Here is a 60,948-nt window from a genome sequence, read left to right as displayed (position 1 = left end):
TGCTTCTTCCCCCTTCGCCAAATGAGAAAGTTGCACTATTTAAAAATCACACCCCAGGGGCGCCTGGGTGGCGCAGTCGGTTAAGCGTCCGACTTCAGCCAGGTCACGATCTCGCGGTCCGTGAGTTCGAGCCCCGCGTCGGGCTCTGGGCTGATGGCTCAGAGCCTGGAGCCTGTTTCCGATTCTGTGTCTCCCTCTCTCTCTGCCCCTCCCCTGTTCACGCTCTGTCTCTGTCCCAAAAATAAATAAATGTTGAAAAAAAAAATTAAAAAAAAATAAATAAAAATCACACCCCAAATACTTACTCAGCAAACCTACTGCACTTAAGTGGGTAGGACTCAGATCTGAATGAGTATTGACTGTTTCCAAATACCAAATTCCCTCAAAGAGATGATTTGCTGCCACTGAGTAAATTTAAAAAGATTCATCGAAAGCTCAGAAGGCCACCCAAAGGTGGAGGCCTATACATGTTTTGAGCACAGGACAGTCCTCAGAAAATGGTGAAACCTCATAACGTTATAGGTAAACTTTTAACGTAAAATAACAGGGGCACCTAGCTGGCTCAGTTGGAAGGGCCTGCTACTCTTGATCTTGGGGTTGTAAGTTCAAGCTCTATGTTGGGTGTAGAGCTTACTTAAAAATAAAATCATAAAAAAAGAGAATAAAGTAACAGCCTTGACAGTTATTTGAAAGGTTTTCCCAAAAAAAATTTATTTTCATAAATTAACACACATAACAGTGGGAATTTAGAGTCACAAACTACCAAACAGAAAAAGAACTGCAGGGGCATCATGTATGCCAATGTTACCAAAAATGTACAAATTTCACTGAACTATATTGACCATGATAATATATAAACACTTCAGGCAGCTATTTACTGGCCCAGACCAGCCCAAGGAGATGCTGAGGCCTCTCACCAACAATTCAAATCCAACTCAGCACCAGGGAGGGGCTCGTGAAGACACACAATGAATAAGCATCAAATCTGAGAATATGCTGTGCTAGATGGTGGGCTATATGGGGACCCTTACTTTATAATCAAATTAGCGTCTGCTGCTCAATTTGTGGCTAGATGATATCAAACTTTTTGTAAAATTAACTCTTCCTCTGCAGCCAGCTTTTTGTATCAAGAAGTGCAGTTGTGGTAAGGAGCCCTTCTTTTGCATCAATCCAGGAAAGGCTACTCCCTACCTCTGGCCAATTATCTAGACTTTGGATACAGCCACCCAACAATGTGGTGCTTAAGAGGTCCTTTCCATGATACCAGGGGAAAAGCTTCTAAAACAAAACAAAAACAAAACAAGGGAATTAAAAGAAAGCACCAACTGCATACTTCTCCCTCAGGTAATGGGAGAAAAGCATCACTGACTAAAAGTTGGTCTTTCACGGATCTCCATGTACGTGGTATTAGGAGATGGAATCCCAGCCTGGGGACCAAGTGCCGGCTGTGCTTTCCATCAGGCTGCACCAGAGCCTTGGTGCTGCCGCCCCAGTACTGCACGCCCTATGCTGCTCTTGGTCTGGTGGGCAGGGAGTGAGCCCTGCGGGGGGAGGGATCGTGCCCAGATGGTAGGATCTGGAATTTACCTCAGGTTGGCTCTGGCACCCGCGCAAAAGACCCTTTCAGGCAAAACTGTGACAAAATGTCATGATTTTCACAGCTCTTAAAGGAGCGCTGAGTTTTGGGATTCACAGCATGAGTTTCTAAGCTCTTCAGGCTCCACGTAAGGCAAATGCTACATGTCTTTCCACTGTACCTCCCTCAGCTGTAGCTCTTAGAGTAAGGTCAGTAAGAAAAAGTGGACATAATCTGTTTTAATAGGTGTGATGAGGTACATTTAAACTAATGAAGAAATGAAACTGGAAAGGTGACCAAAAGAGGAGAAAGGGGGCAGGAAGCAGATGGGGGCAAATATAGCTATAACTGAAAGATGGAAAAAAAAAAAAAACATAGTTGAAGTTTCAGTGAAATGCTGATAGGCAGAACCCTGATTGGACCTGAGATTTCTCCTCTCTTTCCCATATTAAAAGCACTAAGCCTCTGGAGTTGAATTATAGTTGAGTAAATCATAGTTAACTGTAACTTCCCACCATTTGGGGTGGGAAGTCCCCATACTCAGAAACTACCAACCCCCACCCCAGAAAGAGACCTCCTGTAGCTCTGGGCAAGTGGTGTGCCAGCAGCCGACTAACGCCCCCCCCCCCACCCCCAATCGTGGGCAGGTTCCACAGGCTCCGAGGACCACAGATCTAGCCTTGCAGCTGGCCAGGCCAATGGTGAAAACAGATGCAAAGACAGGTGTGACTGAGCACAGCTAGAACTTGATGTATCGGTTTTAGGCAAGCAATTTCAAGTTTGCAATGGGGGCCCCTTTTTAACTTTGGAGCAGGGGAAGGCCCCGAGCCAGAGGGCAGGCCAAGAATTTCAACGATAGGCAGAGATGCCTCAGAGCTGCTTCTCTTCCACATTGCCAGGACAAGGAGGGAGCCCAAGCCTCCACTTACTCCATGCCTCCAATGTTCCAAATCATTCTTCCTGGCTCTTGCAAATACCGTGCCTATGTATAAGGGCAAACTTGAAATTATATCTCTGTAATGGTGGTGATGCCACAGCTGTGCCCGTTCAACTTCAGTCTGCTGGATGACATGGGTTGTTGCCGCATTGCTGACTCGTCTACACCAGCAACGGACCTGGCAAACAGGGCTCTGCTGAGTTGCTGGGAGTTTGCAAGCTGTCCAGCAGCACTCCCTAAAAATGTTTGTCAGAGGGTAAAATGGAATACTAATCCCCACTCCCTTAGGCAAAAAGACAGAGAAAAGCATTTAGTGTCTAAGGACCCTGTCCCAGGATGGGAGAGGTACTGAGGTGAAACACAGGTTGTGTCTATACAGTCTGGGCAAAGCAGATGTAGAACAGCGGAATCTGGTTCACATTCCAAGCCAGTGTGGAAATGCGGCTCTCTTCAATGCTATTTGGCTATGGCCTTAGAAGCCTCTATGGGTTACCAGATGTGTATTTCACTTACTAAATGCTATGTCTGAGGCAGTGGGCCTAGAAGACAGATGTGGCACTTTTATTTTCTTGATCATGTCAGTTCTTCTGCTCCAGTGTGGCACAGACTGTCAACCTGCAAAGGAAAGGCACATAGAGACCCCCTGCCCCCACCCCATCTTCCCACCCACTCACAAATGGGGAGACAAAGGAACCCTAGGAGACACACCAGGACGGCACCACTCACTCTTCTCTAATAGACTGACTTTGAAAATATCTCTGGAGCTCTGACAGTCTCCTTGGGTGGCTGCTTCCTAGCAGTGGCTCGTAGGAGCATGGGAAGTGGTGACCAGTGTCCTGAGGCTGGGTGTAGCATCCCACTCACCAGCCAAGGAATGTTAATTCTCTGAACTTTTGTAATGAAAGCAAGAGAGAAAGAAAGATAAAACACAGGGGATGGTGGCGGCGGGGGGGGGGGGGGGGGGGAAGCAGGGCAAGGGCACATAGGAGTTAAGTGGAAAACGAATGACACCTCTGGGCCTGGCCGACCCACACAGCATCCTTCTGCCCACAGACTCAAGCAGGCACAGATGAAGGAACTGCCAACTCTGGCACTCTGCAAAATTTCCAGTAGGTTTGACATAGGAGCCCAGAGTACGATGGTGTTCTCAGAGAGGGCTGGCCGTGGAATTTCACGATCCCCCTGCAAGGATGCATCACCGGGTCTGAACCACGTGCCATCTCACTCCCCACTCTTGGAGCAAGTTGCTCTGACAGCTGCAAACACTCTGGGTCGGCCTTTTATCACCACCTGAGCTGCCGTACCCAACTTTGTTATAGACTACCACTTCAGATAAAACCCATTAAGACCACACCCAACCTTCACATTTTTTTAAATGATTGGGAGGAAAACTTGCTCTTACTTCTATCATTAAAATAAACACATCTACTTAGTGGGCAAGAATGAGAACACAGATGAAAAAGTACTCCTCCTAATGAGTTACACTGGAAGGTGGAAACGGGGAAGGGACTGCTTGAAACACATAATGGGAAAATGTCTCACCATTGTCCCATACCATGCACTGATACACTGGGTCAAATGCCTGTCATATATTCTGAAGACATTATTGTCTTTCTCCTTGATGTCTTAAAATTTTGTTTTAAAATCACATTTAAAGGCTCCAAACATGCAGCAATAATACAAAAAAAAAAAAAAAAAAAAAAAAAGAAAAGAAAGAAATAAAAACAAATGAAAATAACACCACAACATTAAAAAGTGCAACTTACTTTGAATGGGGCCTGGACGGGCTCCTCTGGCACTAGTGACCCATAGTCACAGAGGGGAGAAAATGATGGGGAAAAGCCACACCCACCCACACAACCACACCCACACCCACACCCACACCCACACCCACACCCACGCACACTCACACACAGGATTCTGGGCAGACAGACTCAAAAGGATTAGGAAACACAACAGCTCATCTTTCCTCAACTACTGAAATGAGCTGGTGAGACCACAAAGAACAGGACGCCAGGTCCCCCTCCCTAGGCCACGTCTCTAAATAATCTTGGTCTAGCACCACCGTAAACAACGCAGAACTTTCACACGGACGTGCAAATGCTATGAGTCCTTGGAATTCTAGTGTTACTGAAGGTATGCTGAGTCCTCCTCCTGTGGATGGCGAGTGTGAGGAGGAGGGGGCCAGATGGTTTTCAGGACCATTTCCAGGAGAAAGGGAACATTCCTGAGGTTCAATACTCAGCAGGAGAAGTAGAGGACCCTCCTTCACCATTTCCTAAAAAGGTTGCACCTTAAAATAGGTAAAATCCACGGACTGCATTTTAAGTAGTTTGGGCGGTAGGGCAAAATTAGGCAACTTCTTCCAAGGAGCCTGGAAAATCTAAAATTGAGACCCCTAAACCAAACTGCTTCTCAACAACCAGATGATCGCTCCTGCTCCTCCTCTTCCTTGGCAAAAAAGGTCTCCAATTCCATTAGTTTCTGTATCAACAGAGCATCCAGCTCTCGACTCTGCAGAGCTGCTTTCTGGGCCCTGGTAAAGCTGCCTGCCACCTTGACTTTACCACGAGCTCTCCTCTTTCGTGGGACTGTAAAATCCTGAAATTCTAGAACTCGTTTTCTCTTCTGTTGGCTGATTGAGATTAGCGTACCATTTCGTTCCTTAGGTTCCTCAAAGATGGTCTCCAAACACCTAAGGGTGGAGCACAAAAAAAGAATCACCAATACAATGACACGTGGCTCATCTCCTGGGTCACCAACCCTTCTGGTCAACTGGGGCTAAAACAACTAATGACTACTTACTTGACTGCTTTCTCTGGCCAGTATCTTTTTATGTACGAAGAAAAATATGTATTTATGGATATGTAATATATGAACACCCAGTGAAAAAACTGACACTGAGCAAAAGGGTAAGGAATAAAGACCAGACCCCATAGGTAACACCAGCCACTTTTTTATGTATTCACAAAGTCATTCAATCAGAGACATGCATAAATAAGCATATATTACCAGAGATCAGCCCTTTTGTGTAAAGGGACAGGTAGGAAACATTTTTAAATTAATGAGCACATAGGACTCGATTATATTTTTTGTTTTTAAACAACCCTTTAAGAATATAGAAACCTTTTTTTTTTTTCTTTTCTCACAGACGGTAACAAAAAAAGAAAGGAAATGGGCCACTCGCTGAATGTGGCCTATAGTCTGCTAACCCACAGCATATATCCTCCACTTTGGTTTTCTTCTTGTGTTCAAATGGTAGCAAACCACATACACTGCCCTATACACTGTGCCTCTCTGATCTGTCAATAACTTTTAAGATTGTTCTAATTCAGTAAACAGGTATCTGATTCATTCCTTTTAATGGCTACAGTGTATTCCATTATAAGGCTGAATCATAATTCAATTTTAAGTTGTTTCCAATTGTTTCCTATTATTTAGCAATGCTGCAATGAATAACCTCGTACAAAGGTCTTAGAGCAAATGTTCACTTTACAGGATAAAATCCTAGAACTCTCCTGCTACAACCTGGACACAACAGGAATTTAATAAATGTTCCCTGACTTGAACTGAATTCACACTCAAAGGTAGCCATGTGAAACACTGTCTGTGTTTGGATTTGTAATCATATCTGAAGATCAATGATTACTAGTCCTGAAAAGGACAGCCAGTTTTTTGCTAAAAACACAAGTACAAACTGAAAGGAAGTGGTGTTTTCTGTACCTACCTAACTCATCACACATTTCTGTCCCATCCTACCACCAACCCCAGTTCAAGCGCTGGGAACTAAAAATACCAATTCTAGTTATTTCCAATAACTTCCTTTCTAAAGTGAATGGATTGGAGATTTGCATCGATCATTTCAGAAGCCCTCCCAGTCTATTCACTCCTACTCATGTACCCACCTGTTTGCAGGAGGAGACTTATAATTCTTGTTGGTATATATTTCTTCTAAACTAAACTCCTTTTTCTTTAATCTGAAAAGAGAATAAAATAAATTCTTCATGTTCTCTTAAGAGAAATAAAATTGGCTTCCCAACTTGATGAGTCATTTTCTTACAGGCCCTCTGGATTGAGATTGATCGATTTTTTTTTTTTTTTTAATGTTTATTTTTCAGAGACAGCAAGACAGTGCGAGCATGCACAAGCAGGAGAGGTGCAGAAAGAGAGGCAGACAGAGGATCCCAAGTAGGCTCTGCACTGACAGCAGAAAGCCTTACATGGGGCTAGAACCCACAAACCACGAGATCGTAACTTGAGCCGAAGCTGGACCTTTAACTGATTGAGCCACCCAGGTGCCCCTGCAATGAATTTTGGATGTGTCTCACGTGCACAACATGTACCAGATTTTCTTTTCTAGGCTGCCAATCTTCAGCTTTATGAAATTTAGTCCATTTATACTTAGTGGCAATGATATAGCTGTATTTGTATCTACTATTCATATTTTATAGCTTCTTTTACCTTTTCAATATTTCTTTTCTTCTCCTTAACTGACTGCTGTTCACTTCTCTTTTATCCCCCTTTCCTGGCTTGGAAATTATACACTTCTCTTTCAGTGGTTGGCAAGAATTTTAAGAAGTTTTCTTAACTTGGAAACTGGAGTGCATCAATATTTTTACCCTTCTCCCAAACACCAGTCCCTGGAACTTTTAATTCCAATCAATACCATCTCAATTTATACATTACTAGTGTTCTATTTTGTCTCCTTTTTTATTTTGTCATTTGAAGAAACCAGATTGTCTGACCTGTGGCTTCCCCAGTCTATATTATGATTACACCCACAAAATATTATTTAACTCGTTCCTCTAAACCAAACATATGGAAAATATTACAGGTATTTCCTATAGATTGACAATTAGATATAAGAGGCATAATCAGATTTAGGTGTTTTGATAGGAAGATTTTTATTTTCTTCTTCTTCTTCTTGTTTAATGTTTACTTATTTTTGAGAGAGAGAGACAGAGCATGGGCAGGGGAGGGGCAGAGAAAGAGGGAGACACAATCTAAAACAAGCTCCAGGCTCTGAGCTGTCAGCACAGAGCCTGATGTGGGGCCCTAACCCATGAACTATGAGATCATGACCTGAGCCAAAGTTGGATGCTTAATTGACTGAGCCACCCAGGCACCCCGATAGGAAGATTTTTAGATGGTGGTGTATACTTTCATCCCGAGGGAAAGGATACCTGTTGTTAATCTTTTTAAAATATTACTAGCCACTGAAGAACACTGACTGTATTTATTACTTCTTTAGGGCCATACTTAATGATAGTCTAGCACTCCTTCTCAATTCATTTGGTAGAATTCTTCTGTCTAAATTGAAACTTCATGTTCATCCATTACTTAGTAACCCTGTAGTACACTTTGCACAGGAAAAACAGCTCATGCTTGGTTCTTTCCCTTTATTTACTGATTTCCAAACAATTACTTGGTTTTCTAATCTCATCCAAATATGGCCAATGGATTGTTTTAAAAGTGTCATTATAGGGGCGCCTGGGTGGTTCAGTCGGTTAAGCATCCAACTTCAGCCCAGGTCATGATCTCACAGTCCGTGAGTTCGAGCCCCGTGTTGGGCTCTGTGCTGAAAGCTCAGAGCCTGGAGCCTGCTTCAGATTCTGTGTCTCCCTCTCTCTCTGCCCCTCCCCTGCTCATGCTCTGTCTTTGTCTCAAAAATAAATAAAAACATTAAAAAAAATTTTTTAAAAAGTGTCATTATAAACTATTCCATTTAAACATATTTCTTATGCTCCAATCTGTTGCAGTTATTATTCTTTTTGATGCTCTGTTTCATCTGTGGCCAGTGGGAGTTCCAAATTGGTTTCTGAGTCTCTTTGACATGACTTTAGTAGTCTTTGAGAACTTCATCACTTTCTGGTAGGACAAGATATTCTACACTCATCTTGTGCATTGAGTATACTTGTGCATTGAGTATACTGCCACACAGGCATCCGAGTTTACAATATGTTTTTAAAAAAAATTTTTTTTCAACGTTTATTTATTTTTGGGACAGAGAGAGACAGAGCATGAACGGGGGAGGGGCAGAGAGAGAGGGAGACACAGAATCGGAAACAGGCTCCAGGCTCCGAGCCATCAGCCCAGAGCCTGATGCGGGGCTCAAACTCACGGACCGCGAGATCGTGACCTGGCTGAAGTCGGACGCTTAACCGACTGCGCCACCCAGGCGCCCCCGAGTTTACAATATGTTTTAACGTCTCTTAGGATTAACACCTCTCTCATTTCACTCCTTTTCTGAATTTTCCTGGCTATTCTTGCTTCTTTATTTTTCCATGTTAACTCTGACTGTGTGAAACATAAACCTTTCCATTTATTCAAATCTCTTCAGCTCTTGGTCGAGTGAATATATTCAGTTTTGTTTACTGGCATGCGCCAGTTATATTGTAACTTCTTAGCTCAAAATGTACCCTCCAGAACCTGCTCTGTGAAAATGGAATCCTGGACTCTTGAAGCATTTCTTCTTTACAGTAAGTATGATGTTAAAAGCTCCGGCAAAAGAAGGCATTGGGGGAACACTGCTAAGAGGAATGGAGCTTCTCTTCCTGGTTCTGGTGAACTTTTCCCCCCCATCACTGGTGTATGTTTGTTGGCGTGTCAGGAGGGGGTCATTTGGAGGGGGCTCTGCCCTAGCTGTGTGGCCAGAGTACGTAGTCCCTCAGTGCTCTGGCAAGCCTAGCCTGGTGATCATGCCACATGCTTCCTGACACATGTGGGGCACTCCGGGCCATAAGCTTATACCCCAACTTCCTGAGGGCTGTTTCCTGTGGCCCTCCTGAAGGAAACACCACATGCTCCAGGCATTACATCCACAGAGGCACCCCTAGTCCCTTTGCATGCCTGCCTGCCTCAGCTCATCTGCACCCTAGAAGTTGTTTGCTATTTCCTGCTTGCCTAGATCTGGCCTTAGCAACCCAGCCATCCAATGGGCTGCACCCATACCCTCACGAACAAAGTCAAAATGCCAACATAGAGGAGGTGGCCCCCTTCCAAGTTTGTCCTACCTTGAGTACTTTCCCTCAGTCTTAGGGTGCCCTTCAGAATACTCTGTACTTCTTTACGGTTACTCTATTATATTAAAGTTCCCTTATTTGGGGATCCTGGTTGGCTCAATTGGTTAAGTGTCTGACTCTTGGTTTCAGCTTAGGTCATGATCTCATGGTTTGTGGGTTTGAGCTCCGCATCAGGCTCCACGCTGGCAATGCAGAGTGTACTTGGGATTCTCTCTCTCTCCTTCTCTCTCTGCCCTTCCCTCCCCTCAAAATAAATAAATAAACTTAAAAAAAAATTATTAAGGGGCGCCTGAGTGGCTCAGTTGGTTAAGTGTCTAACCAGCTCAGGTCATGATCTCACAGTTCGTGAGTTTGAGACCCACACTGGGTTCTCTGCTGTCAGCACAGAGCTCACTTGGGATCCTCTGTCTCCCCTCTCTCTGCTTCTCCCCTGCTTGTTCTCTCTCTCTCTCTGAGAATAAAGAAACATTTAAAAAAAAGTTTTAAAAAATTATAAAAAAAAAAAAGTTCCCCTATTTAAAATACTATGTAGTTTGCGGGAGGACTTGGGTGGCTCAATTGGTTGAGCATCCAACTCTTCATTTCGGCTCAGGTCATGATCCCAGGGTTGTGGGACTGAATCCCATGTCAGGCTCTGTGCTGAGTGTGGAGCCTGCTTGATTAAGATTCTCTCTCTTTCTCCCTCTGCCCCTCTCCCTTGCTCAAGCTCTCTAAGATAAAATTGACAAATAAAATAAAATACCATGTAGTTTGTCTCCTGATTGGACCCTGACTGACACATGAACTCCCCAGAGCTAAATAAGGTTGCTACTAAATACCCTAGACCAGTGGTATTCACACTAGGGTACCAAGACATGCCAGAGTACATGAAATCCCACTTTTAGGGGAATCAATCTCCCAATCTTTAATTTCCTAGAAGTCATATGTTTGAACATTCATGCAGATTTCTCCATTTCCACAAATTCTTGGGAGAGATGTATTATTTTAAAAGTAGGCCTCACACCCGGCACAGAGCCCAAAGCAGGGCTTGAACTCACGACCCTGAGATTAAGACCTGAACTGAGACCAAGAGTCGGATGCCTAATCAACTGAACCACCCAGGTGCCCCTTGCACAAATTCTTTCAGAACAGCACCTATACACCCTGATCTCTGCTTTGGTATATGAAACAAATAACTAATCTTGCTAAGCTCGCTTAGTAAGTAATGAAATTACTGTAAACCTGTATTGGACTTGTCTTTCCCCATTCGGTATAGTTCCCATCACATACAAGAGAGGAGTGGCCTCAGAAATAGGATACTTTGGGTGGTGTCAGAATATTCAGATTTCAAATATGTTGTGGAATGGGTTTGTCAGAGTGACTTTGCCTCATTTATCTCCCGATTATCATCAAACAATGCCTCCTGGCCCTACTTATGAAAGAGAGCTTCAAATATCAATACACTCTGCTCATGTATTTAATTGTACCCTATGTTTTTTCCAAACTATTCTCAATTTTCATTGACAGTCTGTTATCACTTAGAAAGAAAAGTTCCACTCAACAGCCAATCCTTTCCTTCCTTTTTAAAACATATAACTGAGGGGTGCCAGGGTGGCTCAGCTGGTTAAGCGTCAACTTAGGCTCAGGTCATGACCTGGCCCCATGTAGGGCTCTGTGCTGACAGCTCGGAGCCTGAAGTCTGCTTTGGATTCTGTGTCTCCCTCGCTCTCTGCCCCTCCCCCACTTGAAAAAATTTAAAAAACAACACACATATAACTGAAATGTTTACTAGGACTATCAAACATTTGAAGATGAAGTGTGTAAAACCCACAGATGAAAAATTTTAAGTAATTTCACTCAGTTAAGGGATAAACTTTTAACAAATTATATAAAGAAATATCTAATCCAATTATTTAATCCTTATATTATTTCATCTTATAAAATGTTATAACTTCTGTTAACAGCAAAAATTATGATACTGCCATGTCAGTTGGTTTCATAATACACTATTCTCCTACATTAAACACTGAAGCAATCCTAAGATTTACATAAATAATAGCTTTATTTCTGATTTTTTATGACTCTTAATTATTCCAGAAGTCCAATAACAGAGTTTGTTTCATGCATGCATACACATTTACCGAAGCAATATCATGCTTTCTACCATATTCCTCACTTTGTAATTTATTATTCTAGCTACACATTAGTTTGTTACAAATTCAGGATGAGAAATAGCATTATCATGTTGTTTTAATAATGAATTATTAAAATGAATAAATTAATTATATTTGTTGCATATGATTTTAATTTTGACTTATGGCTTTCACAAATCTACCTTACAATAAGTTACAAGGATGTGTTCCATATAATAAGGAGTAAGATGTGTTCCATAGTTTATTTCTCAATGGTTTATATGGTTTTCTTAAAGGTGCAGATCAACACATTTACCTGAGTTAGAAAACAAAAGTTAGGAAGAATAATTTGGCAGATGGGCTTGAGTAACAAAAACTGCTTTTGCCAATTAAGTTAATATGTCAAGGGGTAGGGGGATGTGGAAAATGGGTGAAGGGGAGTGGGAGATACAGGCCTCCAGTTATGGAATAAGTCACAAGGATAAAAGGTACAGCGCAGGGAATACAGTCAATGGCATTATAATAGTACTGTACTATCGCTTCTTGGCCTTTTGGCTAAGATCAAGTGTAATAGTACTGTACTGTGACAGATGGTAGCTACACTTGTGGGTAGCACCATATATGGTATAGACCTACTGAATCACTATGTTGTACACCTGAAACTAATGTAACATTGTGTCAAGTATATCTATTTTAAAAGTATTTATTTATTTGTTTGTTTGTTTATTTATTTATTTTTAACCTTTATTTATGTTTGAGACAGAGCATGAACGGGGGAGGGTCAGAGAGAGAGGGAGACACAGAATCTGAAACAGGCTCCAGGCTCTGAGCTGTCAGCACAGAGCCCGACGCGGGGCTCAAACTCACGGACCGCGAGATCATGACTTGAGCTGAAGTCGGCCGCTTAACCGACTGAGCCACCCAGGCGCCCCAAAGTTTTTATTTATTTTGAGAGAGAGAGTGTGAGTGGGGCAGGAGCAGAGAGAGGAGAGAGAATCCCAAACAGGCTCCACACTGCTAGTGCGAAGCCTGACTCAGGGCTCAAACTCATGAACCACGAGACCATGACCTGAGCTGAAATCATGAATCAGATGCTTAACCAACAGAGCCACCCAGGCGCTCCCATTGTGTCAAGTATATTAAAAAAAGAAAGAAAGAAAAAGAAAAAAAGTTACATGTCAAGGTTTTTTGATAAATATAATGCATTAAATCTATAACTTGAAGATTTTTTGACAAAAGAGTATCTGAATAGCTCATCAAAAGATATCTTAGGCAAAGGTTTATTAAAAATCTTATTTTTTCAACCCCTTTCACTATATTAGATTAAAGTTATCTCTAAGTGAAAGACCAACATACAAATTATTAGGCATTTGACACTTACTGGTCAGATCTTTTTGGTGTACTGCCCATACAATGAGATACTTGCTCCTTCAATGCCTGGTAACAGAACCTATGTAAATCAGCACTTTTCATTCCTTTGCTTTCAAAAAAATAGGTGATAAATCATTAAATATAATTTGATGATAGATCACTGTGTGATTTTTTGGCACTTACTTGAAAGAAGTTCAAAGGACTGAATGTCATTACTATATTAAAACTTTCTCCACTCCCAACTACTTACTTATACATAAAAGATTTTTTAGAACTTCTATCTACATATACATGCAAGATAGAATACATCTGATTCTGAATCCTATTTCATTCACTAGTAGTAAGTACTATTCAACCTAGGATATCTGAAATATTTTAAACATTTCTCTTATAAAGACTTGATAGGATGATCTATAAAAGCAGTGTGAGATAAAAATATATTAAGACAAGACCACTTGGGAAAAGTGGAACGTCAATTATGATCATAGTAACAGTAACTATTGCATTTGTGCTGTGTGAAGCAATACAATAGGTACCAGTACACATTTTTTTCCTTTTTCTTTTTAAAAGTAGGCTCCATGCCCAATGGGGAGGCTTCAACTTGAACCCTTGAAGAGCTGTAGGCTCTACCAACTGAGCCAGTCAGGTGCCCCCACATTTTTTACTCAATTGGACTGCATAGTAATCTTAAGTGTTGGGAATTCTTACCCACATTTTACAGATGTGTTCTTGACACTCAGGAAATTTCAATAATTTACCCTGGGGTTACTAAGGAACCAGTGTTAGGCTTCCATTTGCCAATGGGAAATGGAGTGAAAACCACCACAAAAGAATATAACTCTGGAGATCTTTTTAAAATACTTATAATTTCATAGTGTGTCTGTATAGTACATATTACAACAAATACATAATTTGGTAATTTTTTCTTTCCACTTCTCTTTATAGGATTAGCAAATTATCTCTGTCATAAAAAATAAATCTTGGGGGGCGCCTGGGTGGCGCAGTCGGTTAAGCGTCCGACTTCAGCCAGGTCATGATCTCGCAGTCCGTGAGTTCGAGCCCCGCGTCAGGCTCTGGGCTGATGGCTCGGAGCCTGGAGCCTGTTTCCGATTCTGTGTCTCCCTCTCTCTCTGCCCCTCCCCCGTTCATGCTCTGTCTCTCTCTGTCCCAAAAATAAATAAAAACGTTGAAAAAAAAATAAAAAAATAAATAAATAAATAAATCTTGGGGCGCCTGGGTGGCTCAGTCGGTTGAGCGTCCGACTTCGGCTCAGGTCATGATCTCGTGGTCTGTGAGTTAGAGCCCCGTGTCGGACTCTGTGCTGACAGCTTGGAGCCCGGAGCCTGCTTCGGATTCTGTGTCTCCCTCTCTCTCTGCCCCTCCCCCACTCATGCTCTGTCTCTCTCTGTCAAAAATAAACAAATATTAAAAAAAAAAAAAAAAAAAAATCTTTAGAAGCCAAGTTTTTAAAGGTCATGATATAGACCATAGCATGGATTTGGCATTTTCTGAAAGAAAAGAAAAGAAAAGAAAAGAAAAGAAAAGAAAAGAAAAGAAAAGAAAAGAAAAGAAAAGAAAAGAAAAGAAAGAAGGAAGGAAGGAAGGAAGGAAGGAAGGAAGGAAGGAAGGAAGGAAGAAAGAAAGGAATTTAACTTCTTTCCCTCATGACCTTTAGGTCCCTCCTCAACTTTGCATATAGAATGCTGTGAGCTTGGGCTGTGGGGTCAGGTAAAACCTGTGTGAGACAGAAACCACCTGTGCCATGACTGATACATGGCCTAACACAGGTGTCATAACCACTCAGCCTCAGCACCCTCATCAAAACGTGGGGGTGACAATAGTGCTTACCTCCCAACACCACTGGGGGATGACCAGACTATGTATGCAAAGGGACAGCATAATATCTGGCATAGTGAGCTTGATAAAAATGATTAAGAATGCATTACAAAATCCCTGGCACATAAACCTCTGGCCACATTACCAATTAATTCTTTTGGATAACTTCCTAGAAGTATGATAAATAGCTCAGAGTATATAATTATTTAAAAGCTCATTATATTGTGCCAAACAATTTTCCAAAAATGTGAACCTATGTGTATTAGAGAAGGAACTCACCTTTTGGGTCGAGGAAGGCCCATGGGGGTAAGATTAGGGTCTGGTTTAGGAATGGTTTTCCGGATACGAATCTGTGAGACTTTCTTTGGCCTCTTCTCTGGCTCAGCCTATTTTTAAGGGTTAAGAAGAAAGACGGTCAAGTTATAAGACATTTAAAATACATGAAGTCTCTTTTGACACTCAAGATTTTACTTCCTCAGTTTATAGATGGCTCTAGTAAGTAGTTTATGACAAAGCTCCCCTTACTCCCGCTAACAGTGTTTTCAACAACCGCTCCCTTTACACTATTGGAAGAGAATCACCCATGCAGCTCAGATATTGAGATTAGCAATATGACAGTCTATCAACTGCTGGAGACAGAGACAGTTTGCAAAATTGAAGAACATCATTGTTCACTCATCTTTGAATGCATGAAGCACCTCGTTGGTCCAACTCACTCTCTAAACCCTGTTAAATGTTAGCATCAAGAAAAAAGGATCTGGAAAACAATGCAGATTAAGAGACCCAGTGTAGCTTTGGTGGCTAAGGAGAAAAACTCCTGCCTTGGTAATCTTCAGCACTCAGCTGAAGCTAACGGTGATAAGGAAAGACACTCAGAGGCCTGTGTACCAATCATGTGATCTGTAGTCCTCAGTGGACATGCCCAGTAGCACTCACAACTCCACCAGCACTTTACATTTACCTCCTTCTGTTCTGGAGGGCTGCTCTGTGGATGGGGGCATGCTGCTGCCACATCATCTAGCTCATCAAATCCAGGAACCGGGAACTCGGACGCTGAAAGCAGGAGCTTGGTGACAGCTGAGTCTGTTACTAAGCAAGACTTTGGTACCAAGGCAGGGAACGGAGGCTCTAGTCTAGCACCATGAACAGAAAAACAGAGAAGAAAATATGAGATGGGTTTCACTTTCTATCTTGGCACATTCAACTTCTTAACATCAGACTAAGGTTGAAGATGTTCCCTCTTTCAGCAATGACATTTCCAGTCAACCTGTTTTCTAGTTCCTTCTGGACACCTCCTATGTCTACATATGTAAAAACTTCCAAGAATGCAATCAATTTCATTGGTATGGAGCAGTTTTATAAGGAAAAATATAAAAGGACAGACTTTTTGGAAGAAAAAGACATTTAGTGAACTGAACAATGAACTGTGCTCAGATGAGATCAATCCCATCCAGACAATGAAGTCGGTTGCATGATTAAGCAATAGCTTGAGAGGCAACTTGTAGTACAATGAGCTGACTAGTTTGTCTTTTTTTTTTCTAGCTAGTATTGATTACATATTCTTAGTTAACACTTATAAAACATGCCTGAATCCTGGACCAGGTTTAGGAGAACAAGACATCAGAATCATGTTACACCAGACCCATGCCATCAGCTAGTGTGCTCTCTCAGGTGCTGTGCTTGCTTGCACATTCATTTTCCTCTCTCTCTCTCTCTCCCTCTCTCGCTCTCGCTCTCTCTCTCTCTCGCTCTCTCTCTCTCACACACACACACACACACACACACACACACTGCAAGCCCTTATGTTCCAGGCACTGCTGCAGGCTTACCTCATCTGACTGCCATTGGTGTTATAAGTAGCTTCCATGCCTGGAAGAGGCACATACGGTAACATGGTGTGGCTGAAGTGAAGCAAAAGTACAGAAGCAATTAGGGCAGCAGAACAACAGGTAAGTTTTGATGCCACTGGGGGTACTCAAAAGGTTTTGATGCCATTGACGGCACATGATGCTTGATTAGGCCCTAGGAAGATAAGAAATGTCACTCACTCAGAAAGAAGCCCACCCCCCACCCCCATCCCAGTGATGAGAATTACATTTACATGCCCATCACTGGAATGGAGGCAGGCTGACAGGAAGATTATTTTCTAACTTACCTTAATTATTTTCTAACTTGAAAAGAAAGTAGAGAGAGAAATAAAGAAAGGACAGTAACAGGAGGGAATAAGAATGACTTGGAGTCTTATATCTTCTAATGAAGTTGTTGAATACATAAATTAGAGATTTAAAAAAATAATTTACAGCTAAAAAAATCTTATATTATTCATCTCTATGTCAATGCCATTAACATAAAGTCTAACTTCTATATCCTTATGGAAGAAACTTTTTTTTTTTTTTAAGTTTATTTTGAGAGTGCAGGAGTAAGCGGGGGTGGGGGAGGAGCAGAGAGAGAGGGAGACAATCCCAAACAGGATCTGTGCTGTCAGGGCAGAGGCTGATGTGGGACTCAAACTCATGAACAGTGAGATTATGATCTTAACTGAAATCAAGAGTCAGACGCTTAGCCGACTGAGCCACCCAGGAGCCCAAAACTCTTTTCTTTAAAGCCAAGTTCCACGTAAAACACGGTTATGTAGAAGAAAACTGTTAACAGGGTTATTAGCTCCTTTGTAATCAAACTTTTATTTTTATTATTGAAGCAATGGTATTCATCACTCATAGCTACATCAATACGTGATGTTGGAGAGCTTTTTGTGCCTCTCAAAGTAAAACCTGCATCAGTTTCTATTGAATTTGGAACTCAGGATAAGTTTAATCAGTGAGGCATTGGTATGATGACCATAATACAATCCATCTCCTCTTAGAAGTAGATTTGTTCAAGGTCTAGGAAACACAAATAATTCAGATTTTTAGGATGTTTAGCACCAACTCAGGATTCCTTGAGGGCTACTGATAAAAGGAAAGAGGCAGGATGGTACACTGAAAAAGCAGCTGACCAAATCAGCAATCAGGAGACCCTGGGTCTAGATCAAGCTCCGCTGAAATACTAACCAGTTGAGTGATCCGGGTTAGAAAAAGCCACGTGTCTTAGGCTCCTCATCTATAAAAGCAGCAAAAAAGGAGACCAGTTCAACCTATATTATAGAGTGCTGAAGGTCCAAATAAGAAAATTCTATTGGGGGGGGCGCTTGGCTGCCTTTGTTGGTAGAGCATGCGACTCTTGATCTTAGGGTCCTTGAGTTGGAGCCCCATGTTGGGTATAGGTTACTTAAATATATAAAACCTTAAAAAAAATTCTATGGAGGGCACCTGGGTGGCTCAGCCATTAAGCATCTGATTTCGGCTCAGGTCATGATTTCATGGTTCGTGAGTTCGAGTCCCACATCGGGTAAGCTTGAGCCCTGCTTTGGGTAAATCTGGGCCCCAATTTGGTGAGCACGAGCCCTGCTTCACGTAAAATAAGAGCCCGCTTTGGGGTGCCTGGGTGGTGCAGTCGGTTAAGCGTCCGACTTCAGCCAGGTCACGATCTCGCGGTCCGTGAGTTCGAGCCCCACGTCAGGCTCTGGGCTGATGGCTCAGAGCCTGGAGCCTGTTTCCGATTCTGTGTCTCCCTCTCTCTCTGCCCCTCCCCCGTTCATGCTCTGTCTCTCTCTGTCCCAAAAATAAATAAATGTTGAAAAAAAATAAAATAAAATAAAAAAAAAATAAGAGCCCGCTTTGGGTGAGCTCCATTCCTCTCTCTTTCTCCCCCTCCGTTCTTCCCTCTGCCCCTCTTAGGATCCTTTCTCTCGTTCACTTGTTCCCCAACACCCCCCCCCCCCAAATCTATGGAAACATAAATTAGCACAGAGCCCGATGTGGAGCTTGAACTCATGAACCATGAGATCATGATCTGAGCTTAAGTCAAGAGTTGGATGCTTAACCGACTGAGACATGCAGGTGCCCATATCATGTGTAACATTTCTAAATGTGTTTAAAAGCAGCAAAGTTCTAAACTCAAAGCCAAGGTATATAATGTTAAGGCACTTCTAGAGCCAACAAGAAGAAAAAGTCCCTACAAACGCTTCCATTAAAATAAAAATTAAAATAAAAATTAAAATAAATAAATAAATAAATAAATAAATAAATAAATAAAAATAGAAAAATAAAAATACTAGAGATAGGAAGGGGGAGAGAATATATTCCACACTGGAATACACAAAAGTCAGGAGGGAAAGAGTTCTCAAGGAAGAAAGAGCCAAAGGGCCACAAATTTTCACCGGGTGAAATGAAGAACTAGTCTGTACTCCAACCTCAGACATGAACATAGTTAAAAAAAATTTTTTTAATGTTTATTTATTTTTGAGAGAGACAGAGACAGGCTGCAAATGGGTCAGGGGCAGAGAGAGAGGGAGACACAGAATCTGAAGCAGCCTCCAGGCTCTGAGCTGTCAGCACAGAGCCCAACATGGGGCTTGAACTCACAAGCTGTGAGATCATGACCTGAGCCGAAGTAGGATGCTCAACCGACTGAGCCACCCAGGCGGCCCTGGCATGAACATAGTTTAAAGAAGGTAACATGATTTAAAGCTGCATGTCACACACTGACCAGAGAGTGTTTATGAGAGTATAGAGGCATACTGACAAACTAGACAAAGTAAAAGCAGTATACCATCATTTAAAACAATTTCATTCACTCTAATGTATTTTTTTGTGGCTGCATTATAAGAACATTTTTCTATTAACTATAAGATAAGTACTTATAGTAGCATTAGTCTTTCAATTTCAATCAGCCATGTTGAGGTTCTGGGGTGTTTTTCTGAAACACTTTTTATTTATTTAGGTTTCTGCTAAGATGCTCAAGGAACTTTCCAATATGTGCCAGACAGCTTTATAGTGACACAGAATGACTCTACGTAAGAGACTGCACAGATATACAAAGAACAAGGCTTCTCCCAGGCTGTTTGGAATTTTGAGGCTTGGTAGGTGTTGAATTTTTAAACTATAGCAATGCCAAGGGCCAATTTAAAAAAAAATTAAGTTTCTGTTTATTCGAGGGATTACAAACAGGAAGATTTATCTATTATGTCTAAAGCAGATTTTTAGGGATATAATTCAATAATTTTTTTCCTATTATTTCTAATAAGAAGGTAAAATGATAATTGAAATCATTTTCAACTATTCTAAGTTGTCAAACCACTCTTTTCCCGTTCACTTAAAATTCTACAAATTGTACAACTATAGTATGTAAATGCCAATCTTTGAAGCCTTTCTGCTCTAAAGAGAAATTCAGAGGTTCAGGAACTAGATTTGGTGATACCTACATAATTACTTTATTTACTTAAAAAGTACTTATTCTGTGCCCTACTTATACACAAAATACTCAATTAGGTGCTGACTGTATATTTTATGAACAAGGTATCATAAGCCATTATTTGTCACTACTTGCAAGACTTTTTTTTTTTTTTTTTAATTTTTTTTTCAACGTTTATTTATTTTTGGGACAGAGAGAGACAGAGCATGAACGGGGGAGGGGCAGAAAGAGAGGGAGACACAGAATCAGAAACAGGCTCCAGGCTCCGAGCCATCAGCCCAGAGCCTGACATGGGGCTCGAACTCACGGACCGCGAGATCGTGACCTGGCTGAAGTCGGGCGCTTTAACCGACTGCGCCACCCAGGCGCCCCTACTTGCAAGTCTTCTAACTTGTAATGGTATTTGTTTTTTGCAAGGTGGGGGCAAGGAGAGAAAAGCAGAGAGTCAAAAGATTTGATAGTTTGCAGAATGAATTGGACAGAACAAAGAATGGTAAAAATACAGGGGTAGATCCTGCAGGAAAACTAGAGGGGTCTATGCTTAAGAACTATGGCTACATTTTCTCAGCATAGATTTGGCACAGAAAACAGAAAATATAGGCACCAAGACTCTAAACAGCCTTGCATTTCCAGCCCTCAACTTTCCTCAGAGATTGGAAAGCAAACATGGGACATTTGAAAAGAACAGGAGATGGATTTTACCTGTTTGTGGTGCTCAGAGTTGGCTGCCTCTTGCTGTGAGTGGAATGAAAAGTAGAGATTTCAAAGGGGCAGGTAGAAGGCCCACGCTGGCTCCAAATGGATAGCACTCGGCCCACCGAGTAGGGCAGAGAACAGAAGACCTTGTCTGCTATGGAGGCTGGAGATCTTAACCCCTTTAAGCCTTGTGTAAACTGGGTCATGAAGAGCCTCTGCATTGTAGGCATGTGACTGGAGAAGCTCCGTTTTTTTGTCCAGATTCGGTAACATCCAGGAGAACAAAGTGCTAGAAGTGTGTGAAGGCCAAGGACAGAGCAGCCTGCTCTGGTCTGGACTATGGCGGTGCCTCCATAGTCTTGGAGAGGACCTGGAGGCTGTGAAGGAGCCTGGGCATATGCCTGACCATGGGGGCCAGTGTCTTCCCTGAATGTGGCCATCCCAGGGCAACTGTGGGATAAGAAGAAAGAAAAGGTCCATTTGGGAGGTTGAGACAGGCACCTAGGGGCCTCTCCTAAGGCGAGCCTGGCTGGAGCACAGTGCTCAGGAAAAGTCCTTGGGGACTCAGTCATGCACTCAGAGCCCGATTTCATGTGAAAAGATATCGGGAAAATTTCAGAACCAAATAGCAGTGATGGCACCTTGTTGCTCAAATCTATGAAGCTCATTTTGATGGCTTCGAGCGAATAAAGTGTCAAGGGCTTACTGTTAGGTCTCTTATCCCATCCACTAGCTGCCAAATATGGATTCAGCTGCATTGTATTGTATGAAAATCCATCCAGAAACCTTTTGTATCTGAGCCGCTTGTAGCTTTTAGCCACTGGAAGAAGTTCAGAGGAACATCGCCGGTATCTTAGTTTCTGGGTCTTTGTGGCGGGGACCAGTCTGGAGGCAAGAATGGACAGCTTGTTTAGTAAGGCTGATTCTTTGGTAGGCTTCCTAACATTCAGGCTCCTCAAGGAATGGCACGGAGTCACCTTCTGCTTTGGTATGTGGCTCATTAAGCTCCTGGTTGGTACTGTTTCAGGTTCCAATTGTGCGGGTGCAGACATAGCACATGAACTGAGAAATCTGTGTGCTTTTGTGGGGATGGTTTCAGAGGAACTCTTTAAAAAGGCAGAACTTCTGATTTTACTTATTTTTTTCCCAATGTTGACTTGCTCCTGATAGGAAACTTTCTTACATGTTCGATGGGGCTGCTTCTTTAAGGGAAGCACTCTTTTCTGATATGAAGTGTTCCCAAAGGCACCGTGTATTTCATCACATCCAGCAGAGTTAGGGTTTTGTGCTTTCTGAGGGGCACCACGAAGGCAAGGATCTGTGTATGACACCATGTCTGTTTTTAATGGATGGCACAAGCTTTCCTCCTTTGGATTTTCCAGCTTCTGAAACTGTGCAGCAGTGCCGCCCTTGGCTAGCTTTGCTAGAGTGATTTCCTTCATCATGGTGGACTCACCTTTGCAATCCTTAGTTTGGTTCTTATCTTGCACTTCATCTGACAACACATTAGATGATGCACATTGTTCCAATATCCTGTGTGCGTCTTTTTGATGTAGACATTCCTCTTCATTCTGCAACATGTAGTCCAAAGCCCTCTGGCTTTGTAGCTCTTCAGTATCACCAAGCATCCTCTGGGATTTAGAGTGGGTCTGAGAAATCTCTCTCCCTTTATTATTACCAGCTTCTCTGGTGATCATCTTCTCAGACTCTTCACTGACAGTTAAGTAACCCAGGGGTCCCCTCTGATGTGCTTCAGTTTCTTCTCCTTTCAACTTAGTTTCTGTTTCCATTGTCAAAGGCAAATTTTGCATACTGCTGTCTATTCTGAGTCCTTCACTAGAATTACTCCCATCCCCTGGCGCTCCTTCCTTCGTCTCAAGCAGGACTGTGCGGTGCTCTATGTTTTCACAAAGGATTTTACCATCTTTTGGTTTAAAAGGTTTTTTCAGCTCAGTTTCTCCACTATTAACATTACTTTCTGAATTTTCTTGAGAAAACAGATACAAAGGCATTGTCTCAATGGATTTCAGGCTCCCTATGGGAACAGGGCTCTCATCTGGGCATCCAGAAGACAGTAACTCTTCTGAGGAAATTCCAAAGGTATTTTCCTTGTCAAACTCAGAATTTATTTCCAGTCTTGATCCTTCAATCATTCCTTGTGTTTCTCTCAGGGATGCTTCTTTAACTTGCTCTTCATGATAAGTATTATCTAAGGACACATTTATACCATCCAATATTTTTGTATTTGATTCATGATCTGCAATAGACTCTATCTCACTGGCACAAGAGTCTGGACATGGACACACTTCCACTTCACAATCTTTTAATGATCTGCATACTTTCTCTTCACATGATTTTTTCATTTCCAGAGGCTCCCCTTTAGAGGAAGTAGCATCTGGAAAATCTGAGTCCTGGTCAATCATTCTGATAAATGCAGCATTCAGTTCTCCTCTCTGAGGCAGAGTACTCACTGAGGTATCCTGTAACGTCAGCCCATCTTGTCCTGCACCACCATCAAGGGTACTAGATGTTTGTAAGTCCAACATGCTTTCTGTAGACTTACTACCACAGTCTGTGTAGACAGTGTCTACCATGCCATCTGTGGACTCCTCACAACCAGAAATATGTCCATCGTCTCCTTTCAAATTGCCTTTCTTTGAACTACCACCAGACAAAGGGTTGTTACTGCCTGAACCAACTAACAGATCCTTTTGATTGTTGCTTACCTCTCTGTTAGGTTCTGTAACAGTCTCCCTCGCATCACCATGTAGTGTCTGCTTAGTTGGTTTATCTTCACTTCTGCATTCATCTGGTCTGTTTTGGTTATTCTGGCAGTCAAGAACTTTATCTCCTTTTTGCTCAAGAGTTTCAACTGCTTGGCTCATGGTTTTGAAACTGGAGAACATAATAGTAGGAGACTGGTCCAAAAATTTTTCAGGGCTTGGAATGTTTGCAGATAAATTTAGTTCTGGTGTGGAACAGTCAGAGATGTTATACTCGCAAAACACGGTCTCTTTAGGTACATCCCATTCCTTTGCTTTCAGACCTTCCTCACGGGGCTGGGTGTGACTGGTGGTGGGAATGGTTTTGTCTGAAGCTTCACTACTTAACATGCCTACTGGTGTATCGTTTCTGATCTTATTTCCTGGGAGGCTGCCTTTAGTTTCTCCCCTAGCAAGTTCACTTTCTTCTGATGTGTAACCCACTTTATGGGTGCTACTTTCTGTGCAGACTTCTCTTCTTTGGGAGTGGTCATTGCTGTGCTGAAATGCATCTTCACACTTGGTTATTAAAGAGTTTTCAACTTCTAGGATGATTCTGCTGGACTCAAACGCAGCACAAACAGAACACATGCTCTTTTCTCGTGCATTTTTATTTACACAATGACAGCTAGAGAGATCCTGAGATTGAACACTTTGACATTCCATAGCAGAGACCTCTTGAGGCAAGACTGCTGATTCTTTCTTTCTTGAGAGAAGGCTGGAATGTAGATGTACTATTCCTGAATCAGCCATCTTGTCTTTTCTTTCTAGGCTTCCTGGTTTGATGTTTAAGGTGGGATTGTTTGAAGAGGCACCACAGGTTTTGTCACCTGATGGAGAGATGTCTTTCATTTTTGTTTTGATGGGAATGGTCTGGGTATCAGCAGTGACATCTGCTCCATCCTCTAATGGAGGGTGATGGCTCTGTTGGGAATCCTCGCTTGTTGCTAAAGGCATCTCTTTGTTAGCTGACAACTTTGCATGGTCTTGAGAATTAAGGGGCACTTGATTTAAAGCACATTCACTTTCTATTTTGTTTATAACCAGTTCATTGGTACGAGGAAGTTCATTCATCTCACAGGCAGTGCTCTGCTCATCTAAATGTGAACTATCGTCCAGTGAGGTCTGTACAGCTTGCTCTGACTCAGGTCTGTAATCAAATTCTAGGGATAGTGGTAACTGAGCAGTATCTTTCTTGGGTTTTGACACCTCATTCATAGGACTTATCTGGTCCTCTGGCATTAAACTCACAAGGGATTTTCTTTCATTCAGAAATTCATTACATGATGCTTCATTTAACTGGGTGTTGCCTTCCAGATTTTTCTGGGTGCAGACTAAGGAGTTAGAGTCTTTACTGTAAATCTTTTCAGTTACCATATTGGGCTCTATAGTGGTTGTCTGTTCTGGCTCTTCAATCTGCATTAAGGAGGAAAAACTGTTCTCTTCAGAGTGTCTACCTGGATGGCTCATATCCGTAGAAGTTCCTCTATGGTCCTCATGGTTTGTCAAGCTACCTTGAGTGTCTAAAGTGATTTTTAAGTCATTTTTTTTTAACGTTACTTCTGTGGCTTCGGTGAAAGAATTGGGCACTAAAGAAACAGGGCTGTCTGTACGGATACTGTCTTGAATGCAACAGTTACCATGAATATTCACTTTTGGGGAGGTAACAGTCTCTTTTTCACCAGGACAATGACCATTAGCATCCTCTTCTGGTTGCCTGGCATTAACAAGAAAGAGTTCCCCTCTTTCACTCCTAAGGTTCAAAAACTGTTCATTTTCTCTTCTAGTAGCCAAGTTCTTGCTTTGATCACCCCCATCAAAACAGGAATTGTCTGTCTTCTTAGCAGATCCCTTCAGCAAGCCATCAAAACCACATGTTTCTAAGGATGTTGTTCTGGATTCTGGACCAGACAAACTTGATGAGAAATATGAAATGTCAGAATTTTCTTCTAAGGGTTCTACACAAACTACATTTCTTGTGGCCCTGGGACTGCCATGGGCAAAACTGTGGTTTTCATTATGGTGGCCGAGAATCTGTTGGTGATTGTCATCTGCTTCACAGACAAGGTTTAACTTAGACAACTCTTCCTTCTCACTGTCCACTTTGGAAATGGCACTGTTCCCTGGTAATAATGACAACCAAGAAGGACAAGTTTTTAATTCTTCACATTCTTTTTCTTTAGAAGATGCTTCTGTTAATCCAGGGTCCACAAAGGTTAAAGGCTCTAGGGAAACTAATGTGCTGGTTTCTGAAACCTCACCACTGGTCATGGTTTTGTCTACTTCTGGGTATTCGCTGCACCCAGCTGAGAGACCTTTACTCACATTGCCATTCTTGTGTCCTTCATTATAATCCGTCTTAGTCCCATTGACCTTCATACCTTGTACTTCTTCAGTAGATATAAGCAGAGTTCCAGTTGTAATTTGTACATTTCCTTCTGCCCAAGAGAAATAAATCCAAATAAGTATGCAATCATAAAAAAAAACAAAACTGTGTGCTATACTTTCATGAATTTAATCATGCAACCAACAGTGACAAAAAAGATCCAACTCAAAAAGTAAATTACAAAGTTAGTACACTGTACCATTGGTTTTGTTCTTTTATGCAAAATATGACAGAGGGCCAAAAGTGTACTTGGCAGAAAATAGATAATTTTGAACTAACACCCTTCTCTTGGTATTAGTTATTTAAACGTACTTACGTACCTAGATAATTAACTACAATACGGAGACTTATACGTAATCCAGAGTCTTAAGAAGCTTCCATTCTAAAACATTAATAAAGAAGACCCACAATAATAGCTTATATTATTCAATGACCATCTTATTACCTGAATAATACTAAATTAATCATAAATAAATTACCTCTTTGAAAAAGAACAGTTACACACAAAACCTATGTTAAAGAGATTAATATATAAGTTGAACATTAGTTTTGAACCAAATTACTTACAGTAACTGCTTCCCTACAAGGCTGGTCATGAGCTGGTAATTATTGAAGCTGAGTGACAGATACATGTGGGTTTAGTATACTCTTCACTTCTCAATAAATTAAAAACTTTCTACTATGAAACATTAAAAAACAAACAAAAAACTTTCTAAGAATGTAAATGCAATTCATAAAGAAGTTTTATTGTTCAGAATTTCTCTGAAATCCTAGGTATAAGATGCAGTATGAAGTTCCCTGAACTTGTTAAACTACAAAAAAAATTTTCTTCCTTGCTCTTTTTAGAAAACTAGCAGTTATACATATACATGTAAATTATGTACATATTTGCATGCATACACATATGTTAACAAAATACCTGCAGTAAACAGATAAAGCTAAATGCAAATCAATCTTCAACCTAAAGAACTAATTCTCACTAGAATATAAACTCCATGGGGGTTAAGGGTCATGTTTATCTTGGTCTCTCCCTTTCCTTATTGCCCAGCATAATACCTGGTATATAATAGCACTCAATAAATCTGTGGAATTAATAAATGAATACAGTTAGGTCAAACCAACAAATGCTATCACTAGTGTCTTCCTAGAACTTCCTTATCCATTTCTCAACTGATACTGACAGCAGCAATTCTGAGAGAAAGAACAGCAACTCTGAAGGCAGGTGGGCTCTGTGATCTTACTTACCTCACTGAGTCTGTTTCCTCCTTTGAAAAAGAGGAGAAGTACACTTACCTCAGTGCTACTTTGAGGATTAAATTAAATAACACATGTAAACCACCACCTGGTACAGTGCCTGCCATTTAAAGAAAAACTGCTTTTCCTTTGCTCTGCTTTCTTTCTTATCTTACTGGACCTGAGAATAGTTAAAATGATAAACTTAATAACTATGCTAGGATAGGACACAATGTTTAAAAATGTTTGGAGTCAGCAAATACTTGATGGATAAATGCATATTGGATTCCACAAGTTTGTACAGATTCCAAAAACATAAGGTAGCCTCAAAATCCTAATGCCCTACATGGTATTTATCTTTTTGAAACCAGCCTACTTTCTACATCATAGCAGACAATTCTATCCTATTTATAAATTCCTAACTGCATTTACCCCAAATGGTTTAGTGTATCTCTTCTCCAGACACTATGGCATTCATTAAACCGTCTGTGTAAATTCTGGGCTTTTCTACTCTGTTCCAGCACCATCTTAGTTGAATCCTTCATTATAACTTCTCAGGAAAACTGTAAAACTCTTCTCCTCTCCAAACTGTTCACTGTGCAAAGCCCTTAAGGCAAGATTCTCCCTCAGAGCCCTTACCTGCTGGAAGAATACCTGTTCTCAACTTAGTTGAGAATCTTAGGGAGGAGGTAGGGGAACACTCATTTCCCAGGTGGTATAATGCTGAAGGCTGGTTGGGGAACAGGGGTTGTGTACTGCTTGAAAACAAAATGATACTCTGCTTACTCCTTTACTTGACTGATTGACTGACTGGGGGAGCAGGCAGAGAGAGTAGACAGTCCCAGGCAGAGGATGTGGGACTTGAACTCACAAACTGTGAGATCATGACCTGAGCTGAAGTCGGATGCTCAACCAACTGAGCCACCCATGTACCCCTCTTTTACTTGTGTTTTTTTTTTTTTCATGTAGAGACTTTTTTTTTAAGTTTATTTATTTTGAGAGAGGGAGAGAGGGAGAGAGGGAGAGAGGGAGAGAGGGAGAAAGGGAGAGAGGGAGAGGGGGAGAGGGGGAGAGGGGGAGAGAGGGAGAGAGGGAGAGAGACAGACAGTGGGACAGGGGCAGAGATAAAGGGAGGAAGAGAATCCCAAGCAGGCTCTGTGCTGTCACCACAGAACCTGATGCAGGTCTCGAACTCATGAACTGCACGATCATGACCTGAGCTGAAGTTGGAAACTTAACCGACTGAGCCACTCAGGTACCCTCTTTTACTTTTTAATTAGCCACATTGACTTTGAAATCTCAAAGAATTTCATTTCATTTTATTTTACACGTTTATTTATTGACAGAGAGAGAGAGAATGCAGGAGAGGGGCAGAGAGAGAGGGAGAATCCCAAGCAGGTTCCATGTTGTCAGTGCAGAGCCTGACGTGGGGCTTGATCTAACAAACCATGAGATCATGACCTGAGCTAAAATCCAGTGTCAGATGTTTAACTGACTGAGCCACCCAGTCTCCCAAAGAAGCAGGAGCTTAATAATCACTGAGGACCTAATACCCAACACTGACCTCAGCACATATCAGGTAAATGATAGATGTTGTCTGAATGAAGTTAGGAAAGTTGTTGAAAGTATTAGGTATACTCCCATCCAGAAACTTCACTTCTGGGGATATATTGAAAAGAAATGAAATCACTATTCTAAAAAGATATGTGTACCCCCATGTTTACTGCAGCATTATTTACAGAGTGAGACATGGAAACAACCCTAAATATCCACTGATGAATGAATGGATAAAGAAAATGCTAAAAAAAAAAAAAAAAAAAAAAAAAAAAAAGTACATATGTATATTGGAGGGTGAAACATGTATTCTGTGAGGTATGCGCCCATTTTAGAATCACAGGCATTTCATTACCTCAGCTGAAGGTCCTTAGATTTGTAGTTTTATAATCATTGAAAAAGTGTTTATGTTTGCAGAATTTGACAAACTAATCCTGAAACTCAAATAAAAATGCAAGGGAAGGGCACTTGGATGGCTCAATCAGTTAAGCCTCCGACTTCGGCTCAAGTCATTATCTTGCGGTTTGTGAGTTCTAGCACCATGTTGGGCTCTGTGTTGACAGCTCGGAGCCTGGAGCCTGCTTCAGATTGTGTCTCCCTCTCTCTCTCTGCCCCTCCCCTGCTCTCACTCTGTCTCTCTCTCTCAAAAATAAACATTAAAAAAAAATTTTTTTTTTAAATGCCAAGGGACACATAATAGCCAAAATGATCTTGAAAAAGAACAAACATGGGGGACTCATGCTTCCTTTTTTTTTTTTCTAAATTTTTTTAACGTTTATTTATTATTGAGAGATGGAGAGACACAGAGCATGAGCAGGGGAGGGGTAGAGAGAGAGGGAGACACAGAATCTGAAGCAGGCTCCAGGCTCTGAGCTGTCAGCACAGAGCCCAAAGCGGGGCTCGAACTCACAAACTGCGAGATCATGACCTGAGCTGCAGTTGGTCGCTTAACCAACTGAGCCACCCAGGCGCCCCTCATGCTTCCTGATTTCAAAAACAAAGTTGCAGTAATGGAAACAGTCCAGCCCTGGCACGGGACAGACATAAAGACCAAGAGAATTAGAACTGAATGTCCAGAAATAAACTCTAACACATATAGTTAGTCAACAGATTTTTGACAAAGCAGCTTTTCAACAACTGGTGAATGGTGCTGGGGTAACTGGATACCCACATGCAAATGAATAAATTTGGATCATGTCTTATATCATACACAAAAATTAACTCAATGTAGATCAGAGACGTAAATGTAAGTGCTGAAACTATAAAACTCTTAGAAGTAAACACAAGAGTATTTCTTAATGATATTGGTAAAGAGTTCTTAGCTAAGATGCTGAAACACAAGTGATAAAAAGAAGACTGATAAATTGAACTTCATCAAAACTAAAATCTTTTGTGCTTCAAAGGAAAACCAAGAAGTGAAAAGGCAGGAAACCCACTGGTGGGGGAAAATATCTGTAAATCATCTATCTGATAAAGGATCTATATTTAGAATATATAAAGAATTCTCGGGGCGCCTGGGTGGCGCAGTCGGTTAAGCGTCTGACTTCAGCCAGGTCACGATCTCGCGGTCGGTGAGTTCGAGCTCCGCGTTGGGCTCTGGGCTGATGGCTCAGAGCCTGAAGCCTGTTTCCGATTCTGTGTCTCCCTCTCTCTCTGCCCCTCCCCCATTCATGCTCTGTCTCTCTCTGTCCCAAAAACAAATAAACGTTGAAAAAAAAAAAAAAGAATTCTCATAACTCAATAATAAAAATGGGCAGAGGGAGTATAACTCCCCATTCCTTAGGTACAGGCTGTACAGAGTGACTTCCTTACAAACAGAACAGTATGGAAATGGGGTGAGGAAAGTAACCTGACAGCGGAGAACAACACAAACACTACTTCACGTTTATAGTATGTGCCCTTTATATGATGTGATGAAAATGGCACTTTACCTGTGTAATTTTCCTCCCCCAAACCTGTAACTCCACTCTTATGATAAAAACATAAGATAATCCCAATGGTGAGCCATTCTACAATATACCTGACCAGTAACCTTCAAAACTCTTAAGGTCTTCCCAGAACAAGGAAAGTGTGAGAAACTGTCACAGTCAAGAAGAGCCAAAGGAGACCTGAGGACTGAATGCAATATGGTACCCTGGATGGGATTCTAGAACAGGAAAAGGATATTAGGTAAAAACTAAGGACACTTGATTAAACTTCAGTTAATAATAATGTATCAACATTGTACAATAACAAATGTATTTACTAATACATTAACAACAGAGGAAATTGTGCATATTAGGGGTGGGGGTGTGGTTAATGGAAACTCTATATTATCTGCTCAGATTCTCTGTAAATCCAAAATTCCTCCAAAAATAAATTATTAATTTTTGAAAAGTTAAAAAAAAAAGCAAAGGCTTTAGACATTTTCCCAAAAATATACAAATGGTCAATAAGCACAACGAAAAATGCTCATCATTAGTCATCAGAGAAATGAAAATCAAAACCACAATACCACTCCACATGCATTGAAATGGATATAATTTAAAACAAATCAGAAAATAACAAGTGTTGGACAGAATGCAGAAAAACTAGAACCTTCATGTGTTGCTGGTGGGATTGGAAAACAGTGCAACCATTTTGGAAAATAGTTTGGCAATTCTTCAAAATGCTGAACAGAGTTTCCAATAACCCACCAATTCTACTCCTAGGTATCTACTCAAGAGAACTGACACCTTATATTCACACAAAACCTGTACATAAATGCTGACAACAGCATTATTCGTAATAGCCAAAGAGTGGAAACAACCCAAATATCCATCAAATAAATGAATATGATTAAATATTATTCAGCCATAAAAATTAATGAAGTACTTTAAAATGCTAGATCATGGGGGAGCCTGGGTGGCGCAGTCGGTTAAGCGTCCGACTTCAGCCAGGTCACGATCTCGCGGTCCGTGAGTTCGAGCCCCGCGTCAGGCTCTGGGCTGATGGCTCAGAGCCTGGAGCCTGTTTCCGATTCTGTGTCTCCCTCTCTCTCTGCCCCTCCCCCGCTCATGCTCTGTCTCTCTCTGTCCCAAAAATAAATAAACGTTGAAAAAAAAAATTTTAAAGCAGCAGGAGAAGTAGTATGTTAAAAATAATAATAATAATAAATAAATAAATAAATAAAATGCTAGATCATGGATGAACCTTAAAAATCTTTATGCCAAGGGGTAGCTGGATGGCTTGGTTGGTTGAGCATCTGACTTAGGCTCAGGTCGTAATCTGGGTTCATGGGTTTGAGCCTCGCGTCAGGGTCTGTGCTACAGCTCAGAGCCCGGAGCCTGCTTCTGATTCTGCATCCCTTTCTCTCTGCCCCTCCCCTGCTTGTGCTCTGTCTCTGTCTCTCAAAAATAAATAAATGTTAAAAAAAATTTAAAAAATCTTTATGCCAAGTGAAAGCAGTCACAAAAGACTGCACATTGTAAGGTCTCATTTATATAAAATATCCAGAACAGGCAAATCTATAGAGACAAGAGCAAATTAGTAGCTGGAAGAGATTGGGGGTAAGGAAGAATGGGGAACGAAGAATGAATGTTAAGGGGTACAAACATGTTTCTTTAGCGAATGATGAAGAACGGTGGTGATGGCTGTGCTCTATATTTAAGAAAACCACTGAATTGTCTATTTCAAACAAAAGAACTTTATAGTATGTAAAAATTATACCTCAATACAACTGTTTTTAAAAGAGCACTTACTCCCTGATCGTAATACAAGTAACATAAAAAAACTTAGACTTTTTTTGGTGTTATCTCCATATAACCATAATTAGGGACAGACATGCTGGAGGTTGACAAGGATTTAACAGCATTTCTGTCAAAGCCTTTTTCCTGGATCAAAAAATCAAGTGGTGAGACTGGGGCACTAAATATGACATTCATTTTGGCATATCCTACATCTTGTTCTCAGAAAGATGTGCCAAGGGTTAGCAATATTGTCATATCTTATAAAATAAAGTTCTCCTGTGGGGAGGCTCACAGTGGTAGGTAGGAGGACAGTGGAAGACAACCCTACAAACTTCTGTCACTTCCTTAGCTGCTTCTGACCACTGAACATGTGATTTCTAAATTACAAATGAATTAATAAAGGAGTTGAAAAAGGATCCAACTGCTTATCTGGAACTCATATATTGCTGGTAGGAATCCCAAATGGTATAACCACTCTGGAAAACAGATTGGTAGTTTCTTTTTTCTTAAAAAAATTGTTTTAATGTTTTATTTTATATTTGAGAGAGAGGGGGAGAGCAAGCACAAGCAGGGGAGGGGCAGAGATATGGAGATAGAATCTGAAGCAGACTCCAGACTCTGAGCTGTCAGCACAGAGCCTGATGCAGGGCTCGAACTCACAAGCAGTGAGATCATGACCTGAGCTGAAGTTGGACACTTAACCAACGGAGCCACCCAGGCACCCTCTTTTTTTCCTTTTAAACTTTATTTATTTACTTTGAGAGAGAAAAGGGGGAGAGAGAGAGAGAGAGAGAAGCGAGTGTGCACTCCAGCAGGGGAGCGGCAGAGAGAGAGGGAGAGAGAGAATTCTCTTGGGAATGAATTTGGGTCCCCTGCACTGAATCTTGGGATTCTCTCTCTCCCTTTCTCTCTGCCCATCCCCTGCTTGCTCTCCCTCTCTCTCTCTCTCAAAATAAAGAAAAACATTAAAAAATGTATCTATTCCCTCAAATGCTCTTCCAATTTCTTGTGACCCTCCTGATTTCAAAGAATTTCCAAATAAGCTTTCACAGAGATTGCTACTGTGGGAAGTAAGTCCCATATCAACCCACTTCCAAGGAAGTGGTAGGTTCCAAAGAAAACACAACAAAAAACCCCTGATAATGTCAGTTCTATAAAATATTACACAGAATTACGAGGGAACAGTCATACTAAAACTCGGAACAGTGGAAAGGAGAGGCACCAGTCAGTGTCTGACAGGAGGACACTCTCCCTTTGTGAAATGGCCCCTCAACTACCAACACCCATCACTGCTCCCCCATGCCCTCTTCTCACAAGTCTGCCCTACAGCAATCAAATAATAAGGAACAATTGGGGTGCCCGGCTGGCTGCATCAGAAGAGCACGAGACTCTAGATCTCAGGGCTGTGAGTTCAAGCCCCATGCTGGGTATAGAGATTACTTAATTAAATTAAGTAAAACTTAAAAAAAAAGAAAGGAAGGAACAATGGAAGGAAGAAAGGAGCAACAATCTGTGAAATAGCACCCTACCAATTAAAGATGACTTTTGGTTAACACAAATGTTCTTTTAAAGGGTTAAATTTGTTCTAATTTCACCTAATTGAGCCACAGCAGACATGACTGTAAAGAACCTCAAAATTCTGAATACCATGCTAACTTGGAAGTATCGTGAATGGGACATTTATTTAGAGAAGAAAAAACAACACAGCATAGGGAGAATGTGGTAGCCTTAGGTTCACCTGCTGAATACCTCAGTGCAGGGGACCCAAATTCATACCTCAGCAAATTTATAAATTACTGCATAGTGCTGACCTTTGAGGTGCCCCCCTACTCAGAGGAAGCAAAACCAAATATAAATAAAACTACGTAAACAATTTACAGTGTACCACAGAGCAGGCACTTAAAATAAAGGTATCAAGGATATACCAGTTTTCATCAGGAAAACTTATATCTAATATGTGCAGGACCAGGATATGTGTGGGCAAAGTGAAAATTCTGGCAGCTGGGGTCCCCAGAGGGAATGTACAACCAAGTTTCCAAGAAACATCATTTATTTCTCAAGTCTGTAGTCAATGACAGGTTGACAGATGCTTGACCTTAACCCTGGCAAAGTGAGCTGAGATGCTGGCCACACTACAGCAAAGTACGTGCGTCTGTTTGACTGAAATCCACAGTGGCAGCCTGTGTGTTCAATTGTTTCAGAAGCCTACCTTCATAGAACCTTCCTTTCTGCCTTGCTATGACTGGCTAGGTCTCTGCACAGCAGATCTTGTTTCCTCATGTGTAACAAAGGGACACCTTGGAAGGCTCTTTGGGGATTGAATGGAAGAATACATCATAGTCAGGCACTGGGTCACTGCTGCTGAAAACTCTAGCAGAGGTGCTGTTTTCAAGTTCCTCCATATCAAACTGAGAATACTGCACATGACTTTGGGGGGGAAACAATTCATTTTCCCAATTTAAGTCATTAAAGAAGAATAGTTATCAGGACAGGAAGAAAAGTGCCACAAAGTAGTTTATCTGAGGATACTTTTCAGATGAGCTCATCTTACCCATGTCCATTGTGGACCAGACTTTTAGGTGGACAGAAACCAGGTAAGTCTGGGAAGGCAGATTTCCTCAGAAAAGTATTCCTCAGAAAATAACTGATTCTTCTGTCTCCTCTCCACCTTTTTTTAAGCATTTATTCATTTTTGAGGGAAAAAGAGACAAAGTGTACGTGAGGGAAATGCAGAGAGAGAGGGAGACCCAGAATCCAAAGCAGGCTGCAGGCTCTAGGCTCTGAGCTGTCAGCACAGAGCCCAACATGGGGCCCAAACCCACAAACTATGAGGTAATGACCTGAGCCAAAGTCAGACACTTAACCGACTGAGCCACCCAGGCACTCCAGTTTCTTTTTTTTTTAATTAAGTAATCTATGTGCCCAACATGGGACGTGAACTCACAACCCCGAGATCAAGAGTTGCGTGCTCTACCAACTGAGCCAGCCAGGTGCCCCCTGATTCTCCTGTTTAAAGGCCAGTTCAGTTGTTAAATGAAAGTGTAGTTCAACAGACACTAAATTTTGTGCTAAGATGTGGGTGAAAATATACCAATATACTGAAGACTCAATATAGCAATACTGAAGCCCCATTGAAAAGATATTTGGGGGTCGCAGTGCTAAAAACAGTCCCAAATAAAGGCCTAGGAACTGGGGGAGACATGTAAAAAGAACATTTCTCATCTTCAGAATTTTAACCTATCTTGGACAGCCAAGCCTTTAAGCCACAAAGGAAATCTCCAGCAGCAGAAAGCAGGGTAATAAACTGGGACAAGTGCCCTTTCTCATAAGGACGATTTGTGCTTCCTCTTCTGTCTGGGCTGCCAAGAAGCAGAGTAGTCAAATCTGATGTTTTATCACAGTAACAACATGTTCATATAATCAAACATACTTAATGTATTTTTTCTTTTTTTTGGTGGTTTTGATTACATTTTTAACCTTAATTGCATAATATATACACATAGTCCTCTCTAAAGTTACCCAAGATTACTTTCAGCTGGGGACTGGGGAGAAGAATTTTGGCTCAGTACTCTGTGTCTCGGCTTCCTCTTCAATTAGTCAATCTAATCAATCTAATCAATCAATCAAACTAAAAGTGGTATCTCAGATGCCTATATCTATTCATTGTTTTGAGGAGCAAAACAATATTGGAAATAAGTTGCTTTGACAATTCTCAAGGTGGCCTGGAGTGAACCCTTTCTCCCATCCCTGCCTAGGGGAAGAACAGAATGCACTCCACAGCGCTGAACTGGGCAGGGTCAATTCCTCCCCATCCATGTTAACCCTTCCGAGGAGGCAGTTCAGTTTTATAAAATCAAATAAAAGATTTCACATCAGCAATTAAGGTTCAACCCCCCCATCAATAAGGACTCATAAAAAAAAGTGTGAGGCAAACTGCTGTCAAAACGAAGGCACCACTTTGGGTGGCTGGCTGGCTCATACAGTAGAGCATGTGACTCTGTCTCTGTTGCAAGTCCCACACTGGGGGCAGAGTTTACTTAAACAAACAAACAGGGGCACCTGGGTGGCTCAGCTGGTTAAGTGTCCAACTCTTGATCTCGGCTCAAGTCATGATCTCGGCTCAAGTCATGATCTCATGGTTTGTGGGATCGAGCCCCGCTTCATCAAACCTGCTTAGGATTCTCTCTTTCACCCTCCCCCATTCACGCATGTTTCTCTCAAAATAAACAAACATTAAAAACAAACCCCCCAAAACCTAAGACATTGCTAGGTGTCTTCAAGTATGTCCATGGGTAATATCAAGAATTTCTACAGTTAAGTCCATCTTGCAAGCCAGGGACTTGCATTCCCAATGCACAACAGAAAATGTGAACTAAAACAGTGTGTGTAATAAGTGGAAAAAGGAAAAGAGTGGAGAGAGATAAATACCTTTGTTCCTCAAACAGTCTTCAGGGAGCCCTGTGCATAAATGTTCTTTGCTTGACTGCATCAGGAGGTCTTCCTGCAGGAAGAAAATCCAGTGGTCAGGGAGGATTCAGAGATGCCTGAACTCATGAATGCAAATTACCATCTGAGAAATTTCTTTATGATTCCTGGAAATCTGCTAGCAGTCACAAAGATTGGCAACTAAAAGAAACCTCAAGTTTAAAGAAATAAAATCAAGGGGCGTCTGGGTGGCTCAGTCGGTTAGGTGGCCGACTTCAGCTCAGGTCATGATCTCACACTCCGTGAGTTTGAGCCCCATGTCAGGCTCTGTGCTAACAGCTCAGAGCCTGGAGCCTGTTTCAGATTCTGTGTCTCCCTCTCTCTCTGACCCTCCCCCGTTCATGCTGTCTCTCCCTGTCTCAAAAATAAATAAACGTTAAAAAAAAAAAAAAGAGCAAGATTTAGAGAAATAAAATCAATAAAAACTTCCACTTTTAGGAGCACCTGCGAGGTTCAGTCAGTTAAGCGTCTGACTCTTGATTATGGCTCAGGTCATGATCTCACCATGGTGAGATTGAACCCCGCATCGTGCTCCACTCTGAGTGTGGAGCTTGCTCCCCATCTGCCCCTCTCCCCCATTCACACTCTAAAATAATAAATAAATAAATAAATAAATAAGTAAATAAATATTCAACAACAGCAACAACAGAAACCTTCCACTTCTCTAGAATTTGAGCTTGAAACAGCAAGTTTCCTAAGGTCTGGACAATAATAGAAGCTTATTAATATGTTGACCTGCAGGTCCAAACAAAACCCCATTAATACCTTCTGAATCAAGAAACAAATTGCTGCAACATAATTTTAATTTCATCTGAAAGGAAAATAGCAACAAATTGGATGTATGTCAGTCCTTAACCATTCTAAAGATCATGTACTCATTTTCTTTCCAAACTTCTTAAAAGGGCTATTTTTTCTTTTCATCCCCTTCATTTAAGGGAGAACATCCAAAAGAGGACACCATCACTGATAACCAGTTTTCTCTTACAGAAGGAATTCAGGAAAACGGGAGGGGGTAGTGGCAGAAAGTGCAGGTTGCGACAGCAAATGGCCTCAAGGCCTATGAGGTAAGGGTTGACCAGGTAGGAGACACTGACAGACCTAAGATGGCTGTTACACTAAGCTCTCCTGAGTCACCTCTTTTCCCCTGCCTTAAGATTAAATTTTTTTCACGCTGATTTAATTGGTAAGTACAAGATACTGACATGCTATGTATCTAAATCTACAGACACTGGTATTATTACTACTTCTCATCATTTTTACAGCACTTCAAACCAACCCAAAGCAAGCAAAAGCCATTTGGAGCCTGAGCAAAGTTCCATGGTGGAAACAGAACCCAGGACTGAGAGGAAAGATAAAAGCAATGGTAAGCACAGGTAGATACAGGAAGAAATAAAACATTATCATTGCAACTGAGAGCATAGACTATTATAATGTGAAGCTGGACTATTCTTTCATTTCCTTAGTGTGGAATACTTTTGCAAAGCATGAACTTAAAAACAAGTATCTCCCAGATAACTTATGGTAACACTACCATGTTTGACAAAGAAGTATGAGTTCTAGCATGATGTCAGACCCAACTTATTTGTAAAAGAGAACGGAAAGCAATTACTTACCACAGAAGGAATGATGGAATTAGAAAATCACCACTGGGCGACCATCATAGTAATAATTACCTCAACCAAGAATCATCAATGGCTGTTAAAACTAGTGGCTAAAAGTTTGAATGAGAAACAAATATTTACACAGTTTCAAAATATCTCCCCACAAGATAGTTAATAATTCCATTGGGGAAAATAGTAAATTCACAGTGGAGAAACCTGGCAGACCCCACTTGAACAAAGTGATGGACTTCATCTCCCCAGGAATGAAGCACCCCAAAGCCATGTGCCTCCTGAGAGGATATACCAAGAAGAACTAGCATCACTTCTGTGGGAATCCTGCTGCCAAAATGCAAAATCAGAATCTAATCATGAGGAAACACCACACAAGCCTAAATTAAGGGAAATTCTACAAAATAAATGGCCCGTACTCTTCAAAAGTGTCAAGGTTAGGTTGAAAAACTGTTACATATTATAGGAGATTTGAGACATGACAATTGAATGTAACAAGTTCTAAGGATTTTTCCTAGACCAAAAAAACCATTTTCTTTTTCTTTTGCTATATCAGTGCAACAATTGGTCAAATCTGAATATTGTTTGTAGATTAAATAAAAGTACTTGGATCAGTGTTAACTGCTTGATTTTGATCACCATACTGTGGTCACATAACAGAATGTCTTTGTTGCTAAGGAAATACACACTTAAGTATTTAGGCATCATATCTGCAACTATGCTATCAAATTACTCAGAATAAAAAAAGCAAATGTGGTAAAATGTTAACATGTGAGGAATCTGCATGAAGGGTATATGGGAATTCTGTGTATTATCTGCAACTTTTCTGTAAGTCTCAAATTATTTCACAATAAGAGGTTAAGGAAATATCTTTATTTGTAGTTACATTTGATCCTTTTTCCAAAATGACACTTCTCCTGGCTCTTCCAGTCCTCAGACTGAATGTTTTGGTGTGACATTAGATGTATTTAGAATATTTTTTCAGGCTAATACCTTATGGAAAAGACAGAGTGCTGGAGTAAAATATTACGGGATGAGGAATCAGACAAGGCTCTGTTCCAACTTCAGGACTCCTACAGACTAGCTATATAGTACTAAGTACAAACAAAGGCGGCTTTAAGAATAAATGGGGGCCATATAACACCTAGTAAGACGTCCCGTCAGGACTGGATGCTCCAAGAACAGAAGCACTGATCATCTGTTAGACCTTAGACACTTGTTATCCCTTTCTGTGGGAAAAGCCAAATAGGACTATCACCAATAGATCCTAGTATATGTCATGTGGAGTGACTAAGCTTTTCTGGGCCTAAAAGGACCTCTGCAAAGTGAGAGCTGAGCTCAGGTCAGCAATGTACAGGTTCCATACAGTTCCCTCAGATTGAACTGTGATGAGTTTGTACAACTAACCCTATCAGCTAATCCAGCTCCTGGAGCGGCTGCTGGGATTTTAGTTTTGCTCCACCTGCTGCTCTAAGGTTCTTAGCTGGAGGACCCAAAATACCCTGGTGGAGTGCCAAGCCAACTGCTTCAGCCATGTCCCTTTCTTCTTGGTTAGTTACAACTTATAATAGGGAAGGAGAGAAGCAGAAGCTAAGAGTAGGTAATTTCCTTTTTCCTCTGCCTTGCTGACTTCTTTTAAAAAATTCTGAGTTAAGAACCCTCAGATGGTTGGAGACCCTATAAAGTTTAAAGTCTCAAATATGATCAGAGATTGACTAGGTTGACAAAGAAAACAGAGTGTGAAGCTGAGGTCAGAAGTGAGAGACGCCTCCTAACCACCACCAACACAGTGGTGGGTGATCTCCATATTAGGTGGGAACTCTACCAAGTCTGGGCCTCAAGTGTGGATAAGAGGAACAGAGCAGCCCACCTGCAAGCAGTGGACATAATGATCCTGTGACTCCCCGGTGCCCTCAAGGTCAGCTAATAATATAATAAACACTTGTAGAAATTTATCAATTTCTTCCTATAACATTTTACCTGCTAAATATTTGAACTTTCAGGATTTCTAGATGTAGAGTCCTGAACATTTTCTCTTCCACCTAAATTCTGCAACATCTATTTTGAATGAATCAACTTCCAAGATGAAAGTTTACATGGATCCTTCTTTCAACATCAAGTGAAATAACCACTATAGTTTATAACACGTTATTAACTGTATAAAATAAGAAATGCCACAGGACAGTACAAAGTCATTTTCCAAACTGCCAGCAAACAAATTCTCTGCCTTGCACATCCAACAGGTCATCCTTCTATGCACTGCTTGGAATCAAAACCAACTTCTGATACTTCCAAGTTTTGGCAGATTTTAGAAAGGTCTTGAAAAACCATTCTTACTATTCATCTGTAATCTTATTTCCCATTAAAAGTTTTATGTCCTAGAAAAGATGCAATTCTCTGATTCATTCCTGTGAGACTCGTTTACTTAGTGTAGGAAACACAAACGTCTAAAGGAAGAAAACAAATATACATCAGACTCTTCAGCTTTTCTTAAATTTTTTTTTTTCAACGTTTATTTATTTTTGGGACAGAGAGAGACAGAGCATGAACGGGGGAGGGGCAGAGAGAGAGGGAGACACAGAATCGGAAACAGGCTCCAGGCTCTGAGCCATCAGCCCAGAGCCTGACGCGGGGCTCGAACTCACGGACCGCGAGATCGTGACCTGGCTGAAGTCGGACGCTTAACCGACTGCGCCACCCAGGCGCCCCCAGCTTTTCTAAACAGGGTAGTTACAAGCTCCTCAGGGCCTGATTTATCTCTGAGCTGTGAGCCCTGCTTGTAACCGAACTCTGCTGAGCTTCTCTAAACTTGAGCTTCCTGAGCTGGAGGCAGAAGCAGATGAATAAGGAAGGGCAGTGACTGCCCCATCTTCAGATGGGACTGCCCATACACTGAAGTGTGCAATGATGGGGGCAACAGTATAGAGCAAAGGAGATACTTCCTACTACCTGGCATTTGTGGAAACAGCCATGATTAAGTTCATACTGAAGAACACTCTGAAAATAAAAGAAACTTTTATATCTCTAGATAGATCTTTCCCTTTCCTACCCTTGCATATTTAGAAAGGAACAGCTGTACAACAGTAATTTTAAAACATCTTTACAGAGCTTAAAAAAAGAATTTTCCGGGGTGCCTGTGTGGCTCAGTCAGTTAAACATCTAACTTCAGCTCAGGTCATGATCTCATGGTTTGTGAGTTCGAGCCCCGCATCAGGCTCTGTGCTAACAGCTCAGAGCCTGGAGCCTGCTTTGCTTCTGTGTCTCCCTTTCTCTCTCTGCCCCTCCTCCAATTGTGCTCTCTCTTTCTCTCTCAAAAATATTTATTTCCTAAAGTTTTCATGGATCCTTCTTTCAATATCAAGTGAAATAACCACTATAGTTTACAACATGTTATTAACTGCATAAAGTAAGAAATGTGATTTCTTTCTCAAAAATATTTTTAAAAACTCTCAAAAATATTTTTAAAAATTGTTTAAACATTAAAATAAGTTGCTTCATAAAATAACACATATTTTGTTGATTTTTCTTTTAACAACAAAAAACGATTTTTTTTTTAAAGTTTATTTATTTTTGAGAGAGAGAGGGTGAGCAGGGGAGGAGCAGAGAGAAATAGGAACGAAGATCCAAACAAAGCGGGCTCTGCTCTGACAGCAGAGAGCCTGATGCAGGGCTCAAACTCACGAACCATGAAATCATGACCTGAGCTGAAGTCAGAAGCTCAACCAACTGAGCCACCGAGGTGCCACAATGATGAGTTTAAGAGATTAGATGAAGGGCGCCTGGGTGGCGCAGTCGGTTAAGCTTCCGACTTCAGCCAGGTCACGATCTCGCGGTCCGTGAGTTCGAGCCCCGCATCGGGCTCTGGGCTGATGGCTCAGAGCCTGGAGCCTGTTTCCGATTCTGTGTCTCCCCCTCTCTCTGCCCCTCCCCCGTTCATGCTCTGTCTCTCTCTGTCCCAAAAATAAATAAACGTTGAAAAAAAAAAAAAAAAAAAAGAGAGATTAGATGAAGGGTGCCTGGGTGGCTCAGTTGGTTAAATGTCTGACTTCAGCTCAGGTCATGATCTCACGGTTCAGGAGTTCGAGCCCTGCATCGGCCTCTCTGCTGTCAGCACAAAGCCTACTCTGTATTCTCTGTCCCCCTCTCTCTCTGCCCTTCCGCCAACTTGTGTGCTCACTCTCCCTCTCTCAAATAAACCTAAAAAATATATTAAAGACATTAGACAAGTGAATGGATATTTAATATTATAGTTCATCAGAAACCACGATGTAGAAAAGCGCTTTTATTCCTAAAAACCAATGTAGTCCTCCTTGAACTGGGAAATTCACCAAGCTGACTGAACTTAGTCAAATTCATTTGATTCATACAACGAATGCCCTAGAAGCCTAGGTGGCTGTCTTTCAAAATTACAGCCAAGTTCTTATTGCTAGAGTCGGGCTCTGTTGAAGTCACTACCTTTTCTGTTGTGACAGATTTTGGTCCATAGGGAACAGAGAGGAGTGGGTAAGTTGTAATCTTTGAGTACTCTTTCCCAAACCCGAGTCAGTGCCCAACTGTGGGCCCCCTGCTGGTTTGACATGAGGAACAGCTGAAGGAATAAAACTTTGAAGGAAAAGAACTTTATGGAATGTTGCTAAAGGCAAATCAAAGAAAAATCACAGAATCTTGGGATGGGAAAAGAACAGTTCTGAGGTTGCTTGTCTAAACTAGAATCTCCTCTGCTATATTTCTGACAGTCACTCAGCCTCTTCATAAACATGACTTTCCCGCACAACCTAATCCATTTCTAGGCTGATCTAGGCCGGTCTAGATGTTAAAATAAAATGTACCTTTCCAATGGACTTAAATTTTGTCTCCCTCAACCAAGAGGGTTTTTTTTTTTTTTTTTACCATTATATTTTGAAACTTTAAAAGTTTTTTAAACAATTTAGAGATATTTGATGTACAAAAGTTTGCAAATATGGTTCAAAAAATTTCCTGTCATCTTTATCCAGCTTTCCTTAGTGTTAACATCTCACATATAACCACAGTATAGTTATTAAGGCCAAAAATTAATATAATACTATTAACTCTAGAATTTATTCAAATCTTAATGGCTTCCTTAAGTCCTTTTTCAGGACCTGGATCCGATCCAGGCTCCCATGTCTTAGTTAGTCCATGTGTTAGTTGTCATGTCTCCTTATGTTCTCCCTTAAATGGAGAGATAGTTCCTCAAGTATTCATCTTTTGTGACTTTGACACTTTTGAAATGCAAGTCCCTCGATTCAGGTTTGATGTTTCTTCAAGATTAGATTCTGATTATGCATTCTGGGGGCAGGAATCTCACAGAAGTGATGCTGGTTCTTGGTGCACCCTCCCAGGAGGCACATGGCTTTGAATGGAGTGTCTCATTGCTGTGGAGGTGGACTTCCATCATTTGGTTCAAGTGGGTCTGCCAGGTTTCCCCACTGTGGAGTTACTATTTTCCTCTTTGTATACCTTGTAATGAATCTGTTACTCTGTAATCTTATGGGGGAGATATTTGGAGACAGTGTAAATATGTGTTTCTCATCTACACTTTTAGCCACTAGTTTTTGTTGTGTTTTTTTTTTAATGTTTATTTATTTTGAGAGAGATACAGATAGTGCAAGCAGAGAGGGAGAGAGAGAATCCCAAGCAGTCTCCATGCTGTCATCACAGAGTCTGACTCAGGGCTCGATCTCACGAGATCATGACCTCATCTGACACCAAGTCAGATGCTTAAACAACTGAGCCACCCACCTGCCCCTTAGCCACTAGTTTTAACATGCACTGAGGATTCTTGCCTGAGATGATTATTACCATGATGACTGCCAAATGGCAATTTATTTCCACAATTCCTTTTACATTTATTAATTGGAATTCCTCAAGAGCTTTCTTTTTTCAAGTTATTTATTTCATATCAGCATGGGTTCACGATACGTTTTATTCTATAGGTTATAATTCATTACTACCATTATTTAAGCTCAAATTGTCCCAATCTTAGCCACTGGGAGTCCTTTCAAGTTGGCTCCTTTTGAGTCCTTTTGATATGTCTCCATAATTTTCTGAGCAATTCACCACAAACTGTTCCAGGATCATCTTGTATTTTTTCCTGGGCCAGCCCCCAAAACATTTCTCCAAAAAGTCTTGGTTCCTTTAATTGGAAGATCTTATTTAGAAACGAAGAACTGAATGCTAGGTGTGCTCACTGCTATGTGTTGCTGCTTCTAGACCCCACCTCAAATACCCATACATATAGAGTATTTCTGTTAACTACCTGTGTATATTAAAAACCCTAAGTTCATACTGCTAATTCCAATTCTAGTTCCATACCACCCAGGGTTCATTCTAGCCCTCATCCCCCTATCTGTAGTTCTGTTCTGTTAGTGAGAAGCCTGGCTCTCATCCACAATATTTACTCATTCACTCAATCCTAGAACACACATGCAGTTTAGGAATTGCTAGGCCACACACCTGTGAAAAATAATTTTATTAAAATGTTTTGCGTTTCTTTGGATTTACACTTAGGAAGGTATAGTCAAAACACTATTTCCCAAAGATACTTGGGTTACTTTATTTCTTCATCCCCTTCCTCCCTCAGTGTAGTTTCATTATTCATTTGTAATATAGTTAAGAGTCATTTGCCAGGGTTTTTATTCAATTTTGGGTTCCCCTCCCATCCTGGCTCTCTAATTAGTTATTTTTCAAGTATGGCCTCAGAACTCTACAAAAAGATGTACTCAGGGAAGTCTACTTCCTCCTGTTCCTTCTATCTCATTCCCACTCTTTCTCCCCTGCTCCCAATGGCTTCCTATAGGTAAGTAAACCCATTCGTTTCTGGTTTATCCTTCCTGGGTGTATGTGTGTTTTATACAAATGAGCAGATACTTGTATACTTATCTCACCTTCTTTCTTGAATGGCAGGGAGGATACAATAGATATTTACTTGCCCTCTGCTTTTTTTTACTTAACAGTACATCCTACTTTGCAGAAAAGAATTAACAGAGCAGTCCTGTTATCCTTAGAAAGGCCTGCTTGCAAGGGTGGCCTTGGCTCATCTGGAAACTTAGATTTTGGGAGAGTTTCCAACATTCCTTAATGATAAGAGTGGCTCAGAGTACCCATACAACAATGGGGTTTATGTTGAAACACCTGCTTTCCTTCTGTAAGTCTGGAATTTTGGTTTGTGCCAGGGGAGGATGCCCATGTGACCAGCCTCCATTAAAAACCCTGGGCTCTAACAAGCTTCCATGGTAGACCACATTTCACATGTGTTGTTACAATTTGTTCCTGGAGGAGGCTGTGTGTATGTGACTACACTGGGAGAGGATTCTTGGAAACTAGCACCTGGTATCTTCTGGACTTTGCGCCATGCTTCCCCTTTGCTGATCGCTTTATATCCTTCCGTTGCAATTAATCTTAGCTACAAATATGACCATGTGCTGAGTCCTGCAAGTTCCAGAGAATCACCAAACCTGGAGGTGGTTTTGGGGAGCCCTGACACACCTGGAAAGCACTCCATATCAGTACATGGAAATCCTCCTCAACTCCTTATCACAGGTGCATGTACTGCATATATGGACATAAAATACACATGCTACAGTTTATTCAAGGTCTCTCCTCTATGTGGGCATTTAAGTTGCTTCAAACATTTTGCAGTAATAAACAATACTGTAAAAAATAACTTTTGGTATATATATTTCTGCAGTTTTGGAGGTGTATATTTGGGGTAGATTCCTAGAAATAAGAGTGCTGGGTCAACAGGTCAGAGCATATACATTCTGGTTAGGTGCAGCCAAATTCCTCTTCTGAAAGGTTGTAATCAGTATGCATTCCCACCAGCAAATATGTGAGAACACTATTCCCTCACAACCTTGCCAACCAGATATGTCTCCACAATTTTTCATCTTCTCTGATAAGTAAAAAGTGGTATTTTGATTGCTTAAATTTGCATTTCTCTAATTATAAGTGAGGTTGACCAACTCTTCATGTGTTTCAGAACACATACATGCATGCACACACACAATGAATCATCTATTCAAGTCTTTCCTTCATTTTTCTATTGGGTTTTCCATTCCTCAATCTACCAAGTTCTTTATACATTAGTAGGGTACCTAGCTGGCTCAGTGAGCAGAGTACGGGACTCTTGATCTTGGGGTTCTAAGTTTGAATCCCACGTGGGTGTAGAGATTAATTAAAAATAAAATCTTGGGGCGCCTGAGTGGCTCAGTCATTTAAGTGTCGACTTTGGCTCAGGTCATGATCATGATCTCACAGCTTGTGAGTTCGAGCCCCATGTCGGGCTCTGTGTTGACAGCTCAGAGTCTGGAGCCTGCTTCAGATTGTCTCCCTCTCTCTCTCAAATAGAAATAAACATTAAAAAAATTTTTTTTTAATCTTAAGAGGCACCTGGGTGGCTTACTCGGGTATGCATCTGACTTCGGCTCAGGTCATGATCTCGCGGTTTGTGGGTTTGCCCCACACTAGACTGTGTTGGTGGTGCAGAGCCTGCTTGGGACTCTCTACCACCACCCCCGCTCCTTCCCCTTCCCCACTTGTGCTCTCTCTCAAAATAAATAAATGAATTTTAAAAAAAGGATAAACAAATCTTAAAAAGGAAAAAGGAGTTCTTTATATATTAGATAAGCCCTTTATCTGTGATACATGTTGCAAATATGTTCTCCCAATTCACCAGTTGTGTTCTGTTTGTGGTGTTTTGCCAATCTACCAAGAATTCTTGAGGTCCAAGGATGTCTGGTCTCTGCAAACTTTCTCAAACAGTAGGCTGCTTTCCTGAGAGGTCCACAGCATTCATTCAGACTTTCTTTAAAAAAAAAAAATTTTTTTTAATGTTTATTTTTGTGTGAGAGAGACAGCGAGCGAGCAGGGGAGGAGCAGAGAGAGAGGGAGACACAGAATCTGAAGCAGGCTCCAGGCTCTAAGCTGTCAGCACAGAGCCCAACATGGCGCTCAAACCCACAAACCGCAAGATCATGACCTGAGCCGAAGTCGGATGCTTAACCAACTGAGCCACCCAGGCGCCCCAACAGTTCTCCAAATTCTTGAAGGCTTCTCTTGATTCTTTTTTCATAGGACATACCCAAGCAACTGGCTTCCAATGTTGTATTTTCAGGTTTTGTCATTAGTGTGAATTCTTTATCAGGAATGCATTCCTGGTTTTCTATACTCCTTCTACACATGAGACATATAACACCAGGCTCAGCATGGGGATGAGGAGATAGGACCCCGCTTCAGCCAGTGATGCCAATACTGATAATTCCTTCCTTCCCCTCTGGCCTCCCTAACCCCAGAGGCATCTTGAGGTCATCTGAGTGCTGGGAGGAGAGGGGACTCTAAGTATGATACTCTAGCTACAGGCTAGCTAGCACACAACAGCATACAACTGCTACCTCTCAAGTCCAGGTAATACATTTCTGTTAATGTGCTAAATTAAGAGCAAACTGGCTTTTCTGGATGGCCATTCCACAAAGTCAATTGTAATGAACTAGCTAAAACCTATAGGTCTTTTGTTTCTCCAAAGACACTTCTGCTTTTTTCCCCCCACTTGTGAAGCTCACTTTTTGGAACAAAGTAGAAAATCTTACATTTATATCTATTAAGTTTCATTTTGGTTTATGTAAATCAAAATTGTATTTATCTCTGGTGGAGCTGAGAAGGAGAAAGGACAGTAATTTTCTTAGATTGGAAGGCACATATGTATACCTATTTTTTATTTTACACCAAATATTACATGAAAATTTCAGTAAATTACAAAAAATTTTTACCTTGTTAGACTGAGCCCACCAGATCAAGAAACTTTTAGATCCTCAATCTGTTACCTCACTTCTATTTTTAAGGTTAGGACATCATAGCATAAAATCCGATGTTACTTAATTATTGCTACCTGAAAAGATTAATCTGTTCCTAACTTTGGTCAATATATGAAGCCTACTAACAACAATCAATTGCTCTGTAACCTGTGTAAAGAAATGATGTATTTATAAGGTGGGAAATGGAGCCTAGCCCAGAAAACCCAAAGAATATGAATTTATTTGTGGGTCTACAGCAAGGGCTGGCAAACTACAGCCCATGGGCCAGATTCTGTGCTCATAAAAAAGGTTTACTGAAATACAGATACTCATTCATTTTTATATTGTCTATGTCTGCTTTCATGCCACAAGGGCAGAGTTGAGTAGTTTTGACAGAGACCTTATGACCTGCAAAGTCTAAAATATTTACTATACGGCCCCGTACAGACAAAAAGTTGTCTGAGCCCTGGTCTAAGGCACCATCCAGAGGAGAAAGTAAATTTTCTAGTGTACTTGACAGGTATAGTCTTACAGGAACCTGGGTTCCTCAGACTATCACAGCTTGCTAATCATTAGTCTTACCTACCTAACCCCTATTACTCTAATTTCACACTTACATAAAGAAATTTGATCTTGCCTACAGGGAGAAGACATACTGACCAGCCAGTGTGACCATTCCTACCAAGTAATGATTCCCCTTTTCACTGTGAATTAAACAACTGACTTTGTGATTTATACTTTAGTCTCTCATGAAGTAGATCAACATGGGTCAGTCCTTTGGAGACCATCACCTCTAATATAACAAAAAACAAAAGTCAAGTTTCTAGACCTGCAAAGCTAAGCACCAGCTCCTGAAATACGGAGATTCCTCTAGGGTATCCATCCTATGAAGCAGACTCCCTCAGAGATCTCTCTGTGACATGTCACTCCACCCTATTCATGATACTACCAAAACTTAAGGAATGAGTATCTATCGTTTCTTAAAATCAAATGCAGAAATATCACATGACTATCACAGAGACTCAACATTCCACATATGATGGCTGCTTCAGAGAAGTGACATTTTTTCTTTAGGTAAGCACTTCCTCCTCTCTTCAAGTGTCTGCTGTGACACAAATGTTTTTAAAAATTATCAAAAGAAAGTTAACATCAAAATCAACATTTTGGAAGTGTTTCCAGAACAAATCATAAGCTACCTGTCAGCATCTGTCCTTTATTATGTGAAGTATTATTCTGGAAAGCTGTCATTAAAACTCAACTCTTCTGAATTTAGATGTCATGTCTTACCTGACTTGGGCTGATCTTTTCTTCAGCAGCTGTGGAATGTTGATGTGGGTCTTCCTTTGCTCCCTCACAGGGGTCTCTTATAATTTCCGCCTGGTCCCCTTGATTTCTGAAGACCTTTAGCTCCATGCTCTTGGTTTTCTCTTCCCTATCCAAGATCCCAGAAGCCACAGAACCTCCTGCTGTGGTGTCCACCAGCCCACACCGCCCAGGCTCACCCCCATGATCCAAGGTGCCAGAAGTTTCTTCACAACAACTTTCTGCACAAGTCCTCTGCAGCTCCAAGGGCACTGCCCTACTCTGACTTATAAGAGAGCTTGAGGCTGCGGGTTTTACATCTGGAATCACACTTGGCTCAGGGTCAGCATGAAGCTCTTTGGAGACACTCACTGGGAGTTCAGAGTATAATTCCTGTACCACGGCAGACATGGAGGAATCAAGTGGAACTGGCTGAGTCTCTACTCCGGATGACAGCATTAGGGCAGATGGAAGATTATGGAGTCAAGTCTTTTACATCAAACGGTTCACCCTGACACAAATCAAAGGAAGGGATAAAAGTTTAAAACCTTGCAGGGTAGAAGAAAGTTGTTTAAGCTAAAACTGGCTAAAATAAGGACAAAAAAAATTCTACCTCAAATGCTGGCGACATCTGACACCAAAACATCCTCCTTAAAGGCTGTGAATTAGTAGAAAAATAAATGCCTTAAATCTTTAATAGACATCTACCTAGCCTCAATTCAAATACTGCCTTATAAACAATTCTCAGTGTAAATCTGGAGGGCCAGTGAATGTAGATGAGAATAAGACACGTCTAAGCATCCAAGGACAGACCTCATGTAAAGAAGATAAAGACGATTTTCTACTTGTTTTCAGGGTATGAACCTTGCCTGTTTTGTTCATTGCTATATCCCCACTGCCTGGAAGAGGTGCTTGGCACACAGAAAGTACTCAGTAAATATTTGCTGAATGAATATATACTGCAGGATTCTGAGCAATTTGGTATACTGACTTTTCCTCAAAAGAACTGTGTATGAAAGAAGATATAGAGACAACAGAATTCCATTCCTTTACTGCTTACCAAACTTGAGCTGATCTACCCAGACTGGCACAAGATACCACTAAACCAGCTCTTTAGAAGAATCCTGACTTGTATTCAGCATCTTGAGATTTTCCATGTGCTTTCACAAACACCACTTAGATTCTCCCAACCCTGTGAGCAAAGTCGAGCAGCTATCACCATCCTGTTACAGAGCCTAACATCACACTTATAAGGTAAAAGTGACCTGCCTAAAATATTACAGGATTATCTGAGGAAAGTGGGGGATGCTCAAGGGGCTTCCATGGTGTTGGGAATGTTTCACTTCTTGCACTGGGTAGTTGAAACATGGGTTATTTGCTAAAATATGTATATTTGTGTAGTACATCATTAAAGTTGTCGACACACACGTGCATGCAGGTGTACACACACACATGCATGCAGGCGCGCACACACACACACACACACACACACACACACACACACACACACAGCTAAGGAACAGTACACTTGGAACCAGGGTTTCCTGGCTAGTAACTTTTCCATTTTAGTTTACCAAATGTGTGCAGTTTCCACAACAAAACCCAATTTGACCCAACCAAGGTGGAAACTGGTTAACCAAGTAAGATACCACATGCTCTCATTTTTGATGCTCTCCTTAATCCTAACAAAAGGTGAGAAATTTCTAGCAAGAGCTCAGAACAAGGATTTATCTGAGGTATTGGTGGCAAATCCCTTTGGCTAAAAGGCCCATAAGAAATGATATTTCAGAAAGACAACAGATTTCTACTCCTACCACTTTCTAACATCCATCTTTTCCCAAAATACACATATTACATACAAGCAAAACTCACTGCAGGCTACCAGACTGTTTTGAATATCGAACTGTCTCACCTTCTCTCTACGGACCGCATTCAGATTTCTGAGCAGGAGGAACTCTCCTATACACCATATAAATCTTTACAACTCAGTTTCCTTACCCTGTCTCTATTCCTGTCCTGATTTTCCAGGGGAGCCCACACATGTCGCTTACACAAAAGGCACTTGCTCTGCCTCCAGGTCAAGAAGCACCTACCTGGTGGTCCTTGAATATTCCTAGGTATATATAACCCTCCCTCCTTGCACAGAAGGTCCCTCCTGCCCACTGACCCGTGCTATGAAGACTGAAGCTGGGGGCTTAGGTAGGACAGATGATAGGTCCTTTCATTTTGGACCATTTTGTCTTTCCTGGTTTTCCAATCTATGTTCGATAGTTTACTTACATTCTTACACTTTCATCCACTGGGTGTCCTTAATGTTTTGAAGGAATCCTCTCCACAAATCAAAGTAGACAACATTATACTACTAATTTAAATACTAGAAATTACAGGAAATCAGACTGCTGGTCCATCAAATTTAGATAACACAGGAGGGCTGATGAAAAAACTTGAATCCAAAAAGGCAGCAAAGAGAGATAAACAGTTGTGTCCAGAGTATGGTGAGAATCAAATGAGACTCTTTCATAAATGGTACTGACAAAAACAAATCATTTTTGGACCTCCAACCTTCCCCTTTCTCCTCTAGCTCCTGGATATTTCTAGGGGCACTTAAAAAAAATTTTTTTTCAACATTTACTTTTTTTTTTTTTTTTTTTGAGAGACAGAGAGAGACCAGAGCATGAGCAGGGGAGGGGCAGAGAGGGAGTCACAGAATCCAAAGCAGGCTCCAGGCTCTGAGCTGTCAGCATAGAGCCTGACGCAGGGCTCGAACTCACAGACCACGAGATCATGACCTGAGCCAAAGTCGGATGTTCAACCGACTGAGTCACCCAGGCACCCCTCTAGGGGCACTTTAGATTCTGGTGTACGTATTGGGGGTTAACAGCTAAAGCAGAATTGCTATTTGATGCTAAAAAAAGAGAGGAGGTGTTCAATTTTCATTTGGTTCAGTTTCTCTTTCCCAACAACAAACACTCCGGGTTTTGACTGTCACAACACATACAGACTGGAAGAATAAGTGTAGGAAAGGATACTGTAAAAGAGCAGGTTTGTTGGTGGAGATCAGCTCCATAGGTCTCTCTGCTACCATGTGCTCAAGAGCTCCTTGCCCTTGCCTGCCACTGAGGTGTGAGTGTTCTCAAAAGTTTAATCCTTGACATGCCTCCCATTCCAGGCTTCACTTTTTTGATGACCTCACCTTTTCTTGCAGCCCTTCTGCTATGCCGATGACTCAAAACTGTCACTTTAAGTATAGGTGACCACATGACCCAACAATTCCACTCCTAGGTATACATGCAAAAAAAAGTCCACACAAAAACTAGCACACAAATGTTCACAGCAGCACTATTCACAATAGCCAAAAAGTGGAAATAGCTTTCACGTCCATCAACTGATGAATGGATAAACAAAATGTGGTAAATCTGTACACCTGGGTATTACTCGACCATAAAAAGAAATGGAAGTACTGATTTGTGATACAACATGAATGAACCTTGAAAACATTATGATAAGTAAAAGAATCCAGCCACAAAGGACCATATATTACAAGATCCCATATATATGAAATGTCCAAAGGAGGCAAATCTATGGAGTTGGAAAGTAAATTGCTTAGTGAGAGTTGGAAAAACTGGGAGTGACTGCTAATAAAATTTCTTTCAGGGGCAATAAAAATATTCTGAAATTGATTGTAGTGATAGTTACACACCTCTGTGACTATGCTAAAAACCACTAAACTGTACAATTTAAGTTAGTGAATTGTATGATATGCAAATTACATCTAAAAGCTAATTTAAACAAAAAATAAATAAAAATACCTGTCCCCAACCCCATCATCTCTCAAATTCCTAACCTATGTTTCATTTATAAGGATGGCACCCCTCTAGGGGTACCAGGGTGGCTCAGTGGGTTAAATGTCCAACTTTGGCTCATGATTTCAGTTTGTGAGTTCGAGCCCTACATAAGGCTCTGTGCTGACAGGGCCTGGAGCCTGCTTCAGATTCTGTGTCTCCCTCTCTTTCTGCTCCTCCCCTGCTCATGCTCGCTCTCTCTCTCTCTCTCTCTCTCTCTCTCTCTCTCTTAAAAATAAACATTTTAAAAGAATTAAAAAAAAAAAAAAAGGGATGGCAACCCTCCCAAACTTAACATGTCCAAGATAGAACCCATTCAACCCAGTGAATAATCGAGTCTTACTACACACAAACAGCTACGAGAAACAAAGATGAATAAAATGTTCTCAGTAAACTTACATGCTTATTTTTTACACTGTTGCCTTTCTCAGTAATAACACCCCCACTATCCTAGAGCTCACACTTGAACCACCAGACACAACTATATCTGACCTTCCACTTTTGTTCAATTAGCACTTGGAGCCCACAGACTCCACTCCTGCAGTGTCTCCAACAAATAACCACTCCTTTCCATTCCCATGGTCCTAATTAAAGACGCACAAATACACACTTACTAATAAACACAGTGTATCATGAAGAGGCAATATTGATAATCACACAGAATGCTCCAAGATATTCTTCAAGGAAAACAATGCTATTATGTTTCCTATGCATGCATCTATACTGTAAACTGGCTTTGGCCAAAACAGAATTTTAAAGCTTTGGTTCCCCCCCACCCCCCTCCAAAAAACCTTCCAATTTACAAAAGCCAAACACCACAATGCCATCATCACTTGAAACTTCTGTTTGGTAGAGATATTATTCTAAAAATTTTCAACCTGTAAAACAACTAAGCACATTGGCTGTTTTACAGGCATTTACAGACTTTCTTTCTTTTTCTCCTAGGCCCATCCTGGGTCCTTGAGTTTCTGAGCAGTATCTGCAGTTGAGACACCCAGAAGAGGTGAGTGCCTTGGCTGGAACTCTCAAAGTTGAAGTAATATTTTGATGCAAGCCTAGAGTAGCAGATTAAAATTATTCTCAGCTCACTAGCTTGCATCATCAAACTCTCATTCTAGCCATTTATCAAAATACTGGTAATGTCACAAGACTGCAGAAACAGAAGGACATATTTTAAGAAGACATTCATGTTCTTTAAAATTAAATTTCTAAATACATTGAAACAATTAAAAATGATGGTGTAGAAAATTAACTCTACACAGAAAGTTGCCTGGGACAGTTTATCAAACTAAACATTAGAATTCTCTTATTTTGATAAAATATGCACATAGGAAAACTGAAAGAATATAATCCAAATGTTAACAGTATTACCCTGGGTGACGAGATCAAACTGACTTAAATTGTTGTACTTTTTTTTTTTTAACGGTAAGTTAAAAAATTTTTTTAGGGGTGCCTAGGTGGCTCAGTCAGTTAAGCGTCCGATTTCGGTCCAGGTCATGATCTCACCGTTCCTGGGTTCAAGTCCTTAGTGGGGCTCTATGCTGACAGCTCAGAACCTGGAGACTGCTTCAGATTCTTTGTCTCCCGCTTTCTCTGCCCCTCCCCTGCTCATGCTCCGTCTCTCCGACTCTCTCAAAAACTAACTAAATAAATATAAACATTAAAAAAATTTTTTTTTAATTTTAAACATTATTTCCCAAGATCCAAATAGGAATAAAAAATAACTGGTAAATGTATTATCCCTTTATCTTTCCAAACATCAGCTCTCTGCCTCAACTATAAAAGTTTTCACATTAAAGTGTTAAGTAAACTTGAAGTAAGAGGAAACACTGAGTAACACAGACTTGTAAAATGAAGGCAGGGATTTATAGCTTAATCCTTACTAACAACTTATAACCAACCTACTGGGTGAGGACACTAGGTAATTATCTAGTTTGAGGCAGAAGCAAAAAACAAACCACAGATTCACAAACAACTCATGCCAGCTGCTACTGGCTTGTCATCTTTACTGTGACACAAATGAGAATTCGATTGTTTAAGGAATGGATTTATCCCTGAAAAAAGACCAATAATTATAAGGAGTATGCAGTAACGTTATCCTAATAAAATTAGAAATTCTTTTGTTTTTGAATTGAGAACAATCCTCTCAAAACCTTTCAATGTCAAATGCAATAGTGAAGCCGGGAAGCAGTCTAGTTGTTGGTCTCCAAATTGGGAGACCTGGGTCTCTATCCTGCTAGCTGCACAACCTTGAATGTATCACTTAACTCTCCTGGGCTTGTTTTTCACACGTAAAATGAACAAGTCAAACAAAATAACCTCAAAGGGTCCTGCAGCCCATAAAAATCCCAGGAGTCTAAATAACTTTTCTGTTTCACAGATCTACAGATACCAACAATGGTGGTAGAGTTCTAAGCCCCACTGCACGTACTCAGGGCATAAGAGGTACTTTAAAAACACTTTACACACACAAAAAGATGGAACACTTTTTCTTCTTTAGTGGCAGCAGTAGTGTTAATTCCTATCCCACCAAACAACAAAAACATGAAAAAAAAGAAAATAAACTACCAGTGAAAGATTAACCCCGCGGCTCTCAATCTCGTTAGAATACATTTCATAACACTAAAAACCTGACAAAGTGGCCCTTCCACTTTAGTAGTTCAAACACTCCCTAATGCAAAAGTTCTGGGAGCACAAAGTTTACAGCAATAAGTGAAACGTAGAAAAAAGAATCAAACAAAGAAAACAACAGAACAGAAAACCGTGGGCCCAATAATCCCGAGTCTGAAGGTCTCCCCTCCCTTTAATTCCAATGTAAAAGGGCTGCTCAAAATGAAGAACAGTTAGTAACACTGGGCGCTGCCACACTCGTGTCAAGGGACAATACTCACAATATCGATCAGTCCCTCAGAAGTTCACAACACTCCTTTCACCTTGAGAAAGGGGCTTTCTTTTCCAAGATTCGGACACTGTAGCCAATGCCTCCATGAGGGCATTCGGAGAAGGGGCCTCTTCTTGAGGGACAGAGAAAGAAGAATCTTTTAACGAGATCTCTAGACAAACAGAAAGTGGGGTAGGGAAGTCTATATACTAAACAGGGCCCAGCTCTACAACATGGAGTGTGCAGGAAATCTCAAAAGCATCAAGCACTGTTTCCTTTTTCCTTCCTTTATTAGCATGCACAAAAAGGATCCCTCTGTCTCCACATGGGGAGTGAAACAGCGAAAATGCTCCTGATTTCTGACAAAGACTTTCTGCATAAAAAATTTTCATTTCTTTTTCAAAGGAAGAGGAGAAGGAAACCATCTGTGCCATTCTAAATACACTGCAGGAAAGAGTCCTCCTCTCAAAGGTAGAGAGTCTTATTTTTCTTGGGAGAGCAAGAGAAAAGAAGTTGGACGCTCCCTCTTTGAGGAGGGGGAGGTGTGCATATAGCAGGAAGCTTTTTAATCACTACAGCAGGTAGGGGGAGTGGGAGACGACATCGCTAACCAGTCAGGAAGAAGTGATAGCTTCTGTGGACAAAGGGAAGGCTGGCTTTTGGTATCAATTCTCTCTCCTTCTTTCAGTACAGACCTGTTTCCAAAAAGTCTTTTCTCCTGATTATTCTGAGACTCTCTTTGTTAATTTGGGGAGCATGGAAGGATTTAAAGGGAGAAGTGCCTCTTTCTCCACCCCAGGGTGGGGAAAAGTCTCCTTTCCAGTGAGAAAGGATGAGTTAACACCTGTGATGTGGGGGTGGGAACGGGAGGAGGCATGCATGGAAAAATCTGGGTCTCTATAAAAGATACTAGTTTTCTTTAGTAAGAGTAAATAGCAACAATTTACCAAAAGCTTACTATGTACTAAGCGCTTATACAAATTCTCCCTTAGCCCTCAAGACAATGCTTTACAAAGAGGACCCAAATTAGAGATAGGCTAACTGAGACTCCGAAAGGTTAAGCAATTAGCCAAGGTCACAAGGATGGGAAGTGGGAGACAGACTAACAACTACCACATTCCAGACGCCATGCTCTTAACTGTGCAAGGGAAAGCTCATTGCACACCAAGAGACTTCAGGGAAGAGTCTTGTGGACATTACTGGGGGAGGGGAGAAAGACTGATTTCTAATACCATAAATAAACTCAGGGTCTTCATCTTTATATCTAGGGGTAGAGGTGAAAAATAAAAGAAGGAAGGTAAGTCTCTCTTTTACAGGAAAGGAAGACCCCCCCCCCCTCCCTCTAACACTTTTAGGCAACTTGAGTCTCCTTCTTCACCTGGGGAGCGCTGACCAAACCGAGGGAAAGGTCTTGTTCGGGGTTACGTACTACCCCTCCTTATTAAAATAAGTTTAGAATCGCCCTCTCGCACCCCAGGAGCGGGTCTCGCACCGCTGACAAACGCACAGGAGCTGGGGAAGAGCGTACGCCCACGACAAGGGGCGTAGCCCTCCTCGAGAAGTTGGGGGTCCCCCGCCGTATCGAGGTTGAAGAGGAGTATCTTTCCCCCGTCGGAGCCATGACTCGGAGAAGCCGTTTCCCCCTCGCGACGCGGGGCCTGGTCTCCTCCCTCTCCCCGGGTCGTTCCGCCGCCCGCAGAGCAGCCTCCGTTCCCTCCGGCGCCCCAAGAGGGAGGGGGGCCCGGGCTCCCCCTCAGCCTGCAACACCCGGCGGAGGGTCCCCTCAGGGTGGTGTGGGGCGGGGCGGCTACGCCCGAAGCCTTCCCGCCCCCGGCCTCTTACCCTGAGGCCTGCTCCGCGGCCCGCGCTCGCCCCGCCAGCCCGGCCTTTGCAGCTGCAGCCCGGTCGCCGCCAAAGCTACCTGAGCCTACCGAGCAGAGAGAGCCCGGGGCCGCTCCAGCCACCGCCGCCTCTTCGTCTCTATGGTCTTCTTCCTCCTCGCCCCCCCACCCCGCACTTCCTCATCCGGGGCCCGAGCCAGCCATGCGGGCTCACTCAAGTCCCGCCCACGCGCGACGCGCGCGCAATCCTAGGGGCGGCTCTTCCCGCGTCAGGCCTCCAGCCTGGGCCTGGCCACAGCAGCGCTCTGCCCCGCCCCTACGGCCGCGATTCTTAAAGGGGAAACACACCTTTTGCCTGGCTCCTACGGAGCCCCAGAGCCCATTGTCTCCACTGCTACTGGCCCTCCCCAATCCAGTATTTTCCTGGCCTGAATGGCTGCAATTCTAGGAGCCTATCTCTGGAAGCCCAGGAGATCCTTTTATAACTTGAATAAGTATTTTAGGTCATGTTGCATTCATTTATTGATTAATTCATCATCTGTCCCTTCCCAGCCTTGTTCATCATTCTGTGGTCAGCACCTAGCACCGTGTCTGGCACAAGCAAACATCCAACAGACATTTGAAGGAAGGAAAAGATTTATTAAAAAGGGAATTAAGGAGGTTTAGAGAATTGGGGTGCCTGGGTGGCTCAGTCAGTTAAACGTCTCTTGATTTCAGCTCAGGTCAGGATCTCCTGGTTTGTGAGGTCAAGTTTTGCACCCCCTTGGGGCCTCTCTCTGCCCTGAGAGCAAGAAGCCTGTCTGGGATTCTCTTCCTTTCTCTCACCTCCACTGCTAACGTACACGCACACGCACACGCACATGCCCTCTCTCAAAAATAAATAAATAAACTTAAAAAAAAAAAAAAAGGAAGTTTCAGAGAATGGAGTCAACTTGTTCCATTTCACACAGCCTTGTGTTAAACAGAAATATGTTGCTTTTTGGGCTTTATTAACTGGGCAGACTAGAGAGCTAGAGGTTTGGATGTTTGAGAGAGATTTTAATTCTCTCTTCTTTGATCAGGGTATCTTTTGAGCTAGTTAACATTTTTCCCAAAATAGTGGTTTTCCCACCTTTGGTTAGGGCTGGAGATATGTAAACCCAAATGCCAACCCTATTGTTTTATAGCCTGTGAATCCAGATATCATCCCATACACATGTACAATTAACACAGGCTACTACAGATGAGTTAATTAGACATTGTCTCTAAAACATTTCTAAATTTACAGTATCTACATCCTCCAGTACTTTCTCAGGCAACTACCGGCCTATAGAAGCGGATCTGATAAACCCAGTATTACTAGTTTGTCTTTTTGACTCAGCCTCTAACATGACTGCACAGCACCATTTTTGATCTTGTCTTTATTTTAAAATGTGATATTTTGTTAATAGTGGATTTTTGTATTATTTATTTTAAAAATTATAATAAATATTATTTATTTTGTTCCCTTGAGGTTTTTTTTTTTTTTTTTGACACTTCCTTAACATTTTGTGCCCTAAGGGAAGTGTCTCACTAGCCTTACCCACCTTATCCTACTCCTAACCCTGCTCCTAGCTCTGTATTAGGCACGGAGAGGTTCAAAAGAAGCATCATACATATTATGCAACTCCCTAATAGTCGAGGAGAGCCAATTTCGTAATGAATTCCATGCTTTTGGTTAGTCAATAATACTCTACATTTGGGGTGCCTGGATGGCTTAGTTGGTTAGGCATCTGACTTTAACTCAGGTGGTGATCTCTCTGAGCCCTGGGTTGGGCTCTGTGCTGACAGTTCAGAGTCTGGAGCTTGCTTGGGATTCCATGTGTCCCCTCCTCCCCCCCTCCCCCCCCATTAGTGCTTGGTCTCTCTCCTCCCCAAGAAAAACAAACAAAAAATACATTAAAAAATATAATACTCTAGGGGCACCTGGGTGTCTCAGTCAGTTGCATGTCTGACTTCGACTCAGGTCATGATCTCACAGTTTGTGAGTTCGAACCCTGCATCCGGCTCTGTGCTGACAGCTCAGAGCCTGGAGCCTGCTTCGGATTGTGTCATCCACTCTCTCTGTCCCTCCCCAACTCACACTCTGTCTCTCTCTCCTTCAAAAATAAATAAAAACATTAAAATACACACATATATATAATGTTCTACGTTTATACACAGCATTTTAAATTCTTTTAATTTCAATGACCTAATGTAACACGTTCCTCATTTCATTTGACCCTCAAACACCTTGTGAACAAGGATATACATGTACTTTTTATTCCCATCTGACAAGGGAGAAAATTGAGAAAAGAGAAGGATCTGGTGCAGTCACACTGCCAAAAACAGGCTATTGTGCAGCTGGTTGTAACATAGTGATCTTAGAACCAAGGATCCCCTGGACTAGATCCCCAGTACAGGAGTTAACTGCTCCAGCCTCCCCTAACCTTGACCAGACTTTGACAATTTTTAAAAAGCTCAAAACCTGTCAAAGATTTTTACTAAATTTTGCCAAGTTAAAAAGTGAAATATTTGCATTTCTAAGATAAAACACCAGTCATGGACATCTCTCAGAAGACAGAAATCAAATTTCCTTGAAGGCCAGGGAGAGATAATCCCATTAGTCCCTCTGGGATGGAAGAATTTCCTACCAGCCACTACTGCAGATAAAAGTCTGGGGAGATCTGAGCAGGTC

The 60,948-nt window shown here is 41.5% G+C and overlaps 1 protein-coding gene across 17 annotated transcripts; it reads right to left on the bottom strand.

Annotated features, from left to right (window-relative positions):
- Window positions 1-685: 685 nt before the first annotated feature.
- On the bottom strand, window positions 686-58,409 carry PRR14L (proline rich 14 like). Of its 17 annotated transcripts, XR_006588429.1 has the most exons (13): window positions 58,255-58,408; window positions 56,423-56,545; window positions 49,675-50,200; window positions 36,912-36,984; window positions 20,848-26,041; window positions 16,683-16,754; window positions 15,815-15,986; window positions 15,133-15,239; window positions 13,028-13,126; window positions 6,419-6,490; window positions 4,280-5,208; window positions 3,027-3,128; window positions 686-2,691 (listed from the first exon to the last, which is right to left on the bottom strand). XR_006588429.1 is itself a non-coding variant. In XM_045042378.1 (12 exons), the coding sequence occupies exons 4-12, from the start codon at window positions 50,146-50,148 to the stop codon at window positions 4,929-4,931; spliced, it is 6,543 nt and encodes a 2,180-aa protein (XP_044898313.1). In that variant the 5' UTR covers window positions 50,149-50,200; window positions 50,303-50,347; window positions 56,423-56,545; window positions 58,255-58,408; the 3' UTR covers window positions 686-4,928. The 17 variants fall into 17 exon arrangements, 14 of the variants coding, with proteins under 14 accessions (XP_044898313.1, XP_044898312.1, XP_044898318.1 ...); XM_045042378.1 differs by adding an exon at window positions 50,303-50,347 and having other exon boundaries at window positions 686-5,208; XR_006588428.1 differs by having other exon boundaries at window positions 3,027-5,208.
- Between the last annotated feature and the right edge of the window lie 2,539 nt (window positions 58,410-60,948).

This window comes from Felis catus, chromosome D3, assembly GCF_018350175.1.
Source record: "Felis catus isolate Fca126 chromosome D3, F.catus_Fca126_mat1.0, whole genome shotgun sequence".
NCBI classification, from domain to species: domain Eukaryota; kingdom Metazoa; phylum Chordata; class Mammalia; order Carnivora; family Felidae; genus Felis; species Felis catus.
This window is presented reverse-complemented; position numbering and strand designations above follow the sequence as displayed.

Excerpts from the sequence above, each read along its gene's own strand:
- PRR14L (XM_045042380.1), bottom strand. The coding sequence starts at position 50,148 with ATGCTGTCATCCGGAGTAGAGACTCAGCCAGTTCCACTTGATTCCTCC. Across the intron at positions 16,755-20,847 it reads ACTCTGAGCACCACAAACAG|CCACACCATGTTACCGTATG; the intron begins GTAAAATCCATC and ends GCTTCACTTCAG. Across the intron at positions 15,240-15,814 it reads GCCCTCCAGAACAGAAGGAG|GCTGAGCCAGAGAAGAGGCC; the intron begins GTAAATGTAAAG and ends CCTTAAAAATAG.